Below are 70,926 nucleotides of genomic sequence, written 5' to 3' on the forward strand. Positions count from 1 at the left end.
TTCCCAGCTCCAGCAAGTCAGGGAGATGAAGAAGCAGTCTTGGCTGTCTCATCCCCCATGATAGTCCTAGAAGCTGGATGCGAGCAGCTGTAGGGTTTCCTGTAGCTCTGGTGAACTTGCCCTGCCCTCCGCTAGGCGTTGACACTGGGCAGTGCGGGAAAGACCTGGCTGCCCTGCTGTGCTCCCCTGCAGGGCGGTGGCCCCGAGGGGACGTGGCCCTCTCGGCCTGGCCGGTGGTTCCCTCGCGGCTCACACTGCCGTGGACTGCTTGATGCTGTGGAAGCTGACGCGGGTCGGTGAGGTGGGGATGGACATGGCCCGAGCCACGCGGGCCCGGATGGAGTGCTTGTCCTGCCACCGGTGCCACCGCTTCCGCACGGCCGATCGGACCTGGGGACGAGACACAGGGGAGGGGGGCATTTAGGATCCGCGCGGCTGCCAAACTGCTTCCTCTGCATGTGATGTGCTCTGCAGCAATGTTAACTGAGCCTCTGGATGCTGCAGGGGCAAGCAGTAATCGGGATGGTTGCATGGCTTTTTTGGGGGGACTGAGGCACCGAAGCAGTTCATCTGATGTAGCAAGTGAAAACAAGCGGGAAGCAAATGCTGCTGCTGTATTGCATTATGTTACGTTGGAGGTTAGATCACACAAATGGGTTGGTCCCTTCCTACATCAAACCCCCTAGGACTACAGAAAGGGCAAGCCGATCTACCTGCAGCAAAGGAGAGCCCAGGACTCTGCACTGGCTTGGGGCACCATCCCATGGGGACCCAGGTGTCCCGCTACCTGCTCCTCTTCTCTGGTCCCACTTTTCAGGGTTCAGAAACAAAAGTGAGTTCAGATGTTGCTCATTGACCCTGGCCATCCTTGCCTTCAGCCTTTCAGCTAGAAACACCACTAAAACCCAGCTCGGCTTGAGCCTGCAGTCCAGGAAAGGTCCCAGGAGTCCCTGTCAGGTCCCAAGACACCTGGCTTTATTTGACATGATGCCTGTGAAATTCAGCTCTTGCAGTTCTGCTTCGAAGGACAGGAGATGAACCTAACTGCCAGTGCCTCCGAGTATGAAATGGAAATGAGAGGGAGAGATAAATCTGGCCAGGCACGCGCTGAAGAGCAGCTCTATCTCAGATGCTGTGTGCGATTGCAGGAGCAGGCTGGAAGGGACATGAGTGACAGCTGGAGACATTTTATGGCTTTTGTTGTTCGTGCTAGTTGCTTTTCTTCAACATTAATTCTGGCCTGTGACAACACAAGGGCTTGGTGCAGCAGGTAAATATTGAAGAAATGCCTTTCCATCAACTGCAATGTGGGATGGCCCCCCAGGAGGTGGGCGCTGGACGGGGATGCCTGAGACAGCAGGCAGCTCCTCAAAACAGTCAGCTTTGGGGAAAATAAGCAAGCAGGTTTGGGCAGAAAAACTCTGGCCCTGAAACGGCAGCATCGGGGAGTTATTAGCACATCTGAGCCCATTAGGTCAGAATGCTGCCAGCATTGGATCGGTCTCTTATTGCGGAAAAGTGGTTTGAAATATAATGCAAAAAAGGATCTGTGTCTTCTCTGGAGGCTTTAAAACACTTTTTGTGTTTCCTTTCCCTTGGGCTCTGCTTCTGCTGATCGAGCTCCGCCATTGAGCCTCACAGTGAGCAAAGGTGCGAGAGCATTTGCAAGGAGGCAGTGGAACAAGCTGCCCAAATGATCGATCCCAATGTACAGTGGGCCTCTGCTCTCACCTTCTTTGCTCTTCTCTACGTGTACTTTGGGTCAGAGCTTGGGAGCTGACCCTATCCTGTGTGCCCGGTACGCACAGGTGCACAGGGTTTCTTCCAGGGAAGGATTTACACAAGGGACAAAGTGACCGGGGCAGGGGGACATGCATGCACCTCCTAGAGGGACCGTTCTTGGATATGGATTTTCTTCCTCTAGATGGAAGCTTCCAGGAGGAAACACAGGAAAACATGCTTTCTGTGATATGTTTCATTTTTGCAGAAATTTCTGCAAAGGGCTAAACCCCATTCACTTCATGGGAAAAAGGTGGCAAAAATTCTCCGTTTTCTTGGGTTTTTGAGGCTGAGTCTTCTTGTTAAACCAAACCAAGTAACTAAACAAGCCACAACAAATGATAAACCTCAGTGAAATAATGTTTGAAAGATAGAGACAGCTTTCCAAACAATGAAGCCATGGAAGCTATCAGCTGTGTTTGTTTTGGAAGGGCTTTTCATGGGCAATTCTCACAAAAAGCAAGTGAAACCACAAGGACCTGCAAAAGTCTCCTGAATTTCCTGTGAGAAACAAGAGCTCTTTCTCTACTGGCTTCTACCAGAGCAGTGCTCATGGTGGGGGGTTCCCCCATGGACATGGCTGCAGACTGAGATAAAGCTCTGACTTTGATGCTGGAAACACCTTCATCTGGGGAACTCATTTCTCCGAAGCCGAAGAGACCCTGGCTCACCCCAGACATTAGTCCCTGATGCTGGACTTGGTCCCAGCCCCCTTTCTCTACCAGGGGGGTCGGTCCAGATGTCACATGCTCAGGTCCAGGCACCCTCTGAGCCCACACACCAGACCCAGTGCAGAGGCAGGAGCCCCTCAAGCTGCCTCCAACTGAGCTTGTGTCTGCATGCAAGGAACCGCATAGATGTGCCCTGAGTGGCTGCCACTTGTCCCCAGCCCCCATGCTCACCTCGCTGTTCAAGAAGCAGTAGAAAACAGAGACGAAGAAGCCCTGGAAGAGAGAAAGAGAAGAGAAACAGAGTTATCACCAGTGCATGTGGCTTTGTGTCAGCATAGCCACCTTGGAGCAACTCTGGGATTTGGGGTGGTCACTCCTGCTTTCACAGCAGGGATGAGGTGGCTGGAGTGGAGTGAGGAAGGGCCTGTTTTCTGGCTGACACCGCATCCCTTGGGGAACTGGGATGGCAGCACTACTAGTGCCAAGAACCTTACCTGGAAGGACTCCAGGAAGGAGTTGAAGTAGATGAAGACGATCCTGGAGATCTCATCCTCTCCCGGGTTGACGAAGAACAGCATGTAGGTGATTCCCAGTAAAGGCAACAGCACCAGAGTGGCCTTGACAGCTTTTCTAGGAAAGAAACATAGAGCTGAGCTGCAGGCCTTACTCTAGGATTGTCTCAGGCATGGCTGGCTGATTGGGCTGGTCAAGGCAAGGCAAACCAGTGGCTAGGAAAGGATGGAGTGGAGCTGGGCTCATCTTTGCTGGGAGGGATCTGATTTCTGGTGATGGTTTCTGGATCATGCAGGCTGGAACCATCTGGGCTGGCGTGTGTATGTGCACACAGCATTTCAGAGAGACTGACCAACTCTTGTGAGATAAAATACAGTGGGGTCTTAAGGTGCCTTTGCATTTTGGGTATCATGCTTTGGTTTCTCCAGTCAGGAAGGGAGGTGTATAGACTTGATTAAAAAAGAATTAAGGAGAGAAAAACGATTCATAGCCATCAATACAAGTTTATGAAAAACTGATCTCATCTAATTAATTTGATCTCTCTTCTTGATGAGATTACAAGTTTGGTTTGTAAAAGTAATAGTGCTGAGGCAAGAGACTCCTGGAAGGATCTAGGCTTGATCTCATTCATTTTGATTAAGGAAGAAGAACAATGCAAAGTCAACACTTCTTTTGATAAAACTCTTGTTAACACACAGATCCCAACTGCAGTTTAGCACAGGGAAAAATAATCTCCTAGTGGTTTCAGGTGGGGTCCTATAGGCACCAGTCATGGAACCTGTGCAGGTCCATGGCTGTATTGATGACCTGGAGGAAAGCCATATTTTCACCCCAAAAAACTGTCAAATGTCATAGAGACCCGAGGAGCTAGAAATAATTGAGCCTGAGCTGGCTTCGAAGAGCAACTTGGAGGCTTGGGCAGCAGCCAGGGCTTGTAATGCCATTCAAGTCTGGGCTCAGTACCTGCCTCCTGATACAGACTGTTTGGAGTAGCCTCAGAGAGGTTGTTGGAGCATGGTGCCCAGTTCTAGTGAGAAACCAGACGGGTTTGGAGGGGAGATGCAAAGAACGGGTGGAAAATCCATCTCAAAGGGGGACGTGATGTGCTTAGCTTAGCTAAGCTAAGCAGATGGCAAGGCTGGGACTCCCCACACCTAGTGCTAGAAAAGGAGCAGCTTCACCAGAAAACTTCCCAGTTTAGAGGCCTACAGTTTGATGCAGCGGATCCTGCTCTTGACATGGGACACAACATCCCAGGGGACTTCAGGCTGGCAAACAAGAGTGTAGCAAGAACCAGGAATTAGAGATTAAAAATAAGGGACAGGACTTGCCCATGGGGTAACAGCCCCAGGGCAGCAGCTCTGGCAGTGGGGGATGCACCAGCCTTTTAAGTGGGCTGCTCTCAAAGGCCAAGGTGTAATGTGAGCAGGAACCCTCCAGCACTATCCCACGCCTGGTTTAAGCAGGACTGCATGGTTTATATTCTACTAAACTGTTCAAGCTTTCCTGTCCCACACAATGTTTCTGGGAAATGTAAAGGTTCTTCAGCCTGAAGGTGAAAAGCTTTCCTATCCAAGCTCTGGAAAATGCGGGAAAGTCGAAAGTCTTTCAGAATTGCTTATGGGGGCCAACCACCCTGTTTTATTCCAATAATCTTTGACCTATGTTTTTTTCTTTTCAGCTGAACTGTTCAACACAGCTCAACACCCTGCAATGAGAAGAGCTGGCATTTCTCAATAACAGCATCTCAGCTTTTACGATTTTAGCTGAAAAAAGCAAAAAGACCCCAAAACCCCAAACAAAACCACCCTCCACCCCAAATCTGGCTCACTTCACCCAATATACACCTGGACATTCAGTGATTTCTGCTTGCAAAATGACCCCAACAGAAGCTCTGCAGAAGACCAAAGCACCTTCCTGTTCCAGGTGCTTCAGAGAGATGCACTGAGCATGCAGCTCAGAGATCTGCAAAATATTCCCCAGGAGGAAAGGATTAAATCTTCCTGTCATTTGCTTGTGAGACTACTGTCTTTTCCTTGCAGGTTCACAAGCAGGTGCTTGGGGTGACATCGATTCATTCCTCCTTCCTTGTTCTTTGCTTTGCTGCCAAGCAGCGATTTAATTCTCGCCTCTGTGCCAGGATTTGCAGGTCTGACTCCGGTGAGCTGATCAGATCCCACCGGGAGAGGCTTTTGCAAAGTATTCAGCTCCCAGTTGCTTCCGCCAAAGATGGATCCAGCTGTTCACGTTCTCTACTGTAAAAATCTCTCTTGCCATGATTTCCAAACACCCCCAGCTGCAACGGTCAGGTATCTCCAAGAAGCATTGGAGATGCTTTAAGGTGCCTCTTCCTCTGTGCCTCAGCTCCCAAATCCCATGCTGCTAGTCACCATCTCCCAGTTATGCTCTTACCTGTACTGTATTGTCTCTGATGTGGTTGAGGCTCGGAGCTTTGTCATGAGGATTCGGACGATGTTGAACAGAAAAATGAAGTTGATCTGGAAGGAAGGGGGATGTTAGTGTCTGTTGCCTGGATGCTGCCTCTTCCTTTGGCTCCCCTGAGCACCTGCAATATTAGTAAACCCCAAAGGGCAGAAAAGCTCCTCTGGAGACATCATAGTAGAAGGTTTAGCTCTGTTGGTTAGAGCGTGGTGCTGCTAATGCCAAGATCATGGGTTCAATCCCCATACAGGGCTATGCTGAGGGTTGGACTAGATGATCTCCAGAGGTCTCTTCCAACCTTACCATTCTATGAAGTCATCCATCAGGCTGTTACAATTTCACCTGGCTTAGTTTAAATGTCTCCTGAGCAGACTGGGTGGCCTTTGCACTATAGTGGATGAGGAGCACTCACACTGTGTGCCCTGGCAGGGCCACCAGGAAGGGAACAGCCCCAGGGCAGGACCAGCTGGAGCCAGCGCTGCTGTTTGCAGGGTGTTTTCCTGCCCCATCCTGTGCGGCAGAGGCAATGGGCTGTGCAGTGCAGCTGAATTGCTACTTGGGAAAATCTTCTTTTGAACCTGGACTCAGGTTGGGATGAGGCTGGACACTGTAAAGGCAAGAAGCAGTTAAATTGGCCCAGAGAGACTTTGCTTCTTGCAGAGATACCTGTTGCCCTCCATGCACTGGGATAGGACATCTGCATTTATTGGTTTTATAAAATCACTGGAGCAATAAGACTTTGGACTTTGTTCAAGGGAGCAGGGACAGCAGAGCAGACAAGGAGAAGGGTGAGACTGAGCAAAAGGCAGAGAAAGGGGCAAGAGGAGAAGAATGGGGGAAAAAAGGAAGGAATAAGGGGCTGAAGGGACTTTGCGGGAGCGGCTGGCAGCGCAGCAAGGAGCTGCTGGCCAGGCCCTGTGCTTGGCAGCTCTCCTGGCTGCCGTTTGGTTAATGAGGGCACAGCGAGGCAGCACCGTAAGTGGAGCACAATCGACACAGATTAAAAGTGGCCTGACTACCCGACGAGCTGGGAAATGAAAAGCAGGCTCCAATTACTCAGAGAGACGGAGGGGATGCTGCCTGGTACCAGTGATTAATACCCCCTCGAGTTTCCTCAGCGCTGGGCAGGGAAGGAAGGAAAGCAGTGGGACCTCACGCATGGCTTTTCTCATGCAAACTCAGGTCAGATCTCCGCTGCTGCTGCAGGGACCTGCCACCTCTGTCCCCATCTTGCAGACCCTGCTCATCCCTTGCAGAAAAGTCAAAGCCTCCACAAGTTATGCTCTGTCTGACCTGCAGTTTTTGGATCACTGCTCAGTTGTGGGCCAGGAAGAAAGTGATGGGGAATAGGATTGGGATCCTTGGGCTGCTGCTGCTCAGGAAAGCACTTGCTCACCTGCACTTGAGTAGTCTGGGCTGGTACATCTCTTCCCAGCCAGGACACCATGAAGGGACTCACCTGAGTACTTGTAGGAGTCCGCAGATGGGAACAGCCCCCTCAGAGTGAGGTCTCCAGGCTCCCTTTCCAGACAGTGGGATGCGGGACACACTGTTTCTCATCTTGGGGTAGGTGTCCAAGTTTGCTCAAGCTTGGCTGAGGGAAGCTGGGCATGCAAGGGGACAGCATTGCTCTCACGAGGCAGCATAACCTTCTGCAGCAGGGTAAAGCTAAGGGAAGGGGCAAGACCCTACTTGGCCACAGTCATGTCCCATATGTGGATGGAAAATCCTGTTTTAGCCAGCAATGTGTCCTTGCTCTTACCAGAAGCACCAGAATCATGGGGCCTTGGTAGATGTAGTCAGTATAAACTCCTGCTCGCTTCCCAAACCAGCACCTGCAAGACAAGGACAAATGGTGCTGAGGACAAGCCATCAGCATGAGAGCTGCTCCCTTCCAGGATTTTCGTGAGAGCAGGGATTGGAGCAGACCATGCAGGAGTTGCACCAGGGCTGATTTCCTCTCATGCTGGAGAAAATCAGGAATAGCACGATAGGGTCCACTGATCCAAGGTCACAAGAAGGCAGCGTGCTGGAAAGGAGCCAGCTGCACTACCTCTGGGGTGCACTACCTCTGGGGCTTAGACTGAGTGCAAGGTGCTACAATAGGGATGGTCCCTCAGCTTGTGCGCTGATCTTAAACTAAAGCAGGAAGGATGTGCACTGAGCTAGTGGCAGTGAGTGCAACACCCAAGCTACCTGGAAAAGCTTTAATATGTTGGGAAAACACCTTAAACGAAGCCTGTGGCCAAGGGAAGAAAGGCCCAAATTGCAAGTGACCTCGATTTATTCTTGTCCATGCACAGACTTTCTCTGCAAGCTTCAGAGATGGGAACAAGCACTCCCGGAATGGGGTGCCTGGCCGTGGGATGAAAAGTGCAGAGCACCAGTATTAATGAAAACAAGGCACTCAAACGACCTTGCATAAACACGGGTCTGGATAGGCACTGTCCCCAGTAAATCCTGCAGGAACTCACACAGACACCTGTGTCCTAAGAGTACATTGCCTGGAATTTTATTAAATCAGAGCTGCTCTGGTGTGTAGCACAGGTCTTTTGAAGTCACCAGGCAAAACCAACACTGAAAAACAAGTCGAGCTGCCATTCATCTAAACAGGCTCCCTTTAACTTCACAATACGCATGATGAACTCATCAGGTTCCTGCTAAGTCCTCCATTAGCAAGTCTCTGTGAAAATGGCTCAGGTGGTGGTAGTTTATATCTCTGCTGGTAGATTAAATCCCTGCTCCATTTAGCAAACACTTTGTAGGAGCTCTGGCTTAATCTCGCTTTCTTCCCCCTAAAATCTCATTTGTCCTTTGGGGAGAAAAAAAATGCAGGAGCAGGCAGCTGCATATGCTGCAGAGAGCCTAAATGTAGAATAAAAGAATGGATGGAAAAATATCATCTTTTCTCCATCCCTTCTGTGTGTATCCTGCCTTGTCAGCCCTTCCAGGCAGGAGCCAGGCCTGCTTCTGCGTGTACAGCTCCTTACACAACTGATTTCTAGATAATAGGAGTAGAGAAGTGAATGAGAAACGAGAATAGCGATGGGGCTTACTTCTCGTTGTCGTAGTACAGCTTCCCGATGGCCCAGGCGACGATGATGGGAAAGGGAATACCTGTAAGAACAGAGGGGAACCTTAGGGCTGCAACTCAGTGACCGAGTTATGCTGTAATAGTGATTTTCCAGCACAGGGCTCACAAGGAGATAGCCACCAGGTGAGCCGAAAAGTCCCACACGTGGACAGCTCCTCCTGCTCCTGACAGTCCTTTGCAGTTATGCCTGTGCAAGAAGGGCTGGAGGAGGGAGTGGAAGATGAGGATAAGCATCCCCTGTCCCTAAAGGCTCTGTTGCCCTGGGGACAAAGGGGAGACGCAGTGCTTACACCAGCCGATGCAGATGAACATCCACTTGCGGAGCTTGTCTGTGGAGTAGGTGAGCACGATGGCCGTGTGGAGGTAGCAGCCCTCGCCGAACATCCAGAAAAAGTTGGTGACGTGGAAGTAATTGTAGGCGGCTGTGACCAAGCGGCACCAGACCTGCCAAAGGGGATGGGTGGGTAAGGAAAGATGTGGAGGGTGAAGAGCAGAGCTGCTCAGGGAGAGAACGAATGGGTGGCCCTCCTCAGAGCATCGCTGCTCTCAACTGAGCCATGTCAAGAAAAGCCCAGTGTCTTCTTCAGAGAGTCTCTGTTGCTGGAAAGGGGTGAGAGGAAACATTGCCTCTGTGTTACAATGGGGAAACTGAGGCAGAGAGGCACAGACCCCAGCAGAGCAATTGAACCAGCGCAGATTGTACAATAACCACCAGGCAGCCCTATTCCACATCAAGCTGCTCCTGTGGCCTCATTCATAGGATCTTGAGTTCCCTCCATACTTGAGCTGACTGGCCCCAGGGCCAAGCTGGCTGCCCAACAGAGCTGCACCTACCACATTGCTCTCGTGCACCTCTGGGTTCATTGTGAGCTGCACCACGAACCATGTGGCATTGCGTAGGATGAAGGCTGTGATCAGGTTCCAGTGGATGATGTTCCTCAGGCATCGGATGCTCCTGGGGAGGGACAAGGGACCGTCAGAGCACAGTGCGCATCTGGGAGCTGGCCCCATTTGTGGAACGGGGCTGTTTGTAGAGCTGAGTGTCCTTGTACAGTACTACAGACCCCATCACCTCAATGGGGGTATATTGGGACTGTGCCCGTACCCCTAGGGTGGGTGGGCAGGACCGACACCAGGAGACAAACAGGACCAGGGAAGGCCTCTGTCTCCATAATCCCAAAATATCAGGAAGAATATAACCCAGAGCTAGGCACAATCACCCCAGAGCAAAGGGCAGCTGGGAAGTGACAGCCACGGGGGAGGATATGGCAAAACGCAGGGGTTCCAGGTCCATCCCCAGCCCAGGGGCCTTGAGGTGATCTCTTCAGCCTCTTCCCCCTCTCATGCAGGGGGTTTGGTTGTGCCAGGTCAGGTTGCTCACCGCAGGCGCATGAAGAGGATGAAGGCCACGAGCAGGGCCCCCAGTGAGACGCAGTGCCCCAGGTAGTTGATGATGACAGCAATGTGGTAGTGCAGCTTGCTCTTCTTCTGCAGCAGGGGAAAGTGATGGGAAGGGGGTCAGCGGTGGCTCTGGGTACCACCACGCAAACCTGCCTCCTTCATCACAACGTCAGCTCTGAGAGCTGCACCGTGACTTTTAGCGGCCTCACTCAAAACCTCTTGGAGCCCATTTCCCCTCTGATGTGGGACTGGAGATAACGGAGTGGAAAGGAGAAGCACAAACCAGAGCTGGGCTCTCGTCCGACTCGTATCCTACTCACGCCCAGGCAGCTAGTCATAGGCCCGTGGATGCTGCCCCTATAGCAGCCGTGCTGCATGCAGGGATGTCCCTAACCCATGTCTGGGGAAGTCCTGCTTTTAATTTAGCCAAACTGCCTGGAAACGTGACATCTGATGTCTCAGTTCGTTCCACTTTGCCCTGGGGGCAGCTGAGGGACTTGGGTGTATTTGGGCAGAGGGAGCAGGGGATCATGGGAAGGCGTGCATGATAATTAAATTAATTGATTGGTCCTGCTGTTAGGCACTCATCCAACCTGCGAATTAGCAATTAACTGAGCGAGAAAACCATTCCTGGCAAGAAATATCAGCATCTTAAATACCAGAGGTGGCTATTAACTGCAAATGAACAGCCTGCATCTCTTCTGCTCTGAGGAGTGGCTTGACTTACTCCGGGTCTTGTAATTCTTGGTCCCCTTTTTTTTATATAATCCATTTAGCTTCCTAAACATCTTTATTTCATTGCCATCTGCCAGTAGGCAGCAACAGGGTTTGCACGGAGTGTTTGTGTTGAGAGAGAGCTGATGAAGCAGAGGATGGGGCTGGGGCTAGAGGGCCTATCTGCACCCGGGGCTATGGGCTCGGGGGACTTCACACTGAAAATATTCCTGGATTTTTAACAGGGATTTCCCCCCTACCCCAGGAGTGAAAATGCAGAGCAGCGAGAGAGGTGCTGTATGCTGTGTGCTGTATGCTGTGTAGCAACCCTAGAGACTGACAGTGGTGCATACCCAGCCCCACATCTCCCTTGAACCATTCCTGGCCTGGATGTTGCTGCCTCTCAAAACTGTCTCCTACCCCTTACCCTCCTGCCACAAGCCCAGCTGAGTCAGGCTCCTCCTACCTCTTCGCTGAGGATCTCCTGGCACTGGGAGTAGTTGACACGTGCTGCCCAGCTCCCGTTGGCGAGACACTCCCTGTAGCCATTGTCTGCAAAAGAGGATGAATGTTGAAGGGCTAATAGTGTGTAGGGCATGGGCTGGACACAAACCTTCAGGGAAAATGAAGAATGTGACCTGATGATCATTAATAATCCAGGTGTCTGACCTCAAGCCAGTGGAATCTTTTTCCTTAAAGCCAGCTCAGAGCATGACTTGGTTGCAATTGCAAGACCAAAATCCCCAACACACTGGGGTTGAGAGGGGAGTTCATCCTGCTCTGCAAAGCTCCTGTTTTACAAACAGGAAAGCAAGGGAAGGAGCCTTTTCAAGAAGGTTGCATGGCATGGGGAAGTGCTTTCAAGTCAAGAAGAGGATCCATGGCTTGGGATGATTTTCTATGCCTTCCAAAATACTCACATTCCCCCAAATTGCCCTGAGAAGATCTGTGAACTCTCCCTGGTGCCTCTAGACTTGGGTTGAACTGCTTTCAGAAAAGCCTTTGAACTTTTTGTTGAACTACTTTCAGAAAAGCCTTTATTTCCTGTGCAATCCAAATCTCTGCATCTTTCTGTGAATATTTCAGAACTGTCCAAGGCCTTTGAGCTGCATTTTGGTCTCCAAGTAGCCACAGGTTCAGGCAGATTCACAAGACCAGTCACTGCCTGGAGCTGTCCCCCATTTTACGTTTTGGGGATTTGCCTGAAGTCAATACTCAGATAGAAGAAATTTAAGAGCAGGGACTCTGCTTCCAAAGGGCAGGGATTGGTCCCAAGTTTTTTGCCAAAACAAATAGCTTGTTGCAACTCTCCACGAGGACTGACAACACAACTGTTTGAATTTCTTAGTCAAGTTGACAACCACATAAATGGCCACAGAGCAGGTGCAAGGAGACTTGAAGTGAGGACGAGCAGGGTTCAGCAGGCTAAAGCCAGAGACCTCGCTGTTTCCCAGAGCACTAGCTCTGACCCTTGAGAGCCCCGGTGCTTCCGAACACCGAGACTTAGCGGGAGAGGCACGAGTCCTAATCGCATTTTCCCCTCCTCTGCGCGATTTGCTCAAGTGATCATCTGTCATCCAGTGACCACTATTTCAATGACAGCGTGAAGTTTGTGCTTTTCTCCCCACATTAGTAGCTTTCTCAGCCTTCGGCAAGCTCTGTCTCCCCGGGACGATGAGACACAAGGCTAATTGGGAAGGAGCGGCCGTGACAGGCCGAGAGCAGAAGCTGATAAGCATTAACATGGGGAATGCCAGTGTGTGAACGACTTTAGGGCTCTGCTATTAACAGAAGAAACTGTGAGCCTCAAGGTGATGGGATGGGACAGAGATGGGAGGGACTTTTAGGCAGATGCAAGTATGGATTAATACCAAGAGGGATTCCTACAATGGCACGAAAGCGTCATAAAGCAAAAGCCGTCTGTGTATGATGTGCTGTTGGGGCAAAAAGGTGCAGGGCAGAAACACTGATGTTTTCTGCAGGAAGCAAGATGTTTCTTTCATGAAATGCAGCACTTAGTGAAAAACCCAGCTGTGTGCTAGGGATAGCTTTGAGGGCTTTCTGAGTGTCTTTGCTTCCCTGGACTTCAACATGTCCTCTGCTACCCAGCTGGGCAAACTGAGGCAGCATTACCTGCAGTGACAATGCAATCACCTGTGGCAGGCAGGAACGAGCCATGAGCACAAGGTTTTGCAGGACTGGGGGCCTAAACTGCAATGGGCTCTGCCACTGGGAACCTCTGTGAGGACAAGGTTCTGGTCCTCACTCAACTGGGAGTTGCAGTCCTGCATATCACCTCCAACAGCAGGGCAAGCATGCTCGTCTTCCCTTGTCCCTTAAATGGGGATATCAGCCTTCTCCCCCTTCACTGGTGCATGTCCAGGAGGACCTTCTTATAAAGGCACTGCTGTGAGGTGGCTCTGCTTTACACACTAAAATGCTGGGTATAAGGCAGCTCCCAATGTTTGGGATATGAGGGCTTCTTTTCTTCTGGTTGTCAGATGACACAGAGCACCCCAAAAAACTCTGTCCCCAAGGACTTATTGTTGCTCATGCACCCTTGCCCCCAATGCACATGGATCTTTCTGTACTTCTCCCATTCCCTAGCCCACCCATTTCCCCATCCCCACCCATGGTGCCCATCTCACTTGTGGTGTTGTACCGCACACCGTAGAAATACTCAGGACAGGGCCGAGCCACCAGCTGTCCTACGGCGCTCCGGGGCCAACACGTGCCAATCAAGTCTACAGAGGCGTTGCACTGGGGACCTAGGGGAGGAGAAAGGCAGAGGGTTAGCAGAAATCTCAGGACCACTTCTGGACTGTTGAAGGACCCAGGTTTGTCCTGAGAGAGCTGAGGCTGGAGTCCCTGCTGAACTGAGGGGTTGGTAGTTGCTCTTCTCCCAGCAGAGCTTCAAGACAGACAGCAAACAGGCTCTGTACCAAGACTTTCCAAGGGCTTGCTGAGCCAGTCTGGCCCTGCCTATCACCCTGGTCCTGTCTAAGCACCTAAAAAGTTTGATTTGGTGCAAATCTGGCTTTCTAACTTGCCTTCCTGAGTAGGCCTGTGGTTCTGGCTCTGGTTGTCCTGCCTTGCTATTCCTTGACCGTTACTTTGGCCTCCAGCTCAGCACCAGCCAGCCATAAGTCAGGTTGTCCCTTTCCCAGGGATAACACTAACCTGGTGCTGGTGGGATGCAGAGACCTCTTCTCTCTGACTGTTCATGTTGATCTCTTCCAGTCTTTGTGAGGAAGAAAGCTCGTAGTCTGCTGCTGCTGGAAGAAGGACTCGTGTGCTTTTCCCAGCTATGCGAGTGCACTAACGTGGGCATTAGGTAGGCCAGATTGCAGTCTTTTTTTACATATATTTTGCATATATTTAGAACAACATGTACCATAGCTAAATATGTCTTAGCTACATCTCAAAATGAGATAGGAAGCACAACAGCTATGTAATATCAACATAATACAGTCTGAAGTGGCTGCAGTCTGAAGACAGATATGCAGCAGACCCTGGAAGGGGCAGAGTTCAGTGCAAAACCATCCTGGGTACTGGAGATGTCTGGGCTGCTGGTGCTGAGATAAACATTTCCTAAGACAAATCACCTCAATTCACAGCTCTGAGTGTGAGAACATAGCATTTCCTCTTGACCTGGCCTCTAAGAACAAGCATTATTTGAAAGCCTTTCCAGAAATTGCCTGTGGATAAACCCAGCTAAACAAAAGCAAAATATTGTCTTATTGATATGAAGAAGATTTTCATGAGGGGGATATGCATCATCATTGCTAATCTGAAAAATGGGCTCCTCGGTTTGTCGGGAAATTCCTGGAGCAAATTTTCAGTGAAAAGAAAATGAGGTTTCTCTTCAAACATCCTTGCAAGAATAAACAACTTCCGAGGAGTCCAGTATGTGCACCGGGGAATCATGCAGAGTATGGTGAGTGCTACCATCTCCCTCAGACAGTTTATAGTGAGAAATTAATTTTCACAATGACCCTTGCTTTTAGTTTTGCTAATGTGTATGTTGCTGTAGCAACCTTCACTTTAAATTAAGCATTTTGAGGCTATATTTCTCAGGAAACACCATGCCTTTAATCACACGTGTCGTGTGTGTGCCTGTGCTTATCTGCATCCATTAGCAATTGTTGAGCTCTTTAGATGTTTCGACCCAAATCTGACACAGAAACAGAGGGTCAGAAAACAAACTCAGTGTTTAAAATTTTATGGTATAATGTAGCCAGGTAAAGAAGAGAGAAATGGTAATTACTCCCATTAAGGAAAAGTTAAAATGTGAATGCTCTCTGTTAGGCACCTAGGAGTCCACTCAGGCGAGGTGCCACATAAATACCTGGACTAGGAAACACTTCACCTGAAATAACCCATGAGGTACAGATGCGAGGGAAATCTGGGCTAGTGCAAAGCTGGTGAAAACCTTCACTGTTGGGTGAAGCATGGTGAGGCTAAACACAAAGTCCATGTTCTCAGGCTGCCCCCTGCCTCCATTTACCTACCTGCATCCAAGGGGCTGTGCTGGGGCACAGACACAGACTACTCAGCAGGGACAAGCAGGAAGATGGAGCAATTAAAGATCAGCAGAGCTGGAGACTGACAGCTCAGCCACTAGATAACAAGCAAGAGCAATATCACTAATAAGCAAAACCAAGATAACTTCATGAAAATTAGATTGGCAGACAAAGGTGGTGCTGTTCCATGATACAGCTGCTTAAGATGGTGTATAATATCTCCACGTTACCCCAAGGTGCTCAATTAAATGCTGTGGGGCACTTCAGTTAAAGCATCATGACCACTCACCAGATTAAAAACAGAGCAGACAGGTCTCGCAATCCCATCGCTGCTGGAGAACAGCTGCAGGAGGGAAGGTGGAGCTGGCTGATGGGGCAGTAGTGCCACTAGGACCTTGCACCCCTCCTCACCCGGTAGGTTGGGGTGAGACTCAAGCCTGGATGCGGCAGTGGGGTGAGCAGGCTTTGCCTGGATGCTGCGGGAGGCTGATTTGGGGTCTGCCTGTTCAGTTTCTAAACTGGCAGGTAGCTGTAATATTTCTCCAGGGCTAACGCTGGGAAATGCTCCATGAAGGAAAGCCGTAGAACTACTCTTGCTGCTCTCTCCAACGTGCAAGGAAGGAGAAAAAAAAAATCAGCTATTGGGGAAGGGTTAAGTAAAACAGCAAAGGAGAAGAGGGCCACGAGGGCTGCAACATCCTGTTTGCCCATCACAACCGCCTGCTCCAGCTGCTCCCCAGTGGCACGCAGCTCCTAGCATTTACTGTCATTTAGCATGGAAATGATATGTATCAATGCTAAACGCATTCAGGTCTGCTTCTCAGCCCATCCATATTTGTGGAAGGATTATTTTCCCAGGTTCTGCAGGCGCCTGCTCCGTCTTTCTTAGCCCAGTTTGCTGTACAGACACAGTTATGTTCTTTGCAGCGTTACATCCAGAAAGGTCGATGGGTTTCCTGCATGCACCCCATCCCCAGATCTGGCTCCTTCCTACATAAAAACAGCACATTTCGGGTAGGAGGAAGCTGGTCCTGCTTTGAGATGGGGAGTGTTGAAGAGAGGAAGTCACTCAAATCCCTTCCCACCCATTTTTCTTCAGTTCAGTTTTGACTGCCTTAAAGCAACATAAAGTATTTTCTTTACCCTGGAGAAAGAGTGCCTGTCGAGGGAATTACACTGACACAACTGTATCACAATAACTACAGCAACAGACTGCATGGGGATACATGTTGAGTGTTCTTGTTATCATGGCAAACTTCCCTCTTGTTTCTACAGGACGGGCTTCTCCAAGCTGCTCACCAAAGGCCCTGCAACAGGTCTGAGCTAAAGCAATGCAGATATACAAAGCCCGGCAGGGTACAGCTCACCAGCCCCAGCTAATCTGCCAAAAGGTTTCAGCAAATTTAAAGAAGACTGAGTGTGTTTCTCTTGGGCCAGCACCACCAGACATACGGCTGCAGTGCTTTCCAGCTGGGCCTAGGAGGTGTGAAGCTTTTTTGTGTCATCAAACCACCACTACAATGGTATGAAGAAGACTAAATTAAAGGTTGCACTAATACAGCTGTGCTTGCGAACACATTCCCCATCTCACCCAGATGCAAGGGGCAAGGCTTTGCATGAGCACAGCCGTCTCAGCACACCGCTGCACCCCCACCAGCAGCTGCTCGAAGCATGAAGCCTCTCTCCTGACGTGCATTTCAATGGGGGCTAGAAAAGACGATCGAAATCTGAATCACAAGCTCATTCCCATGGTTGGGACTGACGGGGTTATTTATCTAAGGCATCTCAAGAGGCTGAGTAACAGCCAAGATGCGTTAGCTCATATCTCTACCAGTCCTGAGCTCTTACTCAAGCACAGTTATCTCCATCCATACCTGATCGCCTCAGTGATTGCGTTGCTGTCAGAGCACTTCGAGCAGGCTGCAGCCAGGGCCTTTGACTCCCTGTGGGTGTCACTTCTGGAGCATTTGCATTTCGTAACCAGAGCTTCAGCTCCACATCTAATCAAAATATTCTACCCACAGCCAGTGCCTGGAGGGGCAGCTAGAGCTGTAAAAGGTCCTCTGTCCCTCCTGGGCACCTAGTACTGCTCTGGTAGGGCAAAAGGTGCTATTTTACACAGCTTGTTGCAGAGACCTCCAATTTGGCTAACACCGGGTTTTCCAGGGTAGCTGGCAATGGTTTCACTGCATCCAGTCCAAAGAGCAGTCCAAGTGCTGTAGCAGCCATTTGCACTGAGGTATGCCAGAATACCGTTACATTTTTTTCTATCAGAAAACCTCAAACCATCATGTTCCTCCCTCTTCCATCTACAAGAAAAACCTAAGAATGGAAGCAAGTTTATATTCACATCTCTGTTTGCCAGATGAAGTAAAATGACTTTATCAATACTTAGAGCACTATAATTTTGCCATATAGGCAAGTTCAAATTCATCAGTTTGCCAGCATGCCCCCATCTTGCTGTGCCCCCTTGGTGCTGAGTCCCTGCTCTTAGCTCCTTTCTGGTATTTCTGTGTTAGCAGGAGAGATGCCAGCGAGGCTAAAGGGAAGAGAGATGCTGCTGTTGTTAATTTGACCTTTATGAATTTCAATTCCAGTCTCTCCCCAGGGGAGTCAATGAGTGAATTGACACAGTGGCACGAGAAGGGCCTGCTGGAGCGATGTCAGCGGCTTGGGGAGCTGAGCTGAAGCTGGTGGAAAGGCTCGTGGTCAAACTGTCACGCTGTGTGAAACGCATTTCCAAGACTGCCTGTAAAGCCCACCCAAAGGAGATGCTCAGACCTTTCACCACGCTCGCGTTTTCCTCCATGGCAGCATTTCATTACAGTCTGCACTGACCCATCTTGCTTGCTTTAAATACCAAAGTACACCCTCTTTCCCTGTCCCTTAATTGGTGACTGCTCTCATTAGCACGGCTTTGTCTCAGTGCAAGGGAGGGCCGGAACGGCTTCGCTTTAGGGCTGGCCGTAGTTACGTGACAACAGTAGTGTGTCACACACATTCCTCTCTCTAGAGTGGTCCCAATTTTGTCCCCGTCGTCCCAACCACTGCTTTTGGATGTGTATCTGAGCTGGGTGGCCTTGGCCACAGCCATGAGACCACCGGCAGAAGATGGGCAGGAGCTTGGGAGCCCTCCAGTGGCTTCCCAAGTCCCTCCTGTGTCTGTAGAGAAGGACCACACCTTCCTCCCTCCATTTCTGGAGAAGGAATCAGCTGGGCTTTCTCCTCTGTCCAGGGTATGCATGTGTGATTGAGGACAACAGTTTACTGAGAATAATCACAGGTAAAAAGCAGAATAGCCTGAAGCAGTGAAGAGTGCCAGCGAGAGCTAGTAGTAATTGAGTGCCAAATCCTTGGACTGATCCAAGCTTCGATGCCATGAATGGTAAAATTACCCCGTGCGTGCTCCAAGCTCACTCCACTTGAGTGGCTTCTGCTGGATGCTTGTGAAAGCATCACCTATTAATTAGAAAGAGGCTTTTCCATCTGATCAGGTTTCCCTTTCCTTCCCCAGAAAAGTGCCCTGACGGGAAACGGTCACGCAGCCGCAATTGGATGCTTTGCCCCAGCAGGCAAAATGACCTTGTCCCTCCCTGAACAGCTTCCTGGCAGGGCGAGGGGAGAAGCAGCTGCTCCCACATCCCTGGAGAGCATAAATCATCAGGAATACAAATTCACTAGCTGAGACAATCTGTAAGCTGCAAGCCCTTGGGACAGGTGCCTTTTCACCCTGGACAAGGAATACTGATCTTTCTTTCTTTTTTTTTTTTTTTTTTTTTTTAATTAAGCTTAATCAATGCTAATTTATTGGGTTCCAAATATTTGGTGGTGGTGCAGTTGACCCATCATTACCAATGCACCATCTCCATCTCAAATCCAGCCTGATACGAATTCTGTCAGGAGGAGAAAATATCTAGTGCTACCGAGGACAACAGCCTTTCTGATGGAGTGCCCTAGTTGCGTGCGTGGACGTTCTGATATCCCAGCACGGGCGAGAATCAGAGGGTCCACCAAGAGGTATTTTTGATAGGTACCTGAAATATCAGGTCAGGCCACCACCCCGCGCAGGGAGTCTGGATAAGGTTGAACACCAAGAAACATAGCCTTGGGTTGGAGGTAGTTGGCTGTAGAGGGCAATGGGTAAATCTCTGTGGACGAGAGGGCAGCACTGGTGAACAGAGCAGTCCTGCCTGGGGCTCAGCTGCTCTGCTTCCAAGGATGAAGGTTTACATGGGGCCCTGTGCTTGCAGCACCCAGAGAGACCAGCAAGCATCACCTTGGGTCTCTCCCCATCGCACTGCTGTGAGCAGAGACCATACTGGCTCAGTGCATGAACCGTGCTGTGCCGAGCTGGCTCCCTAGTGAGAAGCAGGGCTCCTGCAAAGGGAGTTTTGCACAGACTGCACTGCAAGCGTTGTCTGGCCTTGCGTCCTCATTAGAAAGTGAGAGATCAAATGATGAGGGGACTGGTGATGTGAGAGAGGAAGAGACCCCACGCTGGGTTATTTTTCGGAGGAGTGCTGTGCTCTGCCGAACGGCAGGGCCGCTTGGTGCACTCAGCTGGCACCCTACTGAGATGCTGGCTGGAGGACCAGTGGGCCTCATGTGCTGTTTCCCAAGGGTTGCGCAGACATTAACAAATTAAGTCTCACAGCCTCGCTGCAGTTCTCATTAGCGTCATTATAACAACTCTCCCTTTTTAATAGCCTCAAAACCAACTTTCCAATTTTGCAAATATCCCTCCTTAGGAACCACTGCCTGAATCAGGCAAGGCTTAAATGGATGTGGGCTGACGCTGAACTGTACTTACCAAGCAACAGACATAAGCCAATTAGTTTCATCTTTGTACCTTTTGCTCTAACCTCCCCCGAGCCAAGACTGCTTAGAGATGCTCTAGCCTCATCCCAAATCCATCAAGGTACTTGAGGCTGACAGGTCAGACGGAGGACCTCCAGAAATGCTGCAGATCTGAGCCCTGGTGAGGTTGTGCTCCCAACATCCCAGAATGATGGAAGCTGAAGTGCACCAAGCTTCCCCTTGGATTAGCACTGGTAAATCCCTGTTGGCCAAAACCCAGCCCTTGCCAAAAATCAGCACCCACAGCCTGAGGGTTCTGCTCTGCCCTCTCCCCCAGAGCTCAGGAGTGTTTCACTGGCAGTGACTAAGGCTGTGAGCCAAACCAGCCTGGCACCAGCTCAACTGCCACTGGGTGCAGCTGAGAAGAGGCTCTGGGAATTGCCTGCTTCCTTCTCCTGTCTACCTACCCCTCGCTACGTGGTGGGGAGGCCCATGCATCACAGAAGGGCCAGGCACTGCTCTCTGCCCTTCTGCAGATCAGAAGCCCACAGACCATGCAACGTGTTGCACCGGGGATGGTGAGTAAGACAAGACATGGTGCCATTTATCAAGCTGACTAGAGACAAGCAACACATCACCGTGCAGACTAATGAAATCTTCAGGGAGCAAAACAAATGAGGGATGACCAGGCTTCTTGTCTGCACAATGCCCAGGCCAACGATACGGGGGCATTCCCATTACCAGCCTTGCTCTACCCAGGGCTTTCCACCTCCAATTTCTGATGATGGTGCTGATGCTGGCAGTTTTTGGTGGTGCTTGGGCTGCAAGCAAGGTTTTTTGGCAATATCTTGGCAGCCTTCCTCCCTGGGACTGTATGGCTTCCCCAAGCAGCCTTTGTGGCCGTGGTGGATCCTGCTATCTCCAGCCAGGCCTGGAGCAAAAGCTCCAGAAAAACAGGTGCCTCTGAGCCAGGCAGGCAGGTCTGGGGCTTCCCCCCGCCATGCTGAGCACCCATCTCCTCCCAGAGCCCACAGCACCCTGGGGCTCTGCCAGTCAGTAAGGGAGTGAATGAACTGCTGGCAATCTGGAAATTTTTAAAAAGGAGCTTTTAAAACCGTTGCTAATGGGAGCTGTGTGGCGGGGAGCCATCCATCAGCATGGGGCCTCCAAGGCCATCCGTCATCCTGATAGAGTGAGCTGCTCTGATTAGAAGGGACTAGGGCAAGCTGGGCAATTGCTCAGAGGCTGCTCTAGCCTTCATTCAATTGAGGAAAAACAAATTCTCCAGCATCCCTGCACTGAAGAGGACTTTCCTCCTTGTCCCTGCGAGCTCCTCTGCTCTCCTTCAGCCACCTTCCCCCTTCAAACCTGTCATGAAACCAGATCTGTCGCAGCTGAGGTGACACCTAAATAGCATCTTGAATATAGACCAAAGACAATTTTGGCACAAACATGTCTTGAACCTGACCTGGTAGGGTGCAAACCCATGTACAGGTGTCAAATGTCAGCAAGCTCCCTGCAACCCCGCACAGCTAAGCCAGTCCTTGCTCACCATCCCGTCCCCAAACCCCTCATGGCTGGTGGTGGGCAGATGGGTGGCAGCTCTCTCCAAAAGCGCTTAGCAGCAGATGTGGTGAAGCTGTGTGATGGAGGATGGCCATGATGGGAGCATCATGGCCGTGCTGCGTTGGTGAAGCAATCTCAGGGGCTGGGAAAAGCAGGATCCTGGAGACCCACAGCCTCTTACTGTCGCTGCTGGGCAGGGGGATGGCAGAAGGGGGGTGAACATAGGGGACAAAGATCCTGGTTTTGCACAGGGAAGCTGCTCCCAAAGACTGTTTTGACTCCTTGTGTCCGTGGGCATGGCCCAGAACAGACAGCACAGGAGCAGGTGGTGGCAGAGCTCTTTCTCTCCCCACCTCCCCCTTGAGCACAGTCTATTTTTCATTATTTTTAGGTTTCCTGAGCGTTGCAGCTTTTGCTTGCCTCAACTGTCACCCTGGCACACCCTAACACACCTCAAAAAGGAGTTAGGCAGCCACAGATCAGCCCAGAGGCACCCCTTCGCCACCCCCTCCAATCCTCTGGATGCCAGGCTGGCCCATCCCCGCTGGCAGGACACGCCAGGCCCAGACAGGGATGATGAGGAGACAGCAGTGCACTCACCCGTGTGGTTGCTCACAGGAGGCAGGCTCTCGCAGTACTGCTCTTGGATGGAGGCTGCAGCCGGGCCACCCCAGAAGAGAAACGCCTGCAGATGGGAGAGAGCAGACCTCAGGCAGGGTTGTGGATGCAATATGCAGCTTCCTCGTGCCCCCCTCTTAGAACCGATGCTCTCTGCTCTGCTTCGCATCCACCAGTCCCTTCCTGCCCCAAGCATCCCGCATCCACCCCTCTGCAGCTCCTTCCTGTCCTTGGAGCTTATGCTATTTAGCAGTTTAATCAACACTTTCAGTTTTAGCATCTTTGCATCCTGAGAGCAGGCAGAGGAAACATGATGAACCTGACACCATGCTCAGATTTTCAATAGCTTATTAAAATCACAGCCTTGTTAGCTGTCGGGGGGAAGATGTTAATACGTGTCCTTAAGGAGATCTGATCTGCAGTCAATCGGGTCTAGCTGAAGCCTTTTTTCAGAAGAGCTTGTGTGTAGGGGAAACTGAGCACAGCTCACAGCTCATTGGCGTGAACTCCTCCAGAGCAAATCCTGGATGGCTACGCAGGCCCTCTGCAATCGAAAGGAATCGACTCTTGTGCAGGCAGCTATTTTGGAACAGCTGCTGCTAAATTATGGTTTCAAGTAGCAATTGCAATAAGTTTTTCAATGTTGGCAAGCCCTACATGGAAGGAGCGACTGAATGCTTCTGTAAGTGGTGGCTTTCAGAGATGGTGCTACCATCACCATGGTAGGAAAGCTGGAGAAAGCCACATGGCCTGCAAGTTTCTGCTCATCCGATTACATGGCTTTTGCAGAAGTCTGGGGAAACTAAAACCAAGGAAAGCAATTGCAAGTGAAAGGAGGCAGAGGGACAGTGCTGTTAGACCCAAGACTTGCAAGGGAGGCAGATAGGGGAAGGAAGGCGTCTACTGTTTGCATTTTGCCATTGGTTTCAGGAAAACCACACTTTGCAAAACACACAGGTCTCTATCAGAGCAGCTACCCACTTTCTCTTCTAGGTACATCTAGAAACGTCTTTACAAAAGCTCATGGAGCAGCAAACCACTTGGGCTTAGCAGCTCTTTGAGTTTACAGGAAGACTTCTGAGGCATCACACATGACTGGGCACAATCCCTCGCATGGCCAGGCAAGCAGAGCTGCTGCGGTGGGGGCCAGAAACGTGGTGCAAGCTTCCCACCTGCAGTGCGTGCCGAGGGAGTAGCGCTCGGGGTGTGAAAGCAGCGGCACTGGGGGCAGCACGCACTGTCGGAGTGGAAGGGCAACGAGGGTGATGTGGTGATGTGAGCTCATCCCTGCTGCCCACGGATGGGTGCTGAGAGTGGATGAAGCCGAAACTCATTTCTCTCACTCAGGGCCCTGCCCCAGGAGGACAGACCAAGTCTCTTGGAGGAAAGGTCGCTGCTCATTGGTTTGAACAGCGCAGCCATGCCCCAAAATACAAAGACTTCCAGAGAAAAATCCAACTTGAATCTGGAGGCAGGAAAAGCTGCAGCCTCCTCTACTTAGGAGAAGGCTCCCAGCTCCCCAGGGTTTTGGATTAAGATGTTTCCTGTGTTGAGCCAATAAAATGAGCAGCTTTCTCCTTCCCCATCAACGAGGCTAGTCCCCAGTGCCTGATTGCCCTTCCCTGGTGCCATTTACCTTCTAAACCGCTCCGGGTAGGGAGGAGACGGCCCTCCCCATGCCCTTTTGCAGTATAAACAATGGCTCCTCTTATTGATGCACCTAGCAATCCTCTGAACCTTACCAAAGCATTAGCAGGATTTATTCAGCCACCGAGACAAGCTTAGCACCCACTTGCTCTTTTCCAAACAACTATTTACTGCTTTGGGAAGCCGATTTTGACAGCAAGAGAGATGTCAGGCAGACATATAAATGGAGCTGAGAACAGCTTCTGTGTTGTGACTGCTCCAGATGGCACCCAGGGGATTGAGCAGCAAAGAAATTCTGCCCCGGGTGCGTGCACCACTCAGGACTTCTCGCTGATCTGGTCCTGCAGAGTTGTGCCATATCTCATGTCTCTTCTCCAATGCACCAGATGAGAGCAATGACCCACTAGTTGGGCTCTTGGAAGTGGGAGGAGGATGGGATTTCTAGTGGAGTTGGTGCTGATCAGCACAGGTAAAGCATAGCCTGAAAGCATCTCAGCCGGACCTGCTGGCGCTTTGCAGTGGGCATCTGGGGCAAAAGGTTTCCTCTCAAGAGAGATTGGGATGGTTTGCCTACCCGAGCAGGTTTTCAAGCGTTAACTGGATGCTCTTGTCCTGATCATTGTGTGCTGTGCCGGCTCTCCTTCCAGATGCGGGGAGAGGCCTTGGTATGGAGCAGTAACATGGATCAAGGCAACTACAGCTAGAAGGGGAGTATGGATCAGCGGAGCCACTGGCTCTTTGCAGGGTTTGTAAATGAGCCAAAACTACTAAAGAGGGGAAAAAAATCTCCCTCAAGCAAACCAACAAAAACCTTAACGTCTTCTTTTGCCGGGCTCAGTGTGTTTTGTCTCATACAAATACAGTGCAGAGCTCTAACCCAGAAGCAGTGTAGGACAGCAGACCATTCTGCAGCCACCTCAGTGCCTGACATTGCAGCTTAAACACCATGGGAGGTGACACGAGCTGCGCCTGAGCATGATGTCGGGGCGACAAATGCCCTGGACAGAGGCAAAGATTTATTCCCCTCCCATCTGCCTCGGCCATGCTGCTGTCAGGAAGCGAGCTGGGAAAGCAGTAGGTCCAGGTGGATTTGCACAAGCGGAGAGCACCCTGGCCTGGTGGGGAACCTGCTCCTCGCTGCCCGCTCCTGCACTTTGCACCCTGTTGCTCAAGCTCTTGTCTACGTTTTGTCCTTTACAGGTTACTTGAACCTCCCCAGGCTTTGCAGATAGAGCAAGTGAAAGCCAGCCCTGTCCTTTCACGGCTTTCCCTGCCAGACACTCACTGCCCGGGACTGGCGTCAGCTGCCACATGGTACCCAGCAGGTCCCAGCCCTGCCAAGGCTGGAGCGAAGCACGTGCCAATAGGTCTACCATGGCAGCGGGCTGCTCTCCCAGCCAGAGACAGGCCGTTTCTCTGCACCCTCCCAGTCCTGATTTGACATACTCTATGCCAAATTATGTCCTGCAGTGAAGGAGACCTCTGTGACCTCTCCCAGACTGCCAAAATCCTGGGGAGTCTCAGCTGAGCAGTCAGCTGTGTGGTGAAAGAAAACCAGTCTCCTTTTCTAGAGACAGGTGCTTCCCGCAGAGGTCTTGTTTAGCCTGAAGTTTTGCTTCCTTTTGGGAAGATGTTTCTGTTGGGAGCTGGAGGTCCTGCTGGGCACATGAGGTCTAGCATTTGCAGCAGCTTCTCCTCCATCTGGAGCCAGCAAGTAGCTGCCACAGCCGTCATGGCAGAGAGCATCAGCATTGGCTCCTCCATCTTTGCAGGCAGTGCTAACGTCTCTGTTTTACACCGTCAGATGGGGGCATCGCAGCAGGAGCTGATGCCACTGTGTTCACCTTGGACCTCCCAGATCTTTAACTCCCCAAGCAGCACACATCTTCCTTCATGCCAACTTTTCCCCCAGCAGGATCAGCCCCCCCCCCCCCCCGAGTGATTGTTGCACTACCGAGAAACCAAAATATGATTCTGCTCCAATATTTTCTGCAACCCAGGCACGTGAGTCCCATCCTGCTCTGGCCACTGCTTGTCCAGCCAATGGTGCTCTCATGGGATGCAATGAATCGCTCGGTTTCTCATACACCTTTCCTCTGCCTCGTGCCTTGTTGAGAACGAAACACGAGGGGAAAAGGGTGGCTGGTGCCCTCGCCTGGGAGAACAAATGCGAGGGCCTGAGATGGTGTCAGTGCTCGTTGGCATGATGAGGCTCACAGTCTTGCAGGCACCGAGACACGGCTGCTAATATGTGTGTGAGCAGCAAACTGATGCACACACACACACACACACACACACACACACACACACATGCACGTATAGTGTCAGTCTCTCTGACCTGCCACTGACCCAGCAGCACAATTCAATTAATAACAATTAGCAATTAAAGTCCCCCTGCAGTGCTTTCCCTCCCCAAAGCGATCCACAGATATTAATTAATTCACTACCCTCTGGGGCAGACATCAACCCTCCCCTTCCCATATTCCCAAGAGATAGGCTTGCCCCCCCCCTTGGTATTTTGTTGCCTCGAACAAGATGCGATCTCCGGGGCGGGGAGGGCTGACAGCTCTGAGCAGTGAGATAGATGGCTCATAGCCTAATTAATGATCTAAGATGGGGCTTGGGTTTTCCACTGCAGATAGCCATAATTGGATGGCAGAGTGATTAGCTGGGTTAAGCAGCACGATCCAGTGGCTTCAAATAAAACAGGAGAAGGGATTCGGCTATGCAGATGGATGGGGGCGCTTTCTTATTGCTTGGTCCTGTTCCCTGGCCCAGCTCGGCTTGCTGCCCCCTTCTCACATTGCTTCACACTTGTACAAAAGTACTTGTGGAGGAAGAAAGACCTCCTGGGATAGTAATGACACATGGGAAGGTGGAGGGCTGAGTGCAGAGTCGGTCTATCCCATCTCTTCTTCCTCACTAGGCATTGAGGATTCCCAGGATATGTAGCTGAGACTGAGCCCACATTTGACCATGAGTTTGCAGGAGAAGTTGCCAGACTTCAGGTGTTAAACACACAGTCAGCTTTAAAGGAGCTAGATGCCAACCTCAGATGGCAGAGCAACATCAGCAGTGCAGCAAGGGCGGGCACAGATCAGCACAGCTGGCCGACACATGGCAGCCTGCAGCTGGAGGTGACCTTGCGATGCTTTACCAAGTATGGTGCCTTCACCTATTCCAGCATGCCCGATTTCCAATGTGCCCAGTTGCACATCGTTTATAACTGTCTCTAACCCCTTGCGCTCGTCCTGCTGCCCAGCCACATCCCTGTCCCCTGCCTTTGCCTCTGCCTCCACTGACTTCTAGGCTGTCTTCTTCAGTCTGTGAGCTTCTTACTGTCTCCACCTTGATGACTTTCACAGCTTTGAAAAGTCCCCTCCCCAATCTGAGCAACTAATGAAAATACTAAGGAGCATTCGGCCCAGAAAAGACCCCCTTGCCTTGCCCTTACAACTCCCTTGCCTTAGCCTGGACGGTGACTTGCTTTTTGGCCCCCTGAGTTCAAGCTTTCTCCAAGACCTTCGTTTGATTAACAAGCACCTTGTTGTCCCTTCAGTTGCTCAGGAGCATCGAAAGCCCTACCCGCACCAAGACAAAGCACAGGTGAGAGATCAAGGCTCAGTGCAAGAATCACAGGGGTGATATCCCGTGGCTGGTGTGACTCGGAGGGGAAGAGCAGACAGTGATAACAGCTCCATCTGGCATTAAAATCTGTGGATTTATGAATTTACCCATATTAGAGGGCCAGCCCTTGTCACTGTGTAGACAGCATATTTGCTCGGAGTATTTATTCTGTTTGGAGACTCTCCCTTTTAAATGATGAGCCTGCTGGATGCAGAACCAAACAAAAGAATATCAATCATGCCTAAATGAATGCCCTGTAAAACCTGATTTATGGGTAATTAAAGGCTTCCCTGGATTAATCTCTTGTCTCTCTTGCTTACCATAAATAATTCTGGCTTCATTTGTGTATCAAAGGGGGCCTGGATTTTTGAGGACAGCTAAAAAAAGAAGAATGGCGTTTGGATATTGGAAACGAAAGCCACAAACAGGGTGGAGAAGGGGAATCAAAGTAAATCCTCTGGAATCTGGATTTGCCAGAGCAAGGGCCACTAAAGAAGAGGTAGAGTGATAGACAGAGTCAGAAGGGAAGGACCATTTTTCTAAGGTTGTATTAAACTCTGCTGAAGACCAGAGAACTTTGTGCATTCACAGATGTTTACACTTTGAGGCTGAAGTTCTTTTTTTTTTTTTTTTAATTACCTCCCAAGGTCCCATTCTTGGCTGCCCCATGCACCTTCCCTCAACTACCACCTTTTGTAGGCTCATACTTTGGGTTGTACATGTGCCATTTAATTCACTTATAATTTTCCTCCAGTTTATCTGCATACATAGCTAAGGAAACCCTAGCTATGGTAAAGCATTGGCAGTTTTTGCTGTTGTATTTTCAGGGCAGATAGTACAGGATTTCAGGGTGGAAGAGCTACTGTGATCTGTAAAAGATAGGGCAAAAGCTTTTGCCCACTGACTTCTGAATCTTGTTGTTCTGCTTCATGTTGAGTGACTCATTGGTGAAGCAGGGCACTGTCTACAGTGAGGGAGAGTCTGTTTTATTAGCTCAACATACAGTTGGGGGGGGAACAACAGATGGGCCTCTAGGCGTGTTATCCCATCTTCAGGAAGAGCCATCTTCTCCTAACTGACAGCTTTCAAGTGTTGGGGAATGGCTCCTGGGCTGAGTTTGTTCAGGGACCCTCTGCTAACGACTTTTCCTTTCTTTTGAGCCTGAAAACTGTTTTCCATCCCAGGCCAGCAAAGGCAGAGTGGGATCCAGGCTCTCTAAATCCTGCAGCTTGGGGCTGGTGATGGATTCGGACCTCATCTTGAGCTCATCACTCACGACAGACTTCTGGGCCAGACCTGCAGCAGGCTCTGCGCTGAATTTCCGTGGGGCAGGGCTGTGTTTCAGGCTGGAGTCGAACGGTCTCTGCAGGCTAGGCTCATTGTATTTCTATACTTTCATCCTATGGCGATAGAGCAGCTATTCTGGGAACAGCCTGTGCCATTGCCATTCCCTTCTGCTTTCACTGGAGCTGCGAAATCACGGGGGTGATTTCGTACACCCAGAATAAACTCAGGCTTTTAAGGAAACCCAGGACTGGAAGAGATCCCCAGGATCAGCATGTCCTGCTACTGCAGGCTCCGTGTCTCCTGCAGGGATTTGAGCAGCGAAGGGGTGGTGGCCCGGTTTCGTGTTTATTGTTGCTGGAGCTGATGAGATGTGGAGGAGGGTGAGGGGAATTCCCCCCCCCCCCCATCAAACTCATTTTCATAAAATAATAGGGCTTTTCCAAATGATTTTATCAGTGCCTGACAAAACTGCAGGCGAACTGTTTCTTTTTCTTTCATCTGTTTAAAGGACTTGCAGGACACAAAAAGAACATTTTTGCAGCACATCTGTCTGCCTGTCTCTTTGTCCATCTATCCGTTCTCCAAGGGATGTCTGCCTGGCAAGACAGCGGGGACAAAACCTACGCTAAACTGGAGCCGACAGCCAGGTGCATCGGAAACACCTGCGTTGTGCCAGCTCGGAGACCTGCAGGCTGCAGAACCTGCCGAGGCAGGAGAGATTAGCCCCCGCTGCGCTTGCTCTCGGCGCTGGATTGCTGCAGGTCTCTGCGCTGCGTGGCTGGACGCTTGTGCGGGTCTGCCAGGCTGCAGGGACATGCTCACTTCGGGCTGTGGTTTCGCGGTCACTTTTAGCCCGTGTGGCTGCTAGGAGAGGCTTTGCCTTGCGCGTGGCTGGGGCTGTGCTCCCAGACCTAGCTCGGAGGTTTCTTTTTTTAGGGCTGGCCAATGTGGCTGGGGAGTCTCTGATTCACTGGGGTGGGCGTTGAGGACCACTGGCACTATTGGGAACCTGTTTTCCCATGTCTGAGGATGGCTGCGACCCCTCGTAGGATTAAATGCTCTTAGTGGTCAGACCAAGACTGCCCACCGCAGACCTTGCCCCTCTTGCATGGGGTTTGTGGCTTTGCCGGCATTGTCCCCACACATGGGAACAGATCTGGGGAGAAAAGGTCCTGCTTTCCCTCACCTTTTCTTATACCATAGCCAAGCAAAATCTGCACCAGGGAACACAACCGCAAAAGAGCTCTCATAAAACAGAACTAGGACCAAGCAGTTGAAGAAGAAAGCAGGCTGTTCAGAAGAGCAGCTTTTAAAAGCAACACCAAGTTGGCAGCAGGCTTGGCTGGCACATGTGAGCTCTTTGCATCACTTACGTGAGAACTTTCCTGTTCCGAATGTGGAGCTAAATCCACCTCCCTGGTCTTGCTGCTGGGGGTGCCTGGCTCTGAGACCAGCCCACGGGAGGCAAACCGCAACTCGGCTAAGGCGGGAGGGCTGACCCGCGGCTTTTTGTGTCAGTCCAGCTCTGCAATTGCAACTGTGCTGTTGAGACAGCATTTTGCAGAGAGCCAGGCAAATTCTTTTTCACCCTCTTGACATAGCGATTTAAGCAAAAAGCTGATCGCTTTGTGTAACTGCTTATCCAGTTTTGTTAATTTAATGCTCAGGTTTTCACTGAAAAATGTTTTTTTTTTTTCTTGTCATTCCCCCAGGGTTTTGGATTTAAATGTTCTTTGGGTTGGGAACATTTGCTTTCTCGATGAGTCCTCAGGGAAGAGAAATATTGTTTGTGACAAAGCATTTGCATTTTGTGCAGAGCTGCAAAATTAGCTGTGGCTACATTTCCTTAGTGAACAATTTAAAGTCTTGTGCTCAGTTAGGAAAAAAGAAGCAGTTTCCTTAGGAAAATAACTGAGGGGTAGAATTTGGCTATGCATTTGTGCCATCCCCATCCATCACACCCCCAGAGCAGCCACCCCCTGCCTCCTCTCAGCAGCAGAAGGGAAACTGGTGGCAGCTGGTGATACTGGGAGGTGCAAGGCAGAGCTGGGCTGCTCTGCAGGGCCACTTGCCCTGGCTCCTCTACCGCACCCAGATGCCAGCCCTGAGCTGGGATCTCCTGGCTACCACCAGGACAGCAGCTGGCTGAGGACCTGCCCTGTCCTTCACCTGCTACTTCCAGGTTGGAAGTCCCCCTTCCCCCCCCCCCCCCGGACTGATGCTTTCACCAATGCCAGCCTCCCATTTTGGGAGGCACCAGGAACTTGCCAAGACCCCATGCTTTGTCTGGAGGAATCCTGGGGGCTCTTGGTGATGGGTTCTCTCATTTTACTCTTCCCTTCATTCAATGCAATGAAAAAGTCACTCAAGAGAAACCCAGAGGTTCAGGATGCGAAGGGGTGATGGGGAGAAAGGCAGGAGAGCCCATTTAGGAGAAGAGGGCTTGCGAGCATCTTACCTGCAGGAGGAGGAAGAGGAGGAGGGTAGGACGTATGCTGGGTACCATCCTTAACTCCCACTACGCCCAGCTCTCCCAGGCATGTTTAGCAGTGGTCCCCACTTCTGCTGGGCTCCTTCTGCCGTCTGGGGTAAAATCCTCTAGGCTTTGTGCAAACGAGGTGGTCACCAACACAGACCCAGGCTCCTGGCACCGTGACTCTTGCTGACCTGAGTCCCCGCTGAGCTGTGCGGACGGAAGCAGGTGCCTTTCGCCCTCCCTCCCCTTTGCTCAACAACCTACTCCTGCCTTTTATAATCTTGCTCTGAGCCGGTCGTCTGGGCTTCCCACCTTCCAGCTCCCTTACTCGGCTGGGGATGGGTTACATCTCTCCTTGCCATCCTCCTCCTCCTCCCCCCCCCCCCCCATTCCCTCCTCCTCTGCCGCTTCCTCCTCCCCCTTTCCTTCCTCCACAGCCCCGGTGCCTTGCAACTCTTTCTTTCTTGCCATCCCCTCGCTCAGCACCTTTTGCAAGCAAAACTTCCCTGCTGCCTTGGGAAGTCCTCTTCTCCCCCTGCCCTGCCCTGCCTTGCCTTGCTGGGGAGGGGTCCTCGCATAGGGCGGGCAAGCCCCTGCCCCGCCTGGACCGCGTCTCCCAGCTCTGCCCCTCCGTTTTCCAGTGGGAGACAATTCCTCCGCAAAGGCAGGCGTTTTGCTGCCACTGCAAGCGCTTTTGTGGAGGCTGCGGACACCTGTGTGTATGCAAAAGGATTTTTGCCTGCAATTTATGGGAGGATTTATGTAGTCGCAGATCTTGCTCAAGGCTCTGGCAGAGGGGCTGGGGGAAGGGAAGGCAAAGGTCTGTCCTTTCACTCAAGCATCTCCCTCTGGGGAGGCAGCAGGGGCTCTTGGTGCCTTGAAGCCCCCCCAGCAGAGGCAAGCTGCTCCTACCCCTGCAGCCCCATGTCCATCCTTGTGCCTGCAACACGAACAGTCATCGTTTGCAACCCGGGATAGCCTGAGCTTGGCTTTGGAGCTGGAGGAAGCAGACCAGGCTACAACAGGGGAAACTGAGTCACAGAGGAGGTGGGGTGGGGCTGCTGAGTGGAGAGCAGTTTACCCAGCAGGGTATAGGCAATGCAGCAGGGACAGGAGGGCTTGAACTGACCAGGGAGAGGGGCACTGGGTTGGGGAACGTATATCCAGTGTGGAAACGTGTCCTGGTGAGGTTGGAGAGTGGCAAGGGATCACTCAGGGGAGCCAGCACAAGGCTCCTGGAGCCTTAACTGATTCCCCCCCCTCCACCCTAACCATGAGATGCTCCTGCTGGTGCCAGGGGCACTCGGGACGTGCCAACCCCATCTGCAAACACCGGACAGGCTTCCCCATGTCCCAGCCGTCGAGCCTCTGGGCATGCCATGCGCTGGGTGAAACTCACTCTCTGCGCTGGGGCAGAGTTTCGTGGCACACCTTCCGCATCCATCCCGGGGCTCAGAGGGCTGCTGCAAGCCGCGGCCGCTGTGCCAGCCCCAGGGAGAGGGGCCGGGACTCTACCTGCTTGCAGTGACTCAGCAGCAGGAGAAAGAGCCACTCAGCACGTTACAGCTTTTCTCTTTCCTTGTGGAAATAACTGGAGTTGAGGTGTGTCCCGGGAAAATAAAGGGATGACAGGAGATGTCGCCTTGGCATTGACACCCAGCAGCCTCCACCAGTCACGATGCTCCTGTGGGGACCGGACACATTTCCCCTTTCACATATCTAAGTGCCTGACATGTCAGTGGCAAGTGTCTCTCTCCAAACCACGCAGGGGCCATGGCCGTAACCTGCTCTCTTCCAAGCACCACCAGCAGACATGGCAGTATGAGGGATCGCTGACTGCTGGCTGGTCCAGGGCATGAGCGGCCAGCCCAGGATTGCACCCAGGACCTGTGTGGATGGTTCATCTCAGGCTCCAGAGGGTAAATGCTCCTGGCCCAGTAGTTAAAGGAATAAACAATGCAGACATAAATCTTCTGGCATTAGCTGGATTTAATCAACTGTGTCATTGCTTTGGCAAAGGAATTTGAGAATACGTAAAGCTCTGGTAAATTTAGGAAACTCGTTTCTTAGGTCTCCTAACATCCCAGCCCTCTGACAAGTGACGTGAGAGGCAGACTCTAGAGCTACCTCTATGTTACCTTGAGCTTCAATTAGCTCGAATTAAAATGCGAAAGTTTCACAAAGCGGCCTCAGGAAAGTTCCCTCACCCCAGAAGAGCCTGGAAAGGACAGCGGATAAGAGGCCGGGTTCAAGTCCTCTGGGCAAAGCGGACTTTGACCCCATTTTCCCACACCCTTCTTGAGCAGTGGAGGAGCGAGCCAAGGCTGGTTATGGTGAGAAAAGAGGCAAAAGCATCGTTTTCCCCCCTCCTCAGGCCTTGTGGTTCATCCTCTGGGCAAGGTGCACACAGTGACCATGCTCTTATCAGGTGCCAAAACTGTGGGGTGACGAAAGGAAAGCAAAGTGCACCCAAACTATTTTTAGTCAAGGAAGTGGTTGCCAGGGACATTAAGATAGCTCCTTCCCCATATATCAGGGAAACAAATGCAGTGCTTTTTTAAAGACCTAATTGAGGGGATTTATAGGAAAATGCAACTTGTCAGATGCAGCAGAGGAAAAATAAAACAGTCCCCTAGACAAGGAAATCAGTCCATTCGTCATGGTTAATCTCAAATTCCTTCATGCAGCAGAGAAACGAACGTGGGAGAAGGGTATTAGGGATAGAGAAAATGAAGAGAAATATCAGATATCCAGGAAGGAGGGAGAACAGTGATTTAGCCTGACTTTATCTGCTTTTGGTATATTATTATTTCTTTATGTAACTGCACATGATTTGACCCTTCTGTTTCCTGACAGCTCCAGGACACTGGCTCTTTGGCACTGTGCGTGTGACTTACACAACCACTGCTCCTGGTGTTGTCCCCTTCCTCCCTGCAGCCATCCCTCCACTTTGCGTCGAGTACAGCTGGAGAAAATCAGAGCGTGTTGCTGTGCATGTCCCTCTTGTGAGGCATGGCCAAGGAGGAGGCAACCAGAGCTGTTGCCTGCATATGCAGGAGACAAGCACGGGTGTCCCAAATTCCACACGGGGTTGGTGCCAGCACTGCTTGATGCGGGCCACAGAGCTCTACTTGCTAGTGTGATGTCTGGGGGAAAAAAAAAAATCCTATTTGGACTCTCAGAGTTGAGGACACACAGGCCAGGCTGGCAGAAGTCTAGCCTGTAACTCCTTGGTGTGCTTGGCTGCAGAAAACTACAGCTGAGATCAGCAATGTTGGGCTGTGCCTCAGTGTCCCTGTTGGTAGGTAGGTGTGGATAAATAACTTTAACAGTGTTCATACTGAGCCTTGAAGCCTCTTTTGTCCTCTTTCGCAAGGCAGGAAGTGTTCTGCTTTGACCAGCTGTGATGGATGCCTGTCTGCTGGTTCTTAGAGATACTGAGTAGTGGAGAGTCTGCTAGTTCAGTGCTTCCCTATCCTCGCTCCAAGGGATTTGGAGTCAAGGGACTGTTAAGTATTATCACACTGCCTCTGGCTCAGCCCCTGCCTTAGCCACTGTCCTTGGAAGTTGGAAGTACAGTTCAAGTTGCTCTCATTAGGGATTCCTGTTGCTTTACTCTTCACTGGACATCTGTGGTTGACTACTGACCAGGACAGTGTGCTGGACTAGATCCACCTGTGAGCTGACCTGGGAGGGCTGCTCTTACGTGCTTGCAGAGGAAAGCCTTCGTCCTTGGCCTTGCCGCTGTTGCTTGGTTTCTACAACGTGCTCCATGGGGATGAAGTGGCAAAGGGAGGGGAGAGGAGCCCCATTCAGTTGCTGGCCAGGCTGAGCGCTTCAAGGAAATAAAGCCACCAGCCAGGTAGAGAGGGGAAGGTGATTCCCTCTGGCATGATGGGTGGAGCAAAGAGGAGGCAAAGAAGTGGAGCTCATCCCCATCTCATGCATCATACATGAATGTTGTTCTGAGCCAGCAGGGATTTGTCACACATTTATACATCCTAGTCTAATGCTTTGGATAAAAGTCAGACGCTGCCGCTTGCTTCTGGGTGATGCAGTAGTAGGTACTACGTGTTTGCCACTTTCATGCATGGAAGCCAGCCTGTGCGTGAGCTGCTTCCTACCTGTTCATGAAAGCTAAACCCAGATCCAGCTTGGGTGACTGGACCAGCACTTTGACATGTTGTTGGGGGATAAGGACACTGATCCCCAAAACAGTGTCTGCAGATTAAAAAAAGCAAACTCAAGGAAGCTGAGAAGCCCACGAAGATCTGTGATCTAACTAAACATTTCATTTGGTTTCTGAGTGACTTAAAATAGCCTATCATATTTTTAAAATTTCTTTTGGGAGGAAGTGTCATTTTGAATGGAACAGAAAGACAAAAGCTTTTGTTTTACATCTAATTAAACCTCGAGGAGAATGATAAACCAATCATGGTAGTCATAATTACTATTTTCCCCAATCAAAATGCTTTAGCAAAGTCAGCCCAAATCTGCCAAATGTTTTTCCTCATCCCAATTGGCATTTCCCATCAGACGAAACCCCATAGTTTGTGGTTGGGAAAAGCTCCCCAGGTTTATTCTGGAGACTGATCCCATCAGTCCAGCTCTGCTCTGTGTATGGTGAAAAGAGAGATGCACTACCCTGCTGTCATCGAGCTGTCCCATTCATGGCTGTGTCCTCTGTTAGCAGTGTTGGGATATGTCCTGAACTGGGCATCTCAGGTTGCATCTCTGCTGAAGATATCCGATGGCATCCCTCCCTTGTGAATGTTTGAGCTGTGCTACCATGCCCTTTGGGGGCAATGCCCATCACTAAGCCAGCTCATATTTATGTGGTGCGGCTGGATGTAGCTCTGGTGAGGCAGGGACACACAAGTGCCTCCACCATATGACAGTGGCATGGGGAGAGGTGAAGAACCATGTCCATACCTTTTGTGTGTGGGGTGAAGTGGAGTGATAGAAGTGATGTTGTGTAGCTGGCTGTGAGGAGCATGATGGGAAGGTACATTTGGAACCAGTTCAGGCACAAGCATTGATTCTGCATGTAGATTCTGCATTCTAGACTAAAGGCTGCTCTCTGCCATCTGTCTGTCCCTCCCTGGCTTCTGCCTAGTCTCCCTGCCTGAGGTCTCCCTCATCTTCCACAGTTGTTGATGGGATCTCCCTGAAGGTTACAACTGATGTCTAGTAACAAGGCTAGGTACACCCTTCCTTTGTCCATGAGCACAACCTCATGGGCACGGCCATGTCATTGGCAATGGAAATGTCCTACAGAGATCACAGTAAGAATTGCATCTTCCTCAGAAATTCTTTTGGGCAAAAATTTCTCCTCCCCTCCCCATCCCCACATTAAGGCCCTTAAATGCCAGTCAAGGGAGGAGAGATTCTGGATGTCTTTCAGATCTGGTTATTTATTCCCCTTACATTTGATGAAATATTAATCTCTTCATCTCCAAAAGGCAATCAAATAAAACCCAGAAGGAATGACGCACAGGGCCTCTATGCAGGGAGCAAAAAGTAGCAAAATAAAAATAAGAAAAAATCCAAACATAATGGAAAATTCTATAAAAGAGATCTCTGTGACAGCATGAGCAGCAGAGACGAGATGGCCCAGTGGCTGCAAGGGAAGATGGACTTGGGAGGCAGTATTAGACTTTGCTGGGAAGAGTATGAAGAGGACTTGAATCAAGGGAAACTGCTTAGGTAGGTCTTAGACTTGCCTGTAATGGCTTTTCCTTATAGGCTTTGGTGGAATTTCTTTGAAGGTTTCCACTTCCTTCTCCTGTACCTTAATTAAATGGCCAGTATGTACCAAGATGCCAGCCAACTCAGTCCAGAGTGCTTCAGAGATCTGCGAAGCCAGAAGGGTAAATGAGTCGGCAGTGGTCCCGGCTGTTACTACCTAGCAACCGTGCTGTTTCACAACAAGGAGACTTTCAGTCTCGCTTGAAAAGAGCTCCTCCAATAGTCTTTGATATGTGGATGCCTCAGTTCAAAGCTCAAGGCTGATACGTGGCCTTGTATCTTCATCTGCCTTCAGTGTAATGCAGCTTGGTAGCAGTGATAGCATACTCCATCATGCAGAATGCCTTGAGACAACAGGCAAGTCTTCCAAAGCCATGCTCTATCTATCTAAATCCAACGACCATCAAGCCTTTTGGAAAAGAGCTGTGGCTATTGTGGATGGTGTGGTTATAAAATGGTTTGCTTGGGCTGCCAGATAAGTCTGGAAAACCTTTTTCTACAGGCACATATTAGCTGTGATCCTGTAGCTGCTCTGTGGACACTAGTGCCGTATATCAAAGTGTTGCTGTCATGATTATTAAGTGACGGTCCTCTCTACAGCTGCACAGAGTGGTTTCCAGAACTGGGGAGTAAATGAGCCATTACTACTAGGCTTTTTTGTGTTGCTTGGGCTTATTCTTCACTGTTTCAGTTGGGGAACCATAAGGAAGGCCAGTCAATTATTGGGGACTTCTGTTAGTCTGCTCTCTTGTTTTACAGATTAAAGACCCTTGGCCATCAGAAGATGTGACTGATAAGACTATAATGCTCCATTCCACAGAGATTAAGGTACTTAGCAGACTCTACTGTGTTTCTCATGCACATTTTACTCCACCGTTGCTCAACCAGAAGTTTGCCTTCATTAAGACTAATTAACTGCTGAGTGAGAGTCAACCAATGGACTGTGGTTTATTGTAGAGGGAGGCAGTCATGAAGCTAGTCAGCAGAAGGAGATACAGTTTAGAAGGGGGATATGATTCCCTTTGGCATGCGTGTTGTGGTGGGCATCATAGCTGAATGGGAAACTTGTACGTGGCAGCCTGCTCCTCCCTTTATGCATACAGAGCATTGCTGTGGCAACTGTAGTAATTGCTTCTGCAGAGCACTGAATAAGAGGGCAGAGCTGCCTTTGGAGCAGTGCATTTCCGTTTTCCAGATGAAGAAGAAAAACAAAATAAAAAATGAGAGAAGGGAAGGGAAAGGAAAAGGAGGAGGAAGAGGAAAAGGAAGAGGAAAAGGGAAAACGAGAGGAGAGGAGGAGTGAATCACAAGCTCTGTTTTTCCTCCTTCCCCAGGTCTCTGCAAAGCAGCAGGTCCCACCTGAAGTAGGTGCTCTGTTCCATGCAGCCTGACTGCTGTACCTCCTCTAAGTGCACATTCTGGGCTACTTGAGGGGTGGGACCAAGGATCCAGCCTGGGTCAGGCTCCATCTACTCTGATGCTGGGCTGCAGAAACACTGAATCTCTCTGTTTTATCATGGCCAGCCCCAGACTGTCCAAGATGAGGCCCAGTCCACGCCCAGGCACTCATGGATGCATTGGCAGGTGTCCACTATAGATCATTCCTATCTAAGGTTTTTGTAGCTCTTTCCTGCCTGCTGCTGGAATAACAGCTACTGCGGGACTGGTACCCAAAGCAAGGCTGAGAGAAGTACAGCTAGCAGCCTCAACATGTAATTTGATTATACAGTCAATCCTGTTGCTTATGTTTTGCCAATTATCCAGAGAAGCGGCTCAGAAACCAACCGTGATAGCAGTACAGATAACTGTAGTTTTAGATCTTGAGCAGAGAAAGAAAATGGGCAGCAGCAGATGAAAGCTACAATCAGGTCTGCCAAATATAGACAGCCCATAGTCATGGCTCAGAGCTTTGTCTGCTTTACAGGTAGGCAATCACATCCACTCCAGGGCAGAGGCAGGGGTCTCACAGGCCTTTTCTCTACATGGGGTTTTGTTGCTATGCAGGATGACTCCAAAAAGCTAAAGTCTTCATTCTCTCACTAACTGGAGCATCTCTTTCCTTTTAATTATCATCTAGATTAAGTAATTTTGCAAGTTTTGGTTCCATCTTGGCACTTCAATGTACTGGTGTACTCAAAGCTACTTCCTGGTGGAAGACGAGCTCAGCAAGATGCACAGGTTATCTTTTTTAAAGTGCACCAAGCATTCGAATAGTCAGCAGAATAGTCACCTCTTTTCAGTCTAGAAATTGAGGCATTCAGCAGGAACTTCCTGGCTTCTGCTGGGACTGGGATGCCACTGGAGCAGGGCTGAATGTAAGATGAAACCAGGGAAAGTTGTCTTCTGGCCCCAGCTCATACAGGGACAAATGCTTAGTCCATATTTCAAGATGACTCCAGTAAGATGTTTGCCATGTTTGAGGCTTCTGCCTTTGAAAACATCCCACGCTTTGAAAGCTTTGCCACTGCTGGCAGTGTCATCGCAATGACTCTCCCCCATAGGAGAGAATTGTTTCCATTTAATTCTAGGCAGAGGACTGTCCTGCCACTTAGGTTTACCTGGAGTCTCACAATATGGGTCTTCATCCCAGCTCCAGCTCCTGGAGTCAGGTGGATATGCAGTAATGGTCACCTTCCACTTAAATGGATAAAATAATAGTATGCTCAGAAGTGAAGGCTAGAAAATGTGACCCAGAAGTTAAAAATATAGAAAGGGAAGAACCCCAAAGGGAGTATTTTTTCATAAATCACCTTGAAATTAAGGCTATCTCGGGAGCCGAGGCCTTCCAGTCGGTGAAGCTGACTCATTTAGCATCTGCTGAGGGGCTTCCCTGAAGCCAAAGGAGCAGAGGATGCCAGGGGAGATTACAGCATGGGACAGAAATGCACTTCAGGAAGGTCTAATCCAGGAGGTAGACACTTCTAATAGCAGATCTCAGAAGGTATGGATACTTCATGGGAAGCTGTCACTTCTGCTTCCCTCAAAATGTTGTGTACACTTCCCTTCAGAAAACCATGGGGAGGAGAATCACTTCTTACAGAGTGCCTAGAGCATGCTGGAGGCTTGACATCAGATAAAAGGCCTTTAACCTAAAACTAGACATAGAGCAGCAGGCATGGGAGCAGGGCAGGGGAGAAGCAGGCCTGATGTAAATGCAGCGGCTGCTTAGCCTGCCAGCCCCAGTCTCCAATAACGTCATTTGTGGTTCTCCTCCTTTCTTTGCATTTCGTTCACTGGTTAATCTTTCTGACAGCTAATCCCATCTTAGAAGTGCGTCAGCTCTCTTAACATCACCTATCTTGTCTCCTGAGGTTTGGCTTGGTCGCATGTTCAGCAATTTAGTAAGTGGGGGGTTGCCAAGAGGTCTCCTTTCCTCCCCAGGTAAAAGTGGCTCAAGTCAGAGGGATGTGCAGTGTCCTCTGCAGAATCATTTTACCATGTTCACAGGGCTGAACTGAAAGACCTCTTTGGGCTGCTGTTGTTTCAGAAGAGGAACCAGAGGACCTCAGAATCAGGCCCAGAGGTTTGCACACTCTAAACAGCAGCAAAGGAGGCAGTTGCTTAGGTTAGTGGACTGCTGTGACCAGCCAAGCATCCTAGCTCTGGAGTAGTGACACCTTACTTTGCAGGAGTAGTGAGTCCTGCTCCCTCTGACTGCCCCCTGCCCCAGGCACACCTGTAGGGCTTGATCCTCACCCCTCCCTCAGAGATAGCATCAGCTGAAGGTGAAAACCCCCAAACTGCATTTGATCTTTTTCTCATGCATGCGAAAGCAGCTGGGCTGGTTCAGAGCCAGAATCCACCCTGCCAGGGCCCTGGCTGCACAGTGGACATGCAAGAGTAATGCCTTGTCCAGCCCCCACAAAACCCCCGCACGCTATCGTGAGGACATCCCAAAGCCAGTACCCACAAACACATTCCCTCCCCGCTGTCACCACTCAGGGGGAAGCTGTGCTTTTTTAGGTGACTGTGTCCGCAGGGCCGCACGTCCTGAAATATCTTTCCAGACCTCAGCAAGGGGCTGCTCTGCCTCCTGCTTTGCACCATGCTGAAGGTGACCCTGGGGGCCCAAATCCCCCTCTTGCCAAGTCTTTAAGCAGCTTTCTCTTTATTTTGGCAGTGCTTGAAGTTTGTGTATGCCCTTGGGAGGGGAATGATCGTCTCTTGATTGCTGTATCGCTCTGGTCTTCCTTATCTGCAGAGCAAAGGTGGGTTCCCCCTTAGGAGCCTCCCGCATGTCTGACCCAAAGGACATGGCGCAAACAGGCTGGGTGAGCCCACCCTGGGAGGAAGGGGCAGCCCGTGTCCTCTTCTGCCAGCTCCATCTTGGGATGAAGACATCCCACAGAAAGGCTGAGTACAGAGAGGGCAGATGGGTTGTGCAGATCACTACAAGCCTAATTCTGAGGCAGGAAAACATGGCACAGAGAGGCTACAATTTACTAAAGACAATGCAGGATTTGTAGCTCTAAAACCCCTTAGGACATGTGAAGCCACAACCATCATGCTAAAAGCTGTCCCAGTCTCCCAGGCATTTTGCAAAGCCTGCTGCAAATTCAAACGGAGCACTGGCTGGGAACAGGAAACATTTGTACATGATGTTTTCTACTTGTGCAGAAATCCGTGCTATTGGCATTCCCTCTGGAATAATGGCCTTGTGTGTCAGAGAGTCTGGCAAAAAACTATCATTTATGGGAAAACCCAAACAACTGTGGCAGATACAGAGAGGAAGATACAGAGAGGGAATCCTAAGCGTGGCAGGGAGCTGTGGGAACAGCACATGTCCTTCCTTGCCTGCGGGTGCAGTGGTCGGGCTCAGAGCCTTGGGCAGGGCCAACTGCTTTTTAAGCAGTTTAGTTTTTATTTTTTGATGGAAATTCAAATCTGTATGTGTTCTGCTAAAGAAACGTTCACTGCATCTTTTGGCCACCAGCAGCTTGTGGATTACTTTTGGGAGCAAAATGATAAACATCAAAAATAAAGACATTATATAGGACGCAGTGGTGGTGAAGGCAATAGGCTAAGAAGGAAATAGAGAAATCTAAGCCTGTGGATTTCTCACACTCTTCCAGTGACTACGGGAAGGAGATACCTAGGATCATGGTATAAAACTACCTTAGTGACTGGGCTGCCCTTCAAATTAGCGAGATCTTGGGCATTAAAGCCCTTTGTGGAGTTTCCCTTTCCATCTTTCGTTATGCTTAATCTGGTCAGTAAGCCCTGCCAGGTCCAAGGTAGCTGCCCACCCCCAGTGTTCATGCCCGGATATATGTTCAGGCTTGGACTTGGCCACCTTAATGATGGAAGGAGAAAGCTGAGGCTTGCTGAGGCTACGATGTAGTATCGTGGGGTGTGTATGGAGCAGATGGGTATTTACAACATGACTTTAAACTGCCTGCAAAGATTGAGACTCTGCGAGCAGATGGGAGCCTGGTTCAGCCTCAGCGAGATGCTGTAAGGTCTTGGTGTCCTTAGACACACAGTTGTGAGGACCAAAGAAATGCCTTAGCAAGGTAAAATTTTTGAAAGAGCAGGGGACTTGTCCTCCTTGGCCGATATATGTCCCAACAGCTTCCTCTGTGGCTGATCTTGAGCAGTGTCATGTGCAAGGAGGTCAAAGCTGACTGTGTTGGTGATCTGTCACTGCCTCCAGGCAGAGAACACGCATTCATTATGCCATGTGGCAGACCTATAGGGAATGTGCATCCTGCACTCTCAGCGGACAAAGCAGAACAGGGGCAGTGAGAGCCACAGTGATTTGTGTCATGCTGCTAACCTGCCGACCTAATGCTGGAGCCAGCTGCATCTCATCCCTGCCCAGGTGTGTGCGTGCGTGCATGTGTGTCCCCTGCCCACACGCTCACCTGCCTTCCAGCAATTTCACACATGTGCATTACAAGCAGCACATTAGGGATAACCTCCTGCTCTCCAACAAAGCGATGTAGGTCACAGCACTGCTTCTTGGAGGCACTTACATCCTGCTGACCTGTGGAGGGAAGAGGAATCACATCCAAGAGTGCAAGGCTCAGGCTGTGTAGCTGCATTGCTAATCCATGCACCTTGGGTTGGATGAAGATCTGCCGCAGATTGACAGAAGCAGGGAGGGAGAGGTGCTGGAAACAGAGCAGTCCTGCTTGATCTAGGAAGAAATTAAAATTACAAATGTGTCATAGCAATGTGCTTCTTTGAACAAGGTGTCAGTGTTGGCTTCCAGCAAGGGGGAGAAGACCCTGGACGTTGGGGGCTGCACTCAAAGTGCTCTGTCATGGTGGAGGCTGCACCAGTGCTTGGGTCACTACCAGAGAGGCTTTGACTTGGGTCCTTGCTATGTGCAAATTTGATCTGCTTTGCCTCTCTGCACCTCCACATCTCGGTGTGGAGCCAGGGATTGCAGCCCCTCCCTCCAGGGGTGTGATGAAACTCCATCATGATTTCTAGGTCCTGCAATGAAAGGCACATTTGTCTGTTTAATCCATCAGATGTTTGCTCTGGAGGCCCTCAACTTGCCTAGCATTTCTTTAACTCCTGCCTTTGATATCTGTGGTTTCCCAGTTGTTTCCCCCTTGCCTTCCCAGTTTGGTCAGAGAAAACATGGGCAGCTGCTGCTAGCCTGGGAGTGCCATGACAAATTGCTCACCAGAAGGCTGGAGAGGGCTGGGGGAACACAGCCCGCTGCCATCCCCAGTGGATGCCAGCCAATGAAGACTAGCTCCTAGGTGAGCAGAGCAAAGGAGTAACAACAGGAATGCGGGAAGGGAGGAGAAGGATGGGGAGGGGGGACTGAAGGAGTGATGGAGGATGCTGGGAAGGAAGGAAGCAGCAATAGCAACAGACCTGCGAGGCTGGAAGAACAGACCATAGCCAGATGGGAACCTTTGAAAGGAATAAACGAATCAAAAGCACGAATGACTCAGAAGGAGACCTGGTGGGGGAGGAACAGAGAAGGAAGGCACGGCAGAGGGAGGCACGGGACCTGAACAGGAATGGGCACAAGGCTGGGGCAGGGGGAGAAGGGCATCAGAGTGGCTTCTGCACACAGGGAGAGTGACAGGGGTGGGACAAAAATGGGATGGCAGAACCTGCAGCAAGCTAGTGTGCTTGATTATCCTGAAAATGGCATGGGACAACCTGGAAGTCCAAAGGTTTTGGAGGCGAATAGGGAATGAGCTGAACTGGGGTAGGCAGGTAGGTGCAAAGCACTGACACCTACCCCCATAGGCTTGCCCAGACCATCTTCCCAGGTGAGTCCCCAGGGCAGGACTGGGGGTCATGAGTGGGGACTTCACCTCCTCCATCATCAGAGGGACCTAGTCTAGAGTCACCCTGTGCAAATTCCTCAGCCTGTATCTGCTGGGGAGCAGTGTCACTTTGGGAATTTGAGCCCTCTCTCCATGTTTTTCAGCTCTGTGAGCTTACTGCTCAGCTCCGGGACTTTGGGCAAATCATGGCTCCTCTTTGTGCTTTAACCCCCCTTATTGTAAACTAAGATTAAAACTCGGTTTGCAAAGGACGTTCCAGAGGCAAACCAGAATATACAAATGCTTTTAACAGGGTGAATTCTGGAGCAAGATTCCAACACATCTGTGGGAGTTTACAGGGTCTCACTTCGGGAGATGCGACAAAAGAGCTCAGTGTAGCTCCTGGTGATGGCAACGAGGGATTCAAAGTTTGGCAGTGGCTGTAGCTGTTATTAAACTGGCAAATAGGGCAGGGGAGGGCTAAAGACCTTTCAGGCATCCAGACCTTTCACCACAAACTGAAGCGGCTGCCTTCAAGCTCAGTCCACTGTGAGAAGAATAAATAGGTGCCCCCAAGGAAACACTGTTGGTGCGGGGCTGAGGGGTGTTGCTGGGGCACAGGGTGACTCTCTACAGAGACACCTTCCTACTCCTTGACATGGGGCTGTGTCCTTGGGGGGTGCTGGGGCTGCCAGGAGCCCGGCAGAGACCAGGGCCGGTATGGGACCATCACCGCACAGTGTGGAGATGCCACCTAGGGGACACACACACACACAAGACCTCACTTCAGGACGAGCAGTAAAAATCAAAGACGGCCCCAAATATGAGGCCCAGAAATAACTTTCTGTTTCCACGTGGCCACCGACTGGGTACTTGGCGGGCAGGTAAAGCTCACTGCTAGTCCATGAGGCTTTTGATGAATTGTCTGTATTTCAGGCTATATCCGCGACCGAACAAGTTTCAGCTGGGCTTGGGTTTCATCCAGGGAGATATTTTTTTGGCTGGCAGCAATGGCACAGGCTGCTGCAATGGGGACACTCTGCTGCACTCAAGGGGTGATGAAGTACAGGGAGACAGATGAGTAAATAGTCTTCTGGCTGGCTGCTGAGAATGTCTCTGTGCATATCCTTTTCTTTTAGCAAGGGAAGAAGAAAAAAAAATTACAGGAATATAACTAATGTGTGCAGCTATTACGTTTATGCCATGCTGATATAACACCATTGATAGAATCCTGTCTAATTTGAGGCAATCCAGAATCTGTGTTGACTTTTATAAACTCAAATGGTTGAAGAGGCAAACTGCTTTTTGGTGACAGACACCAGAAGCTGGAGATTTGTTCTCAGAGCAGGAGTCCATCACTGCAATCCGAAAGGCTCTTTTTTGACTTCTGCTAGGGAGTTTGGATGCCCAGCTAAATGCTATTTTCAAACTTTTACCTGAATTTAAGCATTGACTAGACCAGAGATAACTTGACTGGCTGTAGTTTTACTACCAGCCTTCAGTGGGCCTTTTTCCCATATTCTCACCCGGTTGTCACTGTTTAGTACACTTAACTAGGGACCAGAAGTGCTTAGCTTGACTTGATGGGGAGAAGGAGCCTCTACATCTTGTTTGAGACCACCCCTTCTTCTCTGTGATCCCATCAGGTCCTGGGGTTGCTCTAGGCCCTTCAAGCTGCTATGATTTCATGTAAGTCTCTGTGAGGAAGAGCTAGGCTGAGCCTTAAGTTGTTCTCTAACAACAGGTTTTTGATGCTGCAGTTCCCATCTGGGAATGAGAAGGGAAACCCTGCTGATGCAGATCAGCGTTTGGCAGGATTTCAATCCCTAAACCTGGCGCCTGAAAGCTGAGATCATGCTCAGTCGCTTTTGGCCCTGTTTCCCCATGTCGGGGTGAGTTCAGAGGCTGGACCTCCTGTAAAGCAGCTCTGGCTGCCCCCACTCTGAGGGTGGGAATACGGCTTCACCCCAAACTCCAGCAGATGCCAACGAAACTCAGGTTATTCCTGCCCCTCAGTGCCATCCCTGGTGGTTTTTACTGTGCTTATGCTGCTGTGATGAAGGTGTGTGTAGAGCTTGAGCAGCAAAAGTAATTGTTGTGAAATGAATCTGTGTGATTAACCTCGTTACTCCAGCCAAAGCTGGATTGGCCCACAGACAACTTAACGGCTGCTCTGTGGATATTACCCAGACGATAGATCTTCCATTTAATCACCGCGCTGTAAGGATGAGGCAGGCTGATCTATGAGCGCTTTCCTGCCATTTAACCAGTCCCACTAATAGCAACTGGGGTTATTTAACACCAGATCAGTCAGCTGCTGGGAAACACTTCACATTGTCTTCACTGGGGCAATGGCCCAAGTGCATCCTGGTGTCAGACTTGGGAGATTTTAAGGCACTTAACTATTTTTGCATGGCCAGACTGTGCATTTCACCTTTGTCCTTTCTGTTCATTTTGTTTTAACTTTTACATTACTTGGTGGAGGAAGGTGGTCATCTGTCACCATGAAGGTCTCCACACTAGGACTGGTCACTGTAAGCTCCTTTCTTCCCATCCGAAAGAGCCATGCCACAGCCATGTAGCATGTAGTCATACTGCGACACAAAAATTGTAGGTTGTCCATAGGAAGCCTTTGAGAGCTCCTGGATTTAAATGCCTAAGCATTTTCACACTGGGCACAGTTTCAGCACATGGGTCTTTTGTTTTGATCCTGATAGACACAGAAGTAGGAAATGTCAAGAGTTTCCCACAGCTGGTGAGACAGCTGGCTGCAGCTCTGAATAGCTGAGACAGAGCTGGAGAAGGAATAAAGTCACTAGATATGGGGGGAAAAAAGGAAACCAACTCAAAGAAACCATGAAAAGCATCAGGTGAAGGATCAGGCAGGCTATACTAAAGCCCTGCAAAGCAAGGCAGAGCCATTTGCTGAGCCAGTATAACATGTATAAAAGTTTCCTAAAATCTTCTCAGAAAATGAGACATACTTTAGCTGATGGAAGCGAATTATCTAGAGATTCCCTGCTAATATGTTGTGACAAGCTCCCTGCTACAATACATTAGGTCTCCACTTAAATGCAGTACCACAGAGAGAGAGTGTGAACGAGCAAAAGCTTGAGAGAGGTTCCCAGTGCTCAGCTGTGACTTGGAGAAATCTCCAGGAGAGAAACAAAACCAACCACAGTCAATTGCTGCTCATGACAAAAAGCAGCCTGGTTGCATCTCTGCTGTACTGGCGAATACTTTGGATCAGATGCTTCGAAATAAGGGTGATTTTCAAGATTTGAAACTTCACTGGTATCTGAGGTGAAGGCATCTGGGCAGGATCAAACCCTGGTTTTGGTGATGCTAGAGAGTTACACAGCATGTTGATGGGCTCTTTGCAATAAACCGGAAGCCAATAATATTAAGTCAGTTCTTACCAGTAAAAGAGTTGGTCCTAAATAAGTGGAGTAATACCAATTCTCTCTTTGTACCAATTCTCCTTCTATCTCTGTGCTTGTATGTGTTTAGTTATGGATGAACTTTTCTCTCTGGCTTCACTATTTCAATGACAGCTATTCCCAGGGGATGTAAGAACTGGCACCAGCAGGAGGAAAAAAAAAGGCTCTCTCATTGCACAATATGATATGTGAGCTGGAAGAAAAATGGGTTTTTGTTCCGCTATGATTTGTAGAGTTTTGCTGTTCATGTTTATGTGCATTTAAAAGACCACGCTGTGCTCACAAGGAGCAATCCTCATAACCAGCAGTTCCTTTGGGTTAGCAGAGCAAGGAGTGAATATCTTTCATCTGCCTGGACTGGCTTGCTCACTGGCCAGATTCAGAAGAGATGAAGCCATGCAAAGTGACTCAGAGGGCTCAAGAACTAACTGGAGGAGGCTCCACTCATGATGGAGACTAGCTCTAAGGAAGAGTCCAATCCATTCAAAAAAAAGTGCTTTGAAAGCAGAGACAGACCAGGCTGAGTGTGCCCCCTTCTTACCTCCCATTGCCAGCACTGCTGGCTCAGGAGGTAAGGACAGGATGGGTTCCCATCACCATTTTCAGCATCTAAAGCAGCAGCTTTAGATTGCAGCAGCTGGCATATCTCAGGACTGGACCTTGTGCAAACTAGCACACATCACTAAATGCCAGATGTGATGGCAATGAGGCATTGTGGGGCTGATCTTCCCCACACAGGGCTGTGCTTCAGGGAGGGCTAGGGCAGGGAGACACTTGGAGCTACCTCTGGCTGAGTTTCAGACAATGCGGACACCTCCACCCGTTCGTCTCACCAGACAGACTGACAGCACAGCAGCCACTGTGGAGAGAATTGCCCAAGGCAAAAAGTGAATCTAAAGGATCAGCAGGAAAGCGCTAAGCAGTGCGAGACAGAGGCAGGCTAAAAGCCCTGGTCCAGCTACAGCGCCTGGGGGAGGCAGATCTACAGGGAGAGCCCTGCCTGTCTGTAACGCAGGACAAGCTGTGATAACTGCTTTGCTCTGCAGGGAACTGCCTGGGGGAACCTTTGCTCGATTAGAAATATTTCTGTGTCCAAAGATCCTATGGACCATTCAACTATCGCTGCCCCAATTTAAGGAGCTCTGCTGAAGGGACACAAATCTAAGGAGAACGTACGGAAGCCAATGGACTGGATTAGTAACCTTGATCTCATTACAGGAGGAGTGGAAAGCTTTGTTTTTATCAGTAGGAAACCTGCACAAACCCAAAGGTCAGGTTTTCCTCCCTCTCAAGTCCTCACCTAGTACCAGTCCATTCACTTCTGGGCAGGAATGAGCTTATTAAACACTCTGCTACTTAATAAAAAAGTCACTCTTGTAAGAATTTGGCTAAAAATGTTAAGATAGGAGAATCATGGAATAACACCAAACTTTGCCCTTCAGCTTTGTTCTATTTGCCTTCCCTTCTGCCTAGTCGGTCTTCTAAGAGAGAATTTTTTCCAGTAGGCAGTTACCCTGGAGATGCTCTATAAGATGCTCAAGGGTGGCATTGGATAAATAGCATGGTCAGACACAGCTGGAATTTGAAGGTGACCATGAAAACTAGGTACTTTATGAGACAGAGGAAAAGGGCTGCTAATTCATCATCACGCTCACAGGGGTATTTAGGTCATCTTAAAAAAAAAGAAAAACAGTTAGTGGACTAGACAGTAGACACATTGGGTGTGTATATAGCTGATCTACTTCTCAGAAACAGGAAAAATGCCCCATCATCTTGTCTTTAAAATCCTTCTCTTTAAGAAAAACAGTTTTCTTAACCAAAGACTGTCTTCTCACGATCTTTCAGCCTTGCTGAAGTTGTCTTGTTCTTGGATTGTGAAGTCAGCAGAAAAAGCCATTTCAGGCATCCTGGAACTGTAATCATTGCAGGAAGACAACACAGTTTTCCCATCATGAACTTGCCAGGACTTCTAGATTTGCCTCACCTTTCCAAACACCCATGTCTCGTTAGAAATGGAAGGACTGTGATCAGAGGACTGAATTATTTCACTTCTCTTTGTTTCTCTCTCAAAAAGCTGTCATCTCTTCTTGTCCACCCAGCTCCCCTGATAGAGAGTTTCAGACAAACTCTTCTGGTAGGACTACAGGGGCACAAGGGACTGAAATTAAACCCAACCTGGGTTGGATGCCCATGACTCTGTAGAAAAGTTTGCTGGGAGCATAGTTAATGAGGAGGCACTCACTGCTCCTGGAGATACAGCAAAATCAGCAAGTTGCCAGCTCCTGAGTGACCTTATTTCCAATCTTCCTCTCCACCTCTCGTGTTCCCTATCTGAACAGTCCACATTCGCTCAACCTCCAGTTCTTGGCACACCTAGCCTGAGATGTGCTGATGCTCCTCAATCCTGGACCATGGCCTGGACCCCTCCTGGATTTTCTCGGCTTCCCCCAATGCCCCCAGTGTCTAGGTCAGTTCACCAATACTTTACTCCTTTTCCTTGGCTCACTTACCGTGTATCCTTCTCTGGGTTACAGCATGTCCAGCTCTGTGGTTTTCTATCTCCAGGCTGCCATGAAACTTTGCAGATTCATAAAACTTCTTCTTTCCCTGAGTCTCCTAACTCCTATTGAACATACCAAAGCTTGCAGATATCATTTACAGAGTGATAAATGTCCATTATATATTCTAGCCAGATCCTTCATAATGATTCTATAGCCTCAGCAAAATCAATACAATTTTCTGCAGCTTTCCAAGCTGAGTGTCAGTCAAATACAGGAACATTCTTTCTTCTGATTCCTCCAAAGTGTCAGACTAAATTCAGAACTCTGTCTCCTTCCCATGGGAATCTATTAATTCCTAACATTATCAGCAGTTCTCAGTTAATAATGCTCCTACTTTCTAATCATGTCATATATGCATAGAGGCGAGAGAATGCAAGTACAAAGCTTTTGTTAATGTGACAGAAATATATTGGATCTCCTACTTTCTAAAAGTGCTGTGCATGTGTGTTGTGCATATTGGAGAAAGAGTGCACGGGAGTGCATGATGGGGGATAGGAGCAGAAGTCATCAGCTTTATCAGCGAGATTGTAATTGAAATTAAATTGTATTTGATGTACCATGATTAGCAATTCCAGAGTGAATGTGAGGCAGGCAAAGTGATACTACTCATGTGAAATGCCTTGTTGAATCACTTCTCAGCACTATTAAAGTCATTTGGAATCATCATTCCTTGCCATTGGCACATACTCTCCTGACCCAGGAAATGTGCACTCTGAAGACATCATCCTTCAGAGTGAGGGCCAAAAAGCTAAGCAGTTGTCTGGCTCTTTTCCATGAAGTAAGTCTCTCTTGCTGCGGGTCCGGAGCCTAGCCTGACTTGAAGGCCTAGGTTTCTCTGCAAGTGGGTCAAGATCTAATGGAAGGTTTACAAAAAGGAATAGGGGAGGACTGTGCAAAACACAGACGGGTCCTTTCAGTGGGTGTGGAGTTGAGTCAGGGGAGAGACATGAATGTGACTGACGCCCACTCCTGGTCACAGCTCTGCCAATCTGTATTCAGGGACAGGAGACCAGTGGTCAGCTGACAACCAGGAAGTCAACAGATCTCCAAAGATGGGTTAGCAAGAAGTGGAGCCACAGGTAAAGATATGGCTTAAGCCATAATCTTAGAAGCTTCTTTCCATGCAGACTGATTTCTTCTATCTGTCTGGGAAGCCCTCCATGATGGTTCTGCCTAGGAGAGGGACCATTTCTGCATTCACTACATCATTCACTTCACCATCTACATTCACTACAAACGGCATCGTCAATATACTAGTGGGTGTGACGAACTCCGAACCTCTAAAACAAGCTTGTTGGGCATCTCAGCCAGCCCCAACAATCCTTTCTGGCCTACTGTGTCTAGATACCAACTTCTGAATAGTTGAAATTCAACTGGAGATGCAGAGGACATGGACTTGGGAATCTGTTGGGTCAGTTTAACAGAGGCTCCCCTGTTAGACCGTAGAGTTATAACTAGCAGCACCCCTGGAATGCCTATGGTGACCTGTTAGGTCCTGATGCCACAGCTGTTCCCCTTGGTTCAGTGCCTAGCTGTCCCTGTTCTTCACTCTCTGTCCTGTATGAGACTCTCCCTTGTGCTGGGACTGCAGTTTCTGAGTCTGCTTAGTAAACTGTGAGGGGGGGGAACTGGTTGGAGTTTAAAGTCTCCACATTCCCTCATTTTCTTTTGTGTGCTTCTACCAGCAATAGTGCAGTAGAGCTGTCCGTAAAGGCATTGTCTTACTGGTTTTGAGGACCAGTGGCAAGTTTTGTGGAAGGGATTTATCCAAATGCAAAGAAGGAACGTGTCTCTCTGTTGGTTTATTATAAGTTCCTTAGAGGCCAAAGGATTTTTCACCACACTGAACCTGTAGTAATGCAACACTAAAACAATCATTTTGAATCCTGGGAGCATGAACTCTTAAACAATTCAGGCAAGGAGAAAAATGATTCCAGGATGTTTATGAGATGGATGAATGGATTTTAATTAGCAGGCAAAACTTCATTTATATTGTGTGGCACTCTAGAAGGGGGTATATTATCTCCTTTAAGAATTTTTATTCTATTTCTAGCATGTATCTGATGAATTTGCTTTCGTTGCAGAAGTAGCACTGATCTTTATTTAACTGCGTTAGGAGTGCTCAGGACTAGGAGATGCTGTTGGGCAGTTCCCAGTGGGTATCACGCAACTCTGAGGAAGTGATGTGCCACAAGAAGGAATGAAGACTGGTGCTGTTTGGGTGGTCTACATAGAGGCTACAGAAATTTCTCACTGCTTGTAAATACAGCTTCCAAAGACATGGGGGGAAATGCCCTCAGCAGCAGAAAAGATGAGAGTTGCACTGGCTGGAATGACCTAAATAAGCACAACTTTACCTGTTGCACCCTTTAATGAAAAGCAAAAGTGGGCCAGATTTTGAATACCTGGAAATGGAAGCCTTTCTTGGGCTGGGCTGCCTCAGGTGCCTGAGTCAGATCATGCTTTTAGCATTGGGGACTGCATATTCTTTTGCTGCCTTAGGACTTTGAAACACCTCCCTTCTTCCTCGCACTGTATCAGACACAGTGAGTCATCCCCTCCATGCCATTTACTCAGCACATTCTCCCACTCAGAGTGAATCACTCGCATCCAGTTGGCTGTAATAGTATTCCCCACCAGGACAGCACTTGCTCGGCAGGAGTTAACCCAGTATATGAATTAATTTTGTATAAATCTTGGAATAACTCAGTGTTTCTGCCAGAAGAAAGCTAAAGGCAGGAGCTTTGCTCCTTCCACTGTATGCAGGCAGAGGCAATTTCTCAGCAGTTTTTGGAGTAGGTGCACATGCCTAAGCCAGGTTCCACATACCTGGATGGTTATGGTACAGTTCAACAGCCTAATTCAACAGTCCCTCTTGCCTGGAGATAAAATCTTTTTCTTTTTATGCAAAAAAGCCTGTGTTTGGATGAAGAGCATGTGATGAGGACCCTACTTTTCTGCTAGATGAACTCCAGTTCTTGACTGCTCTAATAATCAGCTCATTCCCATAGCTATGCCCATGATTTTCAGTCCTACAGCTGTTGGAGAGCCTTTTACACGCAGCTAGGACTGCAAAGTCACTATTCAGTTTTCACCAAGCCCCTGAATCTGATCATTTCAGTTGGACACAGGCTGTCTGCTAGAAAGGCATCTAGCTTTGCTCTGGAAGGAGCAAAAGGATGGCTAGTGGCTGGTTGCATGGATTAGTCATGTTTGCTGTGGAAAAACCCTTGTGCCTCTTTCCTGATGCAAACCTGCTTGGGTTCAGGCTCTCACCACTCATTATTTCTCCTCTATATTCAAGAGGCTTGAGTACCTTGCATTTTCTCTGCAAGGAGACACTTATTCACTGTGATCAAATCACCTCTCATTCTGTTTTTTTTTTCTTTTTTTCCCCCCCTTTTTTGATCAGCTGGCCAGATCGACTCTTTAAATCTCCCACTGACAGATCTTTATTCATGTGCAAACCTTGGGCAAGACAAGGTTTGTCAGGAGAAGTCATATCTTTTCTCACTCCACTTGAAGAGACAAAATCATCTTCAGGCTTAGTACTAGTCTTTCAACCAGTACTAGGGCACAGATCTTTCAGAAATCTCAATGTATTTGTATCAAGGAAGGTAGTTTTGTCAACCATAGTTGTGATCTCCTCAGAGACTAGAAGCTTGCTTGACCAGACCTAGCCTTAATCAGTCTATGGTGAGAAATTTCCAGCCCTTAGTTCTCAAATAACTGAATCTCATCATTAACTTTTCCTTTGTTCTGCCCTTGAATGGCATCTCTTTAGTTAATACACTGCCACCTGTGACATCTCGCTTACCCTTTCTGCACAACACTCCATAAATTTCTGGACATTCCCCAATAGGGAGAGGATTTATCACTCATTAGCATTTAATACCAGTATGCGAGAGAGCTCCTTGGCCAGCTCTGTAAGGTCTCCTGAATGAAAATTATCTTGGAATATCAATTTGAAATTATCTAAATATAATTTTGTGCCTATTAGACATAACTTAACACTCTCCTTGGTCACTAATGGGCTCAAAAGCATTTTATTTCTTTCATGTCATATAAGCATATTTTTCTGCATCTTTTCAAATACAAAATAGGAGATCTTTTAAAGATTACCAGCATCTGTTCCTTGGACGTGCACAGAAGAATGAAGCTTCCTGAAAGGATCAGCCTCAAAATAACTAAGTCTTTTGGTGGGGGTTTAGGGGTGAGAGAATGATCACTATTTTTGTAAGAGAGGAAGATATTTCTTAAAAGACTTCAAAAGGAAAAACAAAGGCAACCTCTGACTCTTGGTCTGGAACTAATACAATTACACAAAGCACACTGAAGCCCCAAGTGATCATTTATAGCACACAATGTGAGAAACCTAAGCCTCCAGCAAAATCTAAATGAAAAGGAAAAAGGAAATAGGAGCACTGGAGTAACTGTTCCAGGATTCACTTGTTTCTGTTCAGGGATATTGCAAATCATAGACACTTGCCAGCTGCATGCATCCCTGCCTCCCCAGCAAGCAGCTGAATTAGAGAAAGGGATGAGTGTTCTTCATAGTCTGGACCTGCCAAAACGATTCTTGTCACCTGCATAGTGAGACTTACTTCTTTCTTGAAACACCTTTCAGCCAGAAAGACTGTTTGAAATGTGGATCTGAATTTCCCCAGACACCTTGGAGATTTCCTTCCTGCCTCTGTCACTGACTAGGCTCAGATTTAAGAGCTGAAGGCATGTGTACAGCGGCAGCTCTTGTAGGCTGGGCTACAAGAATGTCTCTCAGTGGATGTGCTTTGCTGAGAGTCTGTAGAGCCAGGTAGATGGGAACCTGGACTCCTGTGTTGTAGCAGATATACAGTGGATTTACTGGGAGAAGCTTATTCTCTCTCCACTGACTGTGCCTTCATATTCAACAAATTAGAGACTTCCAGAAGAGAGTACAACTATATCTGCTCCTGCTTTGTCCTTCTGCAGCCTTTCTCTCCCCTTCTTCCCCTTGCTGACTTCCCAGTAAAATAGTATATTATGAAATTTGGTGGCAGAATGGCTCAAGTGTCCAACTGTGCAAGTTCAGACTGATCTTCAGATTTGAGTAAAAAAAAAAAGATTTTCCTCTCCTTGTCAACAACATGCAAATGTCATCATGGGAAGCAGAGGGCTCCTTAGGAATCATAGGTGATGGGTTCAGGCATGCCTTAACCTTAATCTGTCCCCAAGTCCCCAAGTCTCAAATATTTTTCTGCTCTGCTGTCTTTCTTGCAAGACTGCTCTGACATAGCAGACTGTGAAACTGGTTATAGACAATAAAATGAAATCTGCAGTGCTTCCTTCCAAGATTCTTGATGGTCCCATCAAAAACCAATGAGAGATTGTGCTAGAAGCCTAGTCACTGTTTGAAACACAGGAGTCTAGAAGTTGTGCTTGCATTTTAGTTTGAAATTTTTACTTTTCTTGGCTCAGAAAATCAAATAGTAACTTGAAAAATACCTAGATTTGATTATTATTTCTTAAATATTGTGAATTAAATCAGCCTTCTAAATTTGATGGAGAGCACGAAGAGGGAATGGCTGAGCATGAATTTCTCAGTGAGAAGGGGTTTTCCTATGCTTGAGAAAATAGCAACGAGACCAGAAGGCAGGTGATGCATCTTTGTGAGACTCAGAGCTCAGCCAGTCCCAGGATGAATTGCGTACATGCACAATTCTTATTACATATTCCACAAACAACTTCCACTCCGCTTCCAGACAGCCACTCACCAGCCATTGAGCAAGATGATGTTGTTAGCATGACAGCCACGAAGATGGGCAGCTCAGAAACTGTGGAGTGCAAACAAAAGAAACAAGTCAACCATTCTACTGGTGCCTTAATCCCTTGGCCTCATCTGAGGCACAGCTGAGTGCAAGGTCAGAGAATTGAACAGACGTGGCCTGTCTTTGGAAAACAGGAATACATGACGTGTGACACGAGCAAATGCAGCAAAACACGATGGGCTGCAGGTCCAGTTCCTAAGCACACTTCCCATATTTATTCCAATACGTGGAGGCAAGCCTGAACACTGTATAGCCCTCCTGCTGAAAGTTGTGCTGCTGAATGTGCCATGAAAAGTAGGGTGGGTTTTGCAGTAGAATAAATAGTATTTCAATAGCAGTTTCTAGTCAGGACTGTCACAGGTCTTTGCAAGTCTGATTAGGGCAGAGGATACTTTCCTCCACCGATGTATTGTTCAAGCCATTGGTGGTGGAGGGGATCTGACAGCCAGGAAAGTTGCCATGTACAAATTAGTAAGGTGTGAATGAGAAAAATGTTAATCTGGTAGAATTGCACCTGAAAATGAAGTCTGGAGCAAAGGGCTGAGGTACTCTCTGCAAGACGGTAATCCAGATGCTCGGAGCACAGATAGCACCTTCATCTGAAGAGCTCCAAACATTTGACAAGCGTTAACTAACAATAGAGCTTTGCATGCTCTGAGCACTGGCCCGCATCTCCTTCTGCTAAAGGGAATGACAAAGCTCCCAGTTTGCAAACTCAGAGTTGCTCCATTCTTGTCTGCTTTCGGAAAACGCAGCCTTGAGAATGCATCAATATGAATCAACATGAATAAGTGTGCATCAATATGCAGATCAATGTGTTCCCTACTGTAGGGTGAGGCTAAACAGAAAGACAAGCGGAGTTAAGGCCGTTAAGAGCGTTACTGTAGCATAATACACAGAGGCACTCCCAGGGATCCAGGGTATGTGTTTCAGCTTTTCACTCTGTTTGGTGCACTTATTTTCTTTTTCTGCTTCAGTTTTCCCCACTGTAAGAAGAGTAATGACTCTGACTTCTCCTCTTTTTTCTCCCAAACAACCCCCCAGCAAATCACCTTACTGAGCATCTATCAAGTCTCATAAATCAAGGATTGTGGACATGCTGGCCAGAAGTCAAAAGAGGAAACCACAAGTGAGCAGCCAACTTACAAGCATGTTAGGATTTGCACGTTATTAAGAAGTTCAAAGAGCAGCTGCCACAGTGCTAAGCTCCTGCCTGTGGATCTTATCTGCCTGAGCTGGGCAGGAACCCAACAGCTGTGAACTCTGGGAGGAAAAGCTTCCTCTGGTTTCCAAGAATTTCTTTGTCCCCAAAGTTATGCAGCCCAGGAGCCTCAGTCACCAAATGAACCATGGTGTGAGAAACCAGCTTGTCTTGGCATTAATGATCTATAGTCTGTCAAAGGAATAACAGAGATCCCTGAAAGACGCCTGTGCTAGTGCGTGGAGAAGGATATGACACTGGAAAACATCCAAATATAGCTTTTAAAGAAGGCTAGTGAGAATTCAAGGCAAGCCCTATTGCTTGCGCACTTGATATATAGATTATTAAATAGACATATGACAGAGAATAACCAGCTGGGTACAATCTCTAAGGGACACATTTATTGTATGCATAGGAAAGCTGCTGCTTACATTTACGCTATTGGGTAGTTTATCTTGCCCTGCTGTTGATCGGCTGATGGCAGAGCAGAGTTACATTTGCTACTTGCTACTCAAACCTGGCAGAGAATCCAGCTGATGGACCTGATGCTGGGTCCGTGTGTGTGTCTAGCTCAGATGGAGTGAGTTGGGAAGAGATGGGTCAGAGACAGCCTCATCCATGGTCCTCCAGTGTGAGCCAATTCATGCTGGACACTCAGTTCAGGATGGACTAATACATGCATCTCTGCATTCAGGATGCCTGGATCCCTGGCTGGGAACCTCAGCCAACTTCCCTAGTTTGTGAGAAAACCCAAGCCATTTAAATTTTTCCCTGGATTCTATTGCCGATATTTTCCAGTCATGAACCCCAAACTAAAATCAGAAAGAAATTCATGCTACCAGTAGCTTTCAGCATGAATTTAAGCCTGGGCAGCAGATCAGAGGATGTATGTCAGCTCTTGTTTATTGAGCTCCAAGTGAGAGCACTTCATGTCTTGGAGTGGGCAGAAGAAATAAAACAAGCGCAATAAATATTTGTTCTTTGCCTGCAAAGGAATTTCCCTGTAAGCCTCACCAGTTTCCAAAAAGACCCTGACATGTTGTTTTCTCCTGTCTCCTATTGCTTCTTGAAGCTGTCACTGTGATAGACAGTGGAAAGTGCTCTGCAAACACCCTTCTCAACAAAGAAAGCTTTCAGCCGCCTTTAAATTTTTTGTTTAAACCTTATTTTCATACCTTTACTGTCTTTTGGGTGCCAGGAGTGAGGAACATTTGTCTCAAGCCTAACTCACTGACTGTCTAATTTTATCATTCCTGTGCATTTCATAATTCCTCACTGATATTATTGTTGATGTAGTTTTCGATCTGAAGATTTGTTACCGAAAGCTAATAAAGAGCTGGTTAAAAATTAATTGTTTTCCTTTCTGAATAAAATAAATAAATGAGTAAAGATTAGCAGTTGTACTAATAATATGCACAAAATAATAGTGTCTGCCTGAAAGCCTGTCTGGTGAGATAAGTATTACTGTGAGCTGTTTGAGTGATCTGCAGAGATAATTTGTTAGATGGATTTGTTCCAACCTCTGTCTTCACCTAATAAGCGGAGTGTGTTTCCTGTATATTAGTTAGCCATCTGAAATTGGTTGAATAAATTTCTGAACCAATTTCAGTTCAGGTATCACTGGTAGACTGACTTTTGTTTTTCTCTTTTGGCACTACAAAGTTGCTTGATGTCTCAGCCTCTGGATGAAAGATATTACAAAGAGTTTCAGAGATGTCTTCAGACCTGGGATGCTTCACTTCATGTCCAGGAGAAATCTCTTCCAGAATGGCAGATTTGTATAAAGACATGAGGAGCAGGGCAGAGGGCGGGAGAGAGACTGGATAGTAGGGTTTTAGGACTACAATGTGGTGCAAATTTCTCCTCTAGGGCTTGCTCCTTAGGTAGTTGACTATGGCTGTTGTGTGGATCTGGATAAATTCACGTGGAAAGTATGAATGAATATCAGAGAGGTCTTGGATGCCTTCATTAACAGCTTGTATGTCATGCAGATTTGATCCTATGTGTGCTACAAATCCAGATGTCTTTCACTCTGGTTATGGTAGCAGTCTCAATTTATCAGAATAGCAGTTTTCCTCCTTTTATTAGGAATCAACTATTTGCCTCCTCTTAACCAATCCAGTTTAGACTAACAGGAGGTCCATTTAATCTGTCTTCATGGTTGCATGTGATCAGGTACTGCAGCTCAGCTGATGGGTGGTAACATCCTAATGCAGCCATCACAACCTTGACGAATGGGTCCTCCTCTTTCCCAGCTAGACCCCTTCTTTCCCTGGAAAAGGGGCCAACAGGCAGGAGATGAGTGCACTGGGAGATGAGGTGGTCTGCAATTTTCTACTCCCCACAGAAATATTTCCAACACTGGCTGCTGCATTGCAGGGACAGAAGGTGTATCAAGTGGGACCAGAGAAGCATCTACTACACAGCAACTCTTCCAGCACAGAGCATGACAAAGTTGCAGCAAACGAGCACACCCATCCAACATGGTATATGGCTTTCCGCGTGCTACAGTGGAACTCCTGACAGCTGTAGAGTCCAGGCAGCTGGCAGAGAAATGAAACTTCGGAGAAAGCTTAGCTAGTCCTGGACTCAGCTGCTCAGACTTTTCCAGATAAAATGCTTTTTTGGTTGGAGAAGGATGATTTGTAAATGTCAAAGTAATCTGGGTGAAAACAGAGGATAAGGGAAAATGTTCAACTTTGAAACAAAAAGATGTTCGTCTTGCTGGAGGGTGTTGTTAGATTGGCAAGTATAACTGTATCTGTAAAAACATTAACTTAAAAGATTAGCTTTGAATGGAACATTGTGATTGATTCAATCTTTTTTTTTTTTTCTTTCCTTTGGAAAACTATTTTGGTATGAAAAAATGTGCTATTTTGATATGAGGAGTTCTCACAGCCTTCCCAGAGAGGTGAGTTTGTAGAGATGGACTCGCTTGATCAATGCAAAGGCCTGGTAGTCTTACGGGTGCTAAACTAGAGGTTGGCAGGTTTTTCTACCTCTTTCCAGCATGACTGCTGAAAACCATAAATTCCCATCTAGCTCTCAAGCATTGGTGGCTCTTCCATTTCTCTACCATCAGGAACAAGGGAGAAAATGGCTTATCTCGTGCCTCTTCAGACCTTCTGCACCTCACATCAAACACAGTACAGGCAGCAGATAAGCAGCCTATTGAGCAATGACCAAGCTGGAAAATGACATCAGAGAAAATACGCAAATAAGACTTCTCTGGAATTTCCCTTCTGTACAAAATTCCTGTCTTTTAGAGTTTTCTTTTGTTATTGGTTGCAAAAGGGATTTTAGAAATGTCAAAATATTTATTTTTGATTGACATGAAAAATCTCAGCATTGTCAAAATGGAAATGTCTCTTCCCTATTGATTGCAAGACCATGAAATGCTGTTACACCTTAACTGAAATGATCAGGAAATAGGAGATGGCAGGTACACAAAGGAACTGAAAAAATAAAAATGGCTTATTGCATGTGATTTAGAAATCCTATGGAGTATATGAGGGGTGCAATGAGGGGTTGAAAGTGTTGTAGTTGTAGGAGCCCTTTGGCCAGCTTTGCACAGGCTGATCAGGGTGGCCTCCCCATCAGCAGGTATCCAACTTGTTTTATCTTCCATAATAGCGCAAAATAGGCAAGTTTCAAGAATAGTGCTTCTGACCTTTCCGAAACTCATTTATTATTTGTAGAGCAAATTGTAGACAAATCTGCAAAGAAGGAATTAACGGCAAGGCCTTCTGATGAGTTTTGCTAGGTGGGTTTCTTGAAGCAGATGCTGTCACAGCATTCAGAAGTGGCTACAATGAGACTGTAAAGAGATGACATCCAACTGAATGACCTCCCTGCTGCCATGCCTGTCTCTGAGAGTGCCATTGCCTTGCAATGTAATAGCCAGTGAACTGCAGTACGGTGCCTCAGGCAGCATGGATGTCATGTCCTGGCCCCAGTCTACATGCTCAGTCCTGGTCCCAGCCCAGGAGAGAGCCTTTTAAGGCTAGACGGAAGAACAAGGAAAAATATTTTGCTGCCAGGAGAAGACGTCTATTGCTTGCAAATAAAACCAGGCAGATGGCCTGCTGAATTTCAGTCCTTAATTAAAAGTACTTTATTCTCTAAGCTAATTATAGAATAATCCCCACAGTGGGAGGGGCTCCTTTGGCATGGCAGAGGTGGTAATGAACATCTCATTCTGCCTCCTCCTGTGCTCAGCCCTTCATTCTGCTGCCTTATGAATAAAGATGCTCCTGGCTGTTAGCTCTGAAGTAGACCCTGAGGAGGGAAATAAAAGAAAGGAATAAGAGGTTTCAGATAGCCCTGACTGTGAGCCCTCCCTGAGCACTGAGGTACAGGGAAGCCAGTCGGCCAGCCAGCTCTGCAGAGTATTGTGTTGCTCGGTTGCGTCTCTGCCTGCCGTGTCTGTCGCTGCTTAGCATCCCAGGGATCTCTGCCAAGTCTAGACCTCATCCTCAGCTGGGACTATTAGTGAAAGCTCTGCCAAAGCAGATACCTTTCTTCCAAATGTTTTCACTGGGACAAAAAAACTGTCTTTGGAGAGTGTTTCACATGTCTAGAAGAGGTTTCAGCCAGTGCTGCAATTCTTTTCTTTTGGATTTGGAGTTGAAAGTAACTCCAGTCTCACCGCTTCACATGAGCCCTGAAGCATGACTTTACTGCAAGCCCTGGCTGCTCCCTCCAGGAAAGTATATGACTTTCATTTCATGATCATGTAAAGGTCCAAGGTGTGCATCATTGTGGAGAAAAGCTCAAAACACACACATTACATTAAATGTTAAAAGCAAGCTGTGCAGGCTCTAAAAGTTTAACAGCTTGAGCAATGGCAGTGCTATTAGACAGACCCTTGCCCTTGATTCTTGGGGACTCAAGGATCTCAGGGGTGTCCTTGCAGTTCTTATCCCAATGAAATAGCGTTTTCTGATGGAAAGCACCTCCTATCTCCCAAACTTGACAAAGGGCAACCATCACTTGCTAAGCAGCTTTTGTCCTCCTTACTTGTATGGCTCCTGCAATCCTTCCTAAGTTGAAAAGTAGTGAAGTTCACTCTGTCCCCTTCCACCCCTTGCTGACACTAATTTTTATGGATAGCCTTTGTGATTTCCTGGGTCCCCAGATTTACTGTCCTAACTGCAGCCTTGCCTTGCAATTAAAGAAAGAGCAAAGGCTGGTGCCTGCAATGATCTGCTCAACTCCTTGTGAGAGGCTTGGGCTGGCCCTGCCTTATCGCAGCAAACCTCGGTCTTATCAGGGAGTGTCAGCAGGGGCTGTGTCTTTCAGACAGGACTTAGAGAAAGAAATGCTAGGGAGATATAAATCAGCATGATTTCCATTCTCTTTCTCCATCAAAACAAATGCGAATGAAAGGGATGTTTTTCAGCCCCTCTCCAGGTTAAGGGAGGTGGGGGTAGGAGGGAAAGGATGGAAAAATACTCAGCAGATGAGAAATTTTTCATGTAATTTTTCCTGCCTGCAGATTCTATATATAGGTTTAATTAGAACACGAGAGGCGCTTCAGGATTATGCCGTGAGATTTGTTTCCTTGGCCATGTAGCTAATGCCCTGTGGTTTCAATAACGCTGCCCTGACTTTGTTAGCCTCCAAGCAAATATCTACCTACGGAAATTGCAGAATTACCCCTTTGCTGTCCTGGGTCAAAGCACCATGTGAGCTCAGGAAAGTAAGAGGCACTGCTTTAAATGCTCTCTAATTATCTCTAGCAAAGGTTATGAAGGATGCAGCTTGGTGCCTGTGAATTGAATTCTTGGGAGAGAGCCCCTTGAAATGAGCTTCTCGACCTGACACCGGAAAGTTTTGTCTCTTGCTCCCCACAAGCCCTTGTGATGGAGGCAGAGTAACTCTTTCTTATCTATCTGGCATTTCAGGGAAAGCCTGGAAGGGAGTGGAAGGTATGTCATCAGACAGATTCATTCTGGCTGCCAGGCTAGCTTGGTTTGCCCATCATATCTGAATTAGCTTGGAAAAGGGATGTGGCCACACAGCTGATAGCTGCTTCTTGGAGGAGAGCTACTCATCTGCGCAGTCCTTTGCATGCCTGTCCGTGCAGGCTTCCAGCTTGCAGGATGTGGCTGGTGGGATACTTGCTGGAGACCTTACTGTGGCTGGCACTGTGCAGATTGTGGGCAGTTGCTAAATCATTTTAAAGGAGCTAAATTGACATTCTTGTCTAAGGCTTCTTGTCCTGTGACTCTGCACCATCAGACTGAGGCCACAGAGTCTCTTGCCCGCAGGAGTGGCTGTGGATATGTCCAGGAGCCAAGATCTTAGCTGAGGTGTAACCTTCCTGTAAACCGCTGCAGCACCGTGGCTGTGGTTGGATATTAGATGTAAATGGTCAGTGTGGAGCCTGGGCAAAAGGACTTACCAACCACAGTGACTGGATTACAGGGGAAGTTTGGGGAAGACAAACGTGGTTCTCATTAGTGTCCAAGGCCTTCAAAAAACTTAGATCTTTCTAGTTAAATCCAAATTCTTCTTTTTTTTTCATTCTTCTTTTTTTTTTAGCAGCAGATGGATCAAAATACAGCATTCACAAGGTTTTACCATCCATTTCTGCAGCGCCCTTTTATGAGGCATGAACTAGTTTTACACGTCTACCAAGGAGCCCTAAGAGTCGGGTGGATTGCTTTCCTACCTGAAGCCTCTCTCAATTACTGTAATCAAAGCAGCACTTCTGCGGAGAGCGGTTCAGAAGAAAGGAAGAGGGCGCATCCGGGGCTGCTCCCTGCATCAGTGGAGATGCACTTGGAAAAGCTTTTTGCTGGGCGGATGAATGCCGTACCGCACACCCGCCTTGCTTCTATTCCCCACCATTTTCTTTTTGCAAAAGTTAGCTGACAAAATTGCTGCAGCAGCTTTTTCTCCCATCTCCTAGGATGATTATTTTTTCATTGTCATTATTATTGAGGGCAAAACGAGATTTATTTTCTGTAAAACAAGCCTTTTTTTGTCAAGAAAGATTTAAAGGGCTGGATTAGGAGGTGGCATTACAATACATTTTGTATGAAAATGAAATATCATGAGCAGTTTCTTGGCAGACCTAATGGCTGTTTAGGGCTGCTCTTTGGCAATAGCAATTCCAAAGTACAGTGCAGTGGTCTGAAAGACTGTAATAATGAAAGACTATATCAGAATGGATATCCATGAACTGGGAAGATTAATATTTAACAAATGGAGTGAAGCCTGCTCTCCCCTAACCATGGAGTGCCTGGGATTTGCAAAGTGGCTAATCTGAAAGTATTTTGTATGGAATTATTCATGCATTAGAAATGACATCAGTCTCTTGCAGTCCAAGTCACCGAAATGGAATTAAACTCATTGAAATTCAGTCATCAAAATGTTGGACATTGGGTCCACCCAAGGCAAAGGCTGTGTGAGAAGGGGACTTTTATTAAAATATCCAGCAGAGCTAGAAAAGATGAGCTTTGGGCACAGAGCTTTTCCACGGGGCTCTGATGTGACACAGGACATCACATCTCTGCCCTAACCTCGCCTCCTTCATGCCCTTGGATGTGTCCTGTGAGGCCCTGTATGGAGTGAGAAGTGCCTGAGATTTAGCAGCAGATTTAGTGTTGGCAATGTCAGCGGACAGTGATTTGATATGTCTTCATCCCCTGATGAGGACGATCTTTTGGCTTCGCTCCTTGTGAGGAAGAACCAGCAATGGGTAACAGGGCCACAAAGAGCAGGAAAATCACTTTGAGGGATGAAAATATAGCCCAAGGCTACTGGCAGTGGGACAAGCTTTCCTTGAGTGACAGCTCTAGCACCACTGCCATCATCATTTTTTAAAATAGTTTGCTTAGATTAATAGATTAAATAACTCTTGTTGATTTGAAGTTTAATGAGACTTTACTTTAGCCTGAGCAAGTGTTTTCTGGACCTCAAATAAGACAATTATTCTGGTATTTCTTCTAGTCTTTTTTTCCATAATCTCTGATAAAGGAGAATGTTCCAAAGCAAATATCATTTTAACTTGAAAAAATAATTTTTAATGGCAGGGGGGAGGATGGCAAAAATTTTGTCCTCTGCTATATTCTCCACCTAGTTTAAGAGGTTTCCACTCTGTCCCTGTTAGAAAACAGTTTACTGGAGTTAATGCACCTTCTTGAAAGCCACTGCTTGACCTGAGCCTGTGTTTTGAGACGAAAGCAAGAGGCAGATGATAATGATTCTTTCTAGCCTCACAATCTATAAACCCAATAAACTCATTGACTTAATGAGAGAAGATAAAAGAAACCAAACTAATAGTGTTTACAGCTATTTGAACAGTACTAATTACGCCAAAGAGCATTGCAAGAGAACAGGAGGAGAAAACGATGGAAAAAAAAATAGATAAAAAGGGAAAGGCCAGGGAATGAAAGGGCAGCACATGCTGAAGATTCGTTTTCTCCTTGTGTGCCTGTGTGGTTCCTTGTACGAAGGAGACTCTGTTACCAGTGCAAACACTAATGATGATACCAGGTCATTAAGATGATACAGTAAGTAAACATTGCAGAGAGACACGCTGCAGGCAGGAATGAGGCATTCCCATCTACCGTCTTAGCTGTGACCCTTGAAGGAAAATAACTTGTGCTAGTAATGAAGGAGGAAAACAGGATGTGCATGCACATGTGTCTAGAGCCTCTCACTGCATTTCCACGGAAGCAGTTAAAGCATTTTATTTTGATACTTCTGAAATAAAATATTTGACTTTGAAATGAATTTATTCTTCATCTGAGTAAAGTAGAACAAAAGGTGAGCCTGAAAATGAAGAGAGAACGTCTCATATCAGCTTGAGGAAAATGTTTTAATCAACCCAAGTAAGCAGTTTTCTTTCTTTCCCTTTGTTTTTTGCTTGGAACTTAACAAGAATTTGACACTGGGCCTGCCCAAAGGGTATTTCTTCTTTCTTCATCTTTTTTATTTCATTCTTGAAAAAAAAAATCCATTATGTGCACTGTAATTATTGTAAGTACATCTAGAAAAAGCCAGATTAAGTTTCAATTTGAATATTAAACATAATTAAAGGACTTTTCTACATTGTGCATTGTTCTCTTATCTGCATGCCCATAAATGTCGATGTATTAATGGTTGCAATTTGTCTCAGATGTAGGAAATAGCCCTTCATTCCCATTCCCTTTTTTAAGCAGTGAGGAAACACAGACAGCACATGAAGCCTGTATGATCACGCAAAAAAGTTGCCGAACAGTTCTGCTTCATCGTCCACCAAAAACATAATCTTTACTTGCCAAATGATTTTTTTCTGCTCTTGTATATACTCTTTAAACTCAGCAATATTGTCCGGAGGCAGAAACAGGCATGGGTATATTTTAAATGTCTTTGGTTTATTAAGCTCCAAGTCAGAAGAAAATTGGAGAATTAATAACTTAGAGTGTGATTAATCTGAATCGTGGGGGATTTTTTTGGATAGCTGGGGTGGCAGGGAAGCAGAAACTCCCTGCTCTCTAATGAAATGAAGAAAAGGTTGAAGTGAGTGTTTGTTCTCTGCCAGAACCTCACGTCTTTGCATTTGACCAGAGCTTTGGAAAACGCCAACAATTTCGCCGTCAAGGCACTCCACCTCCGAGGACCTTGGCTCTCCATGATTAATTTCCACAGACTTTGTGCATCATTATAAGGATAATGGTTTTTAGTTGCTTATTTCGTTGATTTGATTTAAAGCCTGTCTTTGGCTCTGGGCAACTGCGTTTCTATTAGCATATACACAAAAGGATACAGCATCACATGCAAGCTGAACTGTCGCATCTCGATGAATTCATTGGGGAAAGTTGCCTCAAGAAGCTAAATACACACATGTAGGCACACTGGCAGTTTTTAACTCATTCTGTCACTGGCAGCCAGAAAGAACAGCATTAAACACCAAAAGTTAGAGATGAAAAGAAAAAAAGGGAAGGGGGGAGGGAAGAACACGCAATTTTTCACTCCATGGGCAGTGGTGACATACAGACCAAAAGATGGTTTAGGGACAACTGAAAACCAATCTCTTTCAGGTAACTTGGGGCAAAATATACAAGTGGTGGTGTGGAGCAAGCACAAGAGGATGCGAGTGCAGGTAACCCATGGGTGTATGGTCTCTGTGTGTCATACTGGAGTTGCTCATGGAGACAGTTGACCTCTCCCATAGGATCATGAGGCAGCTACCCATTCACATCACACTCATGACCATCAAAGTGAGGTGCCATGATCATGTTGCCCTGAGTACGCCAGGTCGTGAGACAAGGGAGAGCTCATGGTCAAGTGCAGGAGGTCCAAGAGGAAAAGGGAGGCAGAAGAAGAGCGCAGCAATTTCCTGCTTGCTTTTAGCTAAGTCTGTTTGTTAGATGCAATCCAAAGTCCTGCACCATTTGGCTGCTCATAGTTTTAATTCAGGGAATGAAAGCATTGTTTTAGAAACACTATGCCCCCCCCAAACAAACCACGTTTTCCAGTCTCTTCTCCTAAGAGCAGTCTTTAACTTGCTAGATACACAATAGGCAGCTTTCCTCTGCTTTCCAAAGGAGCTCCTTTCTGATTCATATGGTTGGCCAAAATTCCCCCACTGCTTCAGTTTTCCAGCTGAAAATAAGGATTTGCAGAAACTAGAATGTGTACCTGAATGGATTGATTTTGTCAAGAGTTTATATGAAAAAGATTGAAGTGGGAATTGAAACCTCTCGATCTGGTTTTATTAAACTCATATGGAGAACTGAAAAGCTGCAGCTGACCAAATCAAAGTAAAGCATTTCAAGGTTTGTCAATACTTGTGACACTTTTCAGAAGGTTCATTTGGTAAGAAATGCAACTTGTCCTCAGTGCTGGAAGGTGATAGGACATGTTATGGTGCAGAAGGTAATGTTCAGTGGGTCTGTGAAAGCTCAAGGAGCTGGGAAGAGTCTGAGATCAGCAAAAAAAGCAGCACTCAAGTTTTGGGTGAGCATTGCTGGGATCACTGATGCTGGGTGCTGCATGCCTCATAGCTAAAGGTCTTTCGCAAGATGATACTCTTTTCCCTTCCCTTTTCTTTCCTTTTCCCCAATTTCTTCTTCATCTGCAGCATTCTCCCTCCACCTCTGTAGCCACCTACACATATCCCAGTCTCATTATCTCCAGAAAAGCATGGACAGCCCATTCATGGATCTGTTGGGAACTTGGTTGAACATAGCCCTCTGAAAACATCCTCAATGCGAATGAGCCAAAGCCTCATACTGCTCTTTGGATCCCTTGACCCATTGCTCCTGCACCTCACACAGCAGTGGTGCCGACTTGCTCCTTCCAGCCTTGGTCCCTCTATTGGTGTTAGAGATGGGCAGGAGCAAGGGAGAGCAAGGGTGGACACCTCAGTGGAGGTCCAACACAGCCTAGCTGGAAAACAAGGGAGGGTGGAGATGCCCTCCCCATACTAATAAGTTCTGAGTGAGACCATGCCTGTAGCACTAGCCTGACATAGCCCTGCTGCTATCCTTTCCCACCTGCCAGAACTTCTCCCTGGGAAAGAGCTTGGTTCTGCAGTGTCTCAGTGCTGCTGTTAGCCCGACAGCAACAACAAAAGCGCTAGGTTAATTAAGCACACAAGAACATAATTGCAATTAAACACAAACAAACTGCTGAATCAGAATAGCAAATTGCCCTGAGACTGGTGGTGGTGGGGGGGAAGGCTGGTTTGCTTATTTATTTATTTATCATAAGGGTTGATGAGGCACAGAGTGGCCAGGCAAACTCTGCAGCATGAGACATGCCACTGGCAAAAACGTTTAGCCTACTGAATAAAAGATAAAGGTGAAGTGGAGAGTGGGAACAGCCAGGCTGCTCAAGTCAATTTAGGTTGGTTTCACTCTAGGGAAATCCCAGCAGTCTGAATTCAGCAGACGTCTTTGCGACTTGGCTGAAAGCCGCCAGGACTGCTCGGAGCTCTTCTCTCCGCCCTGCCCGCTGGGGCCAGCCCCATCAGTGCACCCCGCTGCCGGCCCCCTATTCCTGCGATGCAAAACCCTGCTGGAGTGGTCCAATGACCAAAGCACCCCGACCGTCCTCCCTAAAATCCACACTGAGGCTGCCTCCGCAGGGCACGTAGCCACCTCCAGTGCACGCGATCTGCAAGGAGGACACCTGATTTGCTCTGCAGTGTGCCCTGTCTTCAAGGAGAAAGGCAGGGATGCGGCACAGACTGCCTGAAAATGAAACGCCAGGATATCGCTATCCCGCACCCAGCTTCTGCAACCAGGCGATCCTAATGCCAGCACAAAAAGGAAGTTTTTGCACCTTCCCACATCTGCTGGACAATTTCTGCAATACTTGTTTGCAGCAAAGAACCCATATGCTTGCTGTAGGGCTGATTTCTGTTGAGTTGTTTCGGCATATACCACTAAGGGTATAAAGCTGAGAGAAGCTGGTGAATTATAAGGTCCCTGTTAGTAGGACTCAGCAAGCAGGCTGCTGTTAATCTTCCCTTCGCTACTTAGTTTTTGTTCTACTTGTAATAAATCCCCATACGCTTTGCTGTTGAAACCGCAGCCTTGCTAGTAAAAAAAAGGAGAGAAAATCGCCAGAGATTGCCGTGTGCAGAAATAAAATAAGGGGTTCATGGTCTGGCCTGGCCTATACTTTTGCTTATCGAGGTCTCAGCCCTAGCGTGATCACCTGGTGTTAAAGATAAGGCTGTGCTAACTAATGCCAGACCACAACAGATTGGAAAAGCTGTTGGATTCATGCAAGAAATGGGGCGAGTTAACAACGTACCCGAGGGAACGCGGCTTTGTACGACCCGTTGTAGCAGGTGTGAATGGGCAGCTGGAGACAGGACGTGCTGTTGCTTCCAGCTCTGGAGTAGTAGCTGGCTGGGAGTTTGTTGATGAAACTCTTTTCCCCAAATGCCAGCTCAGTGGATTTAAAGCTACTTGTAAGAAAAGGTCAGTTTTGATGAATTACCTATTTATAATAAAAAACTAGGAAAAAAATAGTTTCTGAGATTATCTACTATCTGCTTTGATATGATCAAAATAATGATTTTCATTTTGGTTCAAAATTACTTTTAATCCCAGAATGTATATAAGTTAAAAATATTTGAAAATAATAAAGGGGGAACACATGATAGCACTCAAATTCCTGCATTTTTACTTGGGTTCTTATTTGTCCAAAACATTGGAGTTTAGATTATTCACTTCCAGTGGAAGCAGGATAAAAATAAAATTGGGGAAGTTTTCCACAGCATGTGAAAAATCACTCAAGGGCTTTGCAGACACATGCGTTGCCCTGAAGAGAAGGGAGGAAGGGAGAAGATCTTTTGATGGTGTGAAAAGCTGCAGCTCTGTGACAATTCAAACCACCTCAGTCTCCACCCCAGTTCTCCAGTGCCTCTGTTCACAAGCTGCTGAGCTTCATTTTATGTTGCTCAGCAAATCCCTAATCCCAGAGATGGGGGTTACTTAATATCTGGGTCTGATTCCTGTTGACAACAAGATAGCTTTATATTACTTGTCAAGTTTGGAGCATCAGAAAGGGTGCAAATACATATTATTAGGAGCTGTGGAAGATTGCCTCTGTGTCACCGAGAATTGCATCCCTGTGGAGGGGAAGCTGGGGCAAGGCTTGTGCCTGATGCTCTAATAAACATGATCTTTCATGGTAAGACCATAAGTGTTGTGAGAGGTGGAGTTTGTAGAGCAAGGAAATATCTTCTAGTGGACCAATAGATATACTTAGAAAATGGAAAAGCTTTCTGGCACACTGGCCATTCTTTGGGTCTAAAGTTTTATA

At 48.1% G+C, this 70,926-nt stretch overlaps 1 protein-coding gene across 2 annotated transcripts; it reads right to left on the reverse strand.

Annotated features, from left to right (window-relative positions):
* Positions 1 to 249: 249 nt before the first annotated feature.
* Positions 250 to 31,185, reverse strand: CRHR1 (corticotropin releasing hormone receptor 1). Of its 2 annotated transcripts, XM_062595608.1 has the most exons (13): positions 31,138 to 31,185; positions 22,101 to 22,185; positions 13,263 to 13,382; positions 11,081 to 11,166; positions 9,881 to 9,987; positions 9,334 to 9,454; positions 8,790 to 8,943; positions 8,462 to 8,522; positions 7,168 to 7,240; positions 5,376 to 5,461; positions 2,945 to 3,080; positions 2,682 to 2,723; positions 250 to 390 (listed from the first exon to the last, which is right to left on the reverse strand). In XM_062595608.1, exons 1-13 carry the CDS (start codon positions 31,183 to 31,185, stop codon positions 250 to 252), a joined length of 1,260 nt encoding a protein of 419 aa, XP_062451592.1. The 2 variants fall into 2 exon arrangements, with proteins under 2 accessions (XP_062451592.1, XP_062451593.1); XM_062595609.1 differs by lacking the exons at positions 11,081 to 11,166; positions 13,263 to 13,382; positions 22,101 to 22,185; positions 31,138 to 31,185 and adding an exon at positions 12,911 to 12,931.
* Between the last annotated feature and the right edge of the window lie 39,741 nt (positions 31,186 to 70,926).

Source organism: Rhea pennata, chromosome 26 (genome assembly GCF_028389875.1).
Source record: "Rhea pennata isolate bPtePen1 chromosome 26, bPtePen1.pri, whole genome shotgun sequence".
Lineage (NCBI taxonomy): Eukaryota > Metazoa > Chordata > Aves > Rheiformes > Rheidae > Rhea > Rhea pennata.

Coding starts and splice junctions, on each gene's coding strand:
- CRHR1 (XM_062595608.1), bottom strand. CDS start 31,185: ATGGTACCCAGCATACGTCCTACCCTCCTCCTCTTCCTCCTCCTGCAG. Junction 11,167..13,262: donor TGTGCGGTACAACACCACAA/GTGAGATGGGCA, acceptor CCTCTTTTGCAG/ACAATGGCTACAGGGAGTGT. Junction 8,523..8,789: donor GTTCATCTGCATCGGCTGGT/GTAAGCACTGCG, acceptor CTGTTCTTACAG/GTATTCCCTTTCCCATCATC.